Source organism: Carica papaya, chromosome 8 (genome assembly GCF_054855325.1).
Source record: "Carica papaya isolate Zhongbai chromosome 8, ASM5485532v1, whole genome shotgun sequence".
Lineage (NCBI taxonomy): Eukaryota > Viridiplantae > Streptophyta > Magnoliopsida > Brassicales > Caricaceae > Carica > Carica papaya.
Window position 1 is genome coordinate 7,154,472 of NC_142316.1, and position 72,089 is coordinate 7,226,560.

At 35.2% G+C, this 72,089-nt stretch overlaps 4 protein-coding genes across 6 annotated transcripts; 1 reads left to right on the forward strand and 3 right to left on the reverse strand.

The window, feature by feature from the left end:
* Window positions 1–13,151: 13,151 nt before the first annotated feature.
* On the reverse strand, window positions 13,152–15,105 carry LOC110814221 (high affinity nitrate transporter 2.4-like). Its single transcript, XM_022041622.2, has 3 exons — window positions 14,270–15,105; window positions 14,047–14,162; window positions 13,152–13,889 (listed from the first exon to the last, which is right to left on the reverse strand). Exons 1-3 carry the CDS (start codon window positions 15,089–15,091, stop codon window positions 13,223–13,225), a joined length of 1,605 nt encoding a protein of 534 aa, XP_021897314.1. The 5' UTR covers window positions 15,092–15,105; the 3' UTR covers window positions 13,152–13,222.
* Window positions 15,106–16,317: 1,212 nt separating this feature from the next.
* SIGF (RNApolymerase sigma-subunit F) lies at window positions 16,318–25,528 on the reverse strand. Of its 2 annotated transcripts, none has more exons than XM_088210026.1 (10): window positions 25,246–25,528; window positions 24,547–24,617; window positions 24,249–24,376; window positions 23,949–24,155; window positions 23,587–23,857; window positions 23,268–23,498; window positions 17,554–17,694; window positions 17,140–17,340; window positions 16,621–16,908; window positions 16,318–16,526 (listed from the first exon to the last, which is right to left on the reverse strand). In XM_088210026.1, the coding sequence occupies exons 1-9, from the start codon at window positions 25,331–25,333 to the stop codon at window positions 16,621–16,623; spliced, it is 1,626 nt and encodes a 541-aa protein (XP_088066152.1). In that variant the 5' UTR covers window positions 25,334–25,528; the 3' UTR covers window positions 16,318–16,526. The 2 variants fall into 2 exon arrangements, with proteins under 2 accessions (XP_088066152.1, XP_021897328.1); XM_022041636.2 differs by having other exon boundaries at window positions 24,547–24,665; window positions 25,246–25,527.
* A 219-nt stretch (window positions 25,529–25,747) lies between these two features.
* Window positions 25,748–36,128, forward strand: LOC110814248 (uncharacterized). Its single transcript, XM_022041656.2, has 2 exons — window positions 25,748–26,663; window positions 35,736–36,128. Exons 1-2 carry the CDS (start codon window positions 26,120–26,122, stop codon window positions 35,939–35,941), a joined length of 750 nt encoding a protein of 249 aa, XP_021897348.1. The 5' UTR covers window positions 25,748–26,119; the 3' UTR covers window positions 35,942–36,128.
* Window positions 36,129–36,698: 570 nt separating this feature from the next.
* LOC110814262 (iron-sulfur assembly protein IscA-like 3, mitochondrial) lies at window positions 36,699–40,050 on the reverse strand. Of its 2 annotated transcripts, XR_015814097.1 has the most exons (4): window positions 39,640–40,050; window positions 37,807–37,924; window positions 37,609–37,724; window positions 36,699–37,054 (listed from the first exon to the last, which is right to left on the reverse strand). XR_015814097.1 is itself a non-coding variant. In XM_022041671.2 (3 exons), the coding sequence occupies exons 1-3, from the start codon at window positions 39,959–39,961 to the stop codon at window positions 36,949–36,951; spliced, it is 546 nt and encodes a 181-aa protein (XP_021897363.1). In that variant the 5' UTR covers window positions 39,962–40,046; the 3' UTR covers window positions 36,699–36,948. The 2 variants fall into 2 exon arrangements, 1 of the variants encoding a protein (XP_021897363.1); XM_022041671.2 differs by lacking the exon at window positions 37,609–37,724 and having other exon boundaries at window positions 39,640–40,046.
* Window positions 40,051–72,089: the final 32,039 nt, after the last annotated feature.

Here is a 72,089-nt window from a genome sequence, read left to right on the forward strand (position 1 = left end):
AGAGAGAGAGAGAGAGAGAGAGAGAGAGAGAGATGAGTATATGTAGGAGTGGGTGTATATAGGAGTAAGAGTGTGATTAATTTAGAAGTTGGAGTGTATGGTAAATTGATTGATATTATGAGGAGGGAGAATAAGAGAAGGGAGATTTATATAGAGAATTAGGTATGGACTGTAGTCACCCAGCTGTCAGACGCAGCATATGACAGTATGGACCAATGTTTTTGCCTACTACACACCTGAATCTGTCATCACCCTTCCTTCATTTGGGACCCCACTCCGTAAATGTAAATTCCATCATACCCAAATTTTATCATCATTAACTTCATCAATTATTTCGACCTTCAATCACAAAATGCTTTTTTTTCATGAATGAATTTATAAGATAAAGTTGTTAATGAATTCATATGATAAAGTTCCTTGAAATTTAAATTTAAACGAAATAGTGTGAGATTATTTTATAAAAATTAATACCGATATACTATGTGATAAAAAATATAACGAGTTGATTAAAAATCTCATATTTATAAAATCTTTGATTCAATAACTTTTGAATACTTTAACCACCTATTAAGTGATTTAATGCATAAAATATGTTTTAATTTTTCTCCTTCCCCTTTGCTATATGCAAAATCAAACTCAATTTTTGAATTCAATGAGTATTTAAATATTTATGTAAAATTTATTCATTACATAATTTTTGGTATAATTAATCTATGCTAATTATATATATATAATTGAAAAGGATGGATGGAAAATTTTTCTTTTTTTCATAGTATGCATAAGACAAGGACTAATCTCATTCTCTCTACTCTCTACTCTCACTCTCTACCTTCTACTCTCAAATGACCTTAAAAACTTCCACTTTCACATGAAAAAATCTATTCAAGCACATTCAATTACTTAAATCTCATATTAAACGGGAAGCAAATAATAATAGAAATATCTAATTATGCTTGATACTTAGGTGGATGATTTGTCACTCTAGTCTTTTATTCAAGATCCGGTACTCCTTAAAAATATTAATCAAACTCTCATAACCCATATGTGCCCTAGATGGTATATGACAATGGAAAGAGTTTGACGAGTCCTTCTCAAACTCTATGTGCCTTGCCATCTCCCATATATGAGTCTAAACAATGATCAAATACTAAATAAATTGATGTGAAAACCATCAATAGGATATTGGATAGTAAAATTTACCAATAATTTTCTCTATTACTCTAATCATCCTTAGAATATTCACCATTAAAAGAATATACAAGTCCTCTCTATCTCGAAAAGAGAAATTTCATGTGACTAAAGATCCAATAGTCTATTAACAAATACAAACTTTGATCGCTACTACATTCTCGGGATGATAAGTGTCTTCAATGTTACATATTTAGTGAGAGAATTCTTTCTACATTTTATTTCATGAAATCAAGTATTTGATGTGTTCGATTATATTCATTTAAATTATTTGTTTTATTAACTAATAAACACTGTTAATTTTTTTACCACGTGATATCAAAAATAAAAATATTTTATATTTATATATAGTAAATAATTTAACATAATTGATCTTCTACCATTTGAATACAAAAAGTAAATTAGTCTAAATGACTCACATTTCATCTTCTTCTATTTACCATAAATTAATTTTTTATACTTTATTATTGCTTATATTGTTAATTTTTTAAATTTTATTAGTATTTATTTGTAAGTAAAAATTTATACACTTCATTGATATAGCATAACTTTGTAAAAAATATGTAAGAGACACAATTTATTACTCAGAGTCCACAATTTATTCCATGTGTTTATTCGTATTGATATGGCATGTTATGTAGTTAGTAAAATTAAAAATATTAATTAAATAGTAAAAAAAAAGTCTTAAATTAGACATAATAAAAAAGTTAAATATTTAATTAAATAAAATCAAAAGTTAATTTTATATGTAGGCACATTTAATAAAATTGGATAAAACTAAATAAAACCAAACCAAATAAAGTGATACAAAATAGGAAATATGTCAAATTACTTAAATATTTATCTTTTATTGAATGTTTATATTTTTTCAGTTGACATTTTAACGGATATGAAAACATTTAGTTATTTAAAATAAAAAGCATACTATAAGTAATAAAAATAAATAAAATTAATATATTTAAATTTATTAAAAATAAGAAAATCATATGAAATAACTTAAAACTGATAAATTAATAAATATGCTATTTAATTTTTTTTTAAAAAACTAAAAATTATGTTAAGAGCAAGTTTCTAAATGTCTTAAATATAAAATTCAGTGTATATTTTTATTTATGAAAAAAGATAATTATAAATCTTGAATTAATTAATGTGAATGATGAAACGTGCATGAAAGCAGTTGTTTGATGTGAGAAATGTGGACGCATGCAAAAATGCTTTGTTCAAATAATTCAGTCACATCATTAATTGAGATAAGATCATATGTAGGACTGTTAATTATGACAATGACAAAATAATCACTACACTAATCATATCATTGACTACTTTTCTCTTTCTTTTAACCGGATTAATTAATTATTAATTCCAAGATTAATTTTATCCCCCCCCCCCCCCCATATATATATATATATATATAGATAGGTATTCAATATTTAAATAATTATTAAATTCAATATACCTTTAGAAAATTATTATAACAACATTAATTGGGCATTTCTATATATGTGCATGCAAGTTATCATTCATACTATATAACCTTGATTTGATGAATATTTAATGAAATATTCAACAATTGGAAGGAATATTCTTCAATCCTTTTTTTATATAAGATTTATACATGTGTACACATATTTAATTCACCAAAGTTTATCATATCGTACATAAATTATTCTATTTAAAAAAAAAAATACACCAGCTTCATGTATTCTATAAAAAAAATGCGTGAAAAAATAAAAATATATATAATTTTACGCACTCTTTTAAAGATGATTGTTTTTAGATAAATTTTTTGTTTGTTTTTGTATTCCTACCACCTTTATTATTGAACTGTTATTTAAAGACTTTAATTAGTAATTCAAATTATTTTTCTTTCGACGATCAAATTTATCTCCCATCATTTTAAGAGATATCCACCAAAGAAGATCATTTTCCTTTTCTTTTTTCAAAAGAAAGGGAGGATTCAGACAAAATTAATAAAATGGGAGAGATCTGAGTGAATAGAAATAAAAAACGATGTAAGGATTATGATTTTTTCTTTAAAATTAAATTAATCGATTATGTCTTGTAAATTATTTCTACTTTCTTATAATAATATATAAATTAAATTTATATACTATGAGTGTATAGATATGTGTATGTGTGTAAATGTGTGTGTGTGTGTGTGTGTATAGAAAGAGAGAGAGGTGGGGTAGAATAAGCCAAAGAAAAAATAGGGTAGGATGATGGGGCCTGCGGACATGTGCTAACCCAGTTTCAACTACTCTTTTTTTGGTCTTAGGAAACCTTTCTTATTCATGGGTCGCCATCTCCCATCATTTATTTAATTAATTACATCCAAAATAATCTTCTTCTTTTCACTTTTTCCCTCTTCTCTTTTTTTTTTTTTTTTCTTGAAAAGATAATTTATAATATTAATTCTCAAAATTATTTGACTACTAAAAATTTTTTGTTATAATTTGATGATTGAATTTAGAAAAACTATTTTAAGTCCTAAATCTTTTATGTAATTGTAAAAACTTTAAGAGAAATTATTTTCATCTTACTTATATTTTATTTTATTATAGAATGTAAAAGTTATAATAATTAAAAATTAATAAAATAAAAATAATTTATTCGATTTATAATTACGAAATTGTTACAACTAATTATTGTGATAAATTCAATTCTCATAAGTAAATACTCAATACCCAAATCAGTTTATAATATTTATTATTATCTCAAATTTTTTTGATCGTCTCAAACCTTACGATTCGCTCTTAATTTTTAAAATATATTGAAATTTTTTACATATAAAAAATTATTAAAACAATATATTTTTAAAATATATTGTTTTAATAAAAATTTTCGTTAAAAAATTAGGTTAATTTTGTAAGTTAAAGATAAAAGTTTTAAAACTGAATTGTAAATTAGTTCATATTTTAGAGGTTAAATTAATAATTTAATTTAAAGAGAAAAAATAAAATAATAATGCATATTTGACCTTCAAAGTTCAACCAATTGACCCATTCATCTAATTGGGCTTTTTCTAAATGTACCCAAAAAACAATAAGCTTCAATGTTCAACCATTTTCTTCCCCAATCAGAATTTCATGTTACCCTCATATTATATTATGCTTACAATTGGAGATTGATTTAATTCCATAATTACTCAGATTATTATCTTATTTATAACAACAAAAGGTTACAATGTGATTTAATTTCAGAAAATTACATATATGTATATATATGTGTGCGTGTATGTATATAGAAACTTCCAACCTAACTAAAATGATGTATGCACAAAAAAAGGAACAAAAATAGTGTAGAGTAAAACTCAGTTTCAGGCTATATATGTTCTAAGAATAAATTATGAGGTGACCCTGCCAGATGGCTTCTGTCTCAGGCTGAGACCAAAGCAAAAGGAATGTTTGAAGAGATACAGTGCTGCTTATGGCATATTTGGTTGGAACGCAATGAGCTCGTCTAAAATAGAAAAACTTTTACTGACTGGTCATCAATCTAAATAATGTGAAAACAACTGAAGGAATGGAGACAAGCACGACAGATCAGGACTAGATGCAATATAAATCAAGGACAGATGTCAAATGGGTCGACTCGGTGGCAACCTCCTACTGCTGGCATGTGAAAATGCAATGTGGATGGGGCGATCTATGAGCATATCTTAGAGACAAGTTTGGGAGTAGTATTTCAAGACTCGACAAGAAAAGTACTGAAGACTTTAATAGAAAAGATACTAATATGTTGATCATTTTATCTTGCCGAGCTACTGAGATGTAGAAGTGCACTTCAATTTATATAAGAGAACCTCAATGGACCTGCATTCTGGAGACGGATGCCCAAAACGTAATGATCGCCATCACATCCCGCTCAATTCTGAATATTATTTCATCGTAGAAAACTGCATGCAAGCAGATCTTGGCTTCAAAACCGAACATTTCTGTGACTTGGATTAGACGAGAAGGTAATGTTGTGGCACACCGGCTCGCGAAGGAAGCTGTTTATTTTTCCAGTTTGCATGTATGGAAGAAGCTACCTCCTCCAGTTGATGATGTACTGCTTTGATAATTAATGATAATCGTTCTTTTCAAAAAAAGAATAAATTATGAGGATGTTTAATTTTGTATATGATTATAGTTGTGTTTATTGATTTAAAAAATTATAATATAATTTCCATATTTTAATTAAATATTATAAACTTAGTATAACAAATTAATTGCAGACATCAATTAGTGAACTCCTTGTACATTAAACACAAATAGTTTGAAAACAAAACAAAAACATCTTAGATATTTTTTTAATAAAAATTCATATATTTTATAAATTAAATAATATATATACATTAATTATAATATAATTTTTTAACTAGTGGACTTTCAAATAAAACACAATCTAATATCAATCTATAATTTCTTTTAAAGAAAAAAAAAATACAAGCTATCTAATTATCTTTGAATTTCAGCAATTTATAAGTTTTCTAAATGTAAGTCTCTAATTCTTTTAAATATGCGCCATGGCAGTACTCAGGCTAATCTTGAAGTGATTTAAGGTACATATTTTATTTTTAAAAATCTTACTAATGTATTGATTGATTGATTACATACTTTTGCATCACAATTGAACAGATATTTTGATTAAAATTAAATTTTAAAGATTTAACGTGAATCTTTGATAAAAGTTTTACATAATCATTTTTAAGAAATAAAAAATCATTTTGTATTTGAATAATAATTTCAATATTGTTTAGTTTATTTGACTGAATTGTAATATTTATTTGAAGTACAAAAAATATATTATATATTTTAAATTAATAAACTCAATTATTTAAGTAATAAAGAGTTAATATAATGTTTGCAAAAAACAAATACAATTACTATTAATTAACTCGTAAATTTTTTTAAATAAAATCGTTTTATAATTCTAATTAAAAGATTAATTACTTCTATCTAATTATTATGTACATTTGATTTTGAGTCCATTTGCCTGCCACCTCAACCCTGAAAATGACATTAATCATCATAATTTAATTCGATTATTACGATAGTTACTTCCAATTTTAGCGGAGCTCAAATGCTTCCCTCAATCAACCCTCGTTGTTCTCAGCACAAACTAACATTATAATTGGACAAATTTTAAATATGTTATTAATTAATTCTTTTATTTTCTCCATATATATATATATATATATATCACTTTCTGCATCTTTGACTTATTATTGCATGTTAGAAAGGAGAAGAAAGAGCAGCATGATGAACAAGAAAATTACTTTGATTTTCTGATAGTATTCATTGTTAGCCAAAGAAAATATATACAGCTTTTGTTGTATAATGGCAGAGAGAAAAAACAAAAATGGTTACAACTAACATACTAATTTCATCTTATCACTAATTAATCTTAATATCTTCTAATTAATCTTAATACTCCCCCTCAAGATGGAGAATACAAATTTATTGTACCCATTTTGTTTAATAAATTGTCGAACTGTGTAGGATGAAACACTTTTGTCATTAAATCTGCCAGTTGATTCCGAGTGGATATATGCATCGTCTTCAAGGTACCATCTTAAATTATTTCATGGATAAAATGGCAGTCAAGTTCAATATATTTTGTTCTCTCATGATATACTGGATTTGAAGCAATGTGTAGAACTGCCTGATTATCACAGTAAAGTAATGCAAGACCTTGATTTTGCACCTTTAAATCTCGCAACAATTTCAGAATCCACACTATTTCACATGTAGTGTTGCCATGGAACGATACTCCGCTTTTGCAGATGACCGATATACAACTTGCTATTTTTTTTATTTCCATAAGACTAATGAAGACCTAAGAAAAATACAATAACCAGTTAGAGATCTTCTAGTGTCAAGACATGTGCCCCAATCAGCATCAGAAAAATCCTTAATCTAAATGGCAGATGATGAAGGAAAGAAGAGACTCTGTCCAGGTGTTCTCTTGATATACTGAAGAATCCGCAAAACAGCTCGAAGGTGACTGGTCCTGAGAGCAGCAAGGAACTGACTCAGTCTATTGACATAATAGCATATATCAGGGCGAGTGATGGTTAAGTACAATAATTTTCCAATCAGTCGCCGATAACTTGTGATATCACACAGAAGTTCTCCATCATCTTTAGACATCTTAATATTGGGTTTTATGGGAGTAGATGAGGGTTTACAACCAAGGTATCCAGTTTCAGTTAACAGATCCAAAGCATATTTTCTTTGGCATAAGGTGATTCCTGTGTCATTTCTTGCAATTTCAAGTTCAAGAAAATATCGGAGAGTTCCCAAATATTTCATTTTAAATTTTTGTTTGAGTGCAACTTTGAGTTCTTCGACAGCATGATCATCATTACCAGCAATAACAATATCATCAACATACACCAACAATGCTAGTAAAATATTATCCTGATGCTTGACAAATAAGGGGTGGTCACATTGTGACTGATAGAAACCTTCTTGAAGTAATACTTGTGAGAACTTGTGAAACCACTATCGGGAAGCCTGTCTCAACCTATAGATTGACTTGTGTAGTCGGCAAACAGGTTGATGTGGAAGAGTCTCCCCCCCTCGAGGAGAATAACCTGGAGGAATATTCATATAAACTTCTTCGTGAAGGTCACCATGAAGGAAAGCATTAGTGACGTCTAACTGAGTCAGACTCCAACCATGAATAGCAGCCAGTGAAAACAAAATTTTTACAGCAACCAATTTTACAACAGGAGAGAAAGTGTCAATGAAATCAACGCCAAATTGTTGTGTGTAGCCCTTAGCAACCAGACGGGCTTTGTGTCTCTCTACTGTCCCATCGGCTTGATATTTAACTTTACAAACCTACTTACAATCAACACTTTTCTTCCCAGGTAGAAGAGAAATAATAGACCAAGTATTATTGTTCTCTAAAGCACGTAGCTCCACATTCATAGTGGTCATCCAAACATCGGACTGGGTAGCCTCAAAGAAGGTGGTAGGCTCAGTGTGGGAAGAAATAGCACAAATAAAGTTGTGATATTGAGGTGTAAGCTTTGTATAAGTAAGGAAGAAGGAAATGGGGTAAAGTGCATGTGTATCTGTATGGTAGCAGTGATAGTCAGACAAATGAAAAGGTGGTCGTGTTACACGCAGAGGGCGAGATGGTAGTGTTTGGGAAGAGTCATGCTATGAGTGGGTAGGTGTATTAAGAGAAGCTGGTGATTGTGTAGGTGTCTAAAGAGGAAGAGGTAAAACACGGTCATGAAAAAGGTCATTGTGAATGGGACTAGGTGAGTGAGATGAAAGAAATGGAAAGATATGTTCATGAAAAATGACGTTTCGAGGGATGATGATTTGATTGCTCTTGATGTCGAGAAGTTTATATCCTTTGTAACCCGAATGATAACCGAGGAAGACACAAGCCCTAGAACGAGGCGAAAACTTATGACGATGACTATTGAAAGTGGAACAGTAGCATAGACAACCAAAGGTACGCAAATAATCATAGGACAGTTTTTTGTGAGTTAATAATTCAAATGGAGTTTTATTAGATAACAAGGGGGAAGGTGTACGGTTGATCAGGTAAACAGCAGTCAAAATGCAATCGCCCCAATAAACAATGGGGACATGGGATTGAAACAGTAAGACACGTGCCACATTTAAAATGTGTTGATATTTGCGTTCGACAATAGAATTTTGTTGGGGAGTCTCAACACAAGAATGATAAGAAACAATGCCTTTTAACATGAAAAATGAATGAAAATTTAACTCATACGCATTGTCAGATATCACAGATTTAATGGGAGTTTTATATTGTCTAAGGATGAGAGTATAAAAGTCAGAAAAAATGATAAAAACATCCGACTTTTGACGAAAAAGATACACCCAAGTAGTGCGAGTGCAATCATAAACAATTATAAGAAAGTATTTGTATCCCTCGATAGTGGGTGTAGAAAAAGGACCTTAAATGTCAATATAGATTAAATCAAATGGATGATCAGATAATTTATTATTAGAAACAAAAGACAATTTACGTTGTTTAGCCAAATGACAAATTTTGCAATGAGAAATATTCGAAGTTTGTAAATCTTTATTAATGTACTAAAGTTTTACATAGGAAGATGACCAATTCTAAAGTACCATAGGCTACTTTTAGAGTTAGTAAAAACAGAATTAACAGCGAAAAAATGAAAATATCTAGTAATTAAGTAGTAAAGGTTGCCAATGCATCTACCCTTCCCAATCAACAAGTCCCGAGTGTGATCCTGGATGACACAAGAATGAAGAGAAAAATTAACCGTACAATTGTGGGTGGTGGTCAACATGCTTACACTGACAAGGTTAAAGAAAAAATGAGGGACAAATAGAACATCATGCAGAGTTAGGGTATCGGTGAGGAGTACATTTCCAAGTTGAGTGACTAGAATTGAACTACCATTTGGTAAAGTGACTGGGATGGGTTCAACATGCTTAAGAGTTGTGAAAATGGTGGGTGTGCAACATATGTGATGTGTGGCTCCAGAGTCAATAATCCAGCATTTAGAGGTAAGTGTGTGTATGAAACTGGAAAAGCAGAAGGGTTTGAATGATATACCTGCCGCGTGAAGATCAGAAGTGGCGTGATTGGTGGGGTAAGAGAAGCTGTCTGGTGAGATGGTGGAGTGCAGTTGGTGGAGCCGTGCGCTTAAGTGGGAAATAATATTTTGAATTTTTGATGTGTTCAGAGCATCGACCGAGGCAGCGGAATCAAGTGTTGGTAAGCAGGCAACAGTGGAGGTGAAGTTTGGCGCCTGTCGCGCAGTCAGGTGGGTACCCGAGGAAGAAGAAGACCTGTGTTCTGGAAAAGCCTCTTCGTGGGCCAAGGCTTGGTGGGCAGAAGAAAAACTGGACCTGGACTAAGAGCCAGTTGAATTAAATGATCTGGTTCCAAGAGTGGGCCGAGACTGAGTTGACGCATTGCGGGCTTAGGCTTGGGCTTGGACGTGTCCATCATTAAAAATAGGTGAGTGCATTTTGGGCTTGGGCTTGAGGCCCGGTGGGTACCCATGTAGGCGGTAACACCTGTCCACAGTGTGAACAGACATGTCATTTTCGACTTTGAGTTAGGGCAACGGAAGAACCAGACCCTTGAGCCGTCTTTGCGCACGCGTTGAAGTCGATTGCACGGTGCCGTTCTTCTTGCACCACCAGCGAGAAAGCCTTCAAAATGGATGGAGAACATTCCATCATCAGGATTTGAGCCATAACAGCAACGTAGGAAGGATTCAAACCCATTAAAAAAGTCATGACAGACTCCTGCTCCTGATAATCATTCCATGCCTTCATGTTTCCACAATGACAGGTTGGAGCTGGTTGGTAAGTTTTGAGTTCGTCCCAGATTGTTTTCATCCGCGTATAATAGATGTGGATGCTGAATGACCCTTGAGCAAGGTTATTCATGCTCTGTTTCAGTTGGTATATACGCGGTGCATTCCTATGCTAATAACGAAGTCGCAAATCGGTCTAGATAGATTGTGCATTTTCATGGTATAACAAACTATCAGTTATCTCCTTTGTTATAGCATTCAACAACCAAGAAGTTACCATGCTATTACAACGTGACCAAGCTGCGACAGTGGAATCAGTGTTGCTCGGTTGATCGTAGGTTCCGTCTATGAAACCCAATTTATTTTTGGCGTTCAATGCTATTCTGATTGCTCTCTCACATGTGTTGTAATTATTGCCATTGAGAAGGTTGGATACTAAGACCAAACCGGGATGGTCAGCACTGTGAAGGAAGAACAGGTTTTGGGAATCATTTGATTGCTCTCTAGCCATTAAAGATTAAATTTTGAAGCTCAATCACTGAGTTAAAAAAATGTTTGATTAATTAATCTGCTCTGATATCATGTTAGAAAGGAGAAGAGAGAGCAACATGATGGAGAAGAAAATTACTCTGATTTTCTGATAGTATTCATTGACAGCCAAAGAAATATATACAAATTTTGTTGTACAATGGCAAAGAGAAAAAAACAAAAACGGTTACAATTAACATACTAATTTCATTTTATCACTAATTAATTTTAATATCTTCTAATTAATCTTAATATTGCACCAACAATAATCAAATGTATAATTAGAATAAAATAATTAGAACTAACAATCGATTGATTGTAATTAGTTAATTTGAGAAACATATGTTGTAGAAAAAACTTCGATAGATAACTAATTTATGTATGATGTTAGGAATATGATCTTAAGTCATTAATAATTAACAAATAAACAATGCGAAAACAAACTTGAATTCATTATCGCTCAAGAGATAGTTGATAGTGCAATGACTCTAATTATCCCGGAGTCCGAAAGTCATACGACGATGAATACATTCCGTGTACGAATTTAATAAAAAATAAATTACAAAGTTTACCTTAAATGAACTGCGATATTGAGGGAGAAAAAAAAAATTCAAAATTTGGAAAATAATAATTAAATATTAATTTATTTTAACCTTGAAAAATACAAATTTCTCCAAGAAATAATTTTTAAAATTCAAAATATTACAAAAAAAAAAAATTACATAGAGATAGAATTGAAAAAGATTTAAGAAATTGAAAAAAAAAATTGTAATTTAAAAAGGATTAAAATAAAGAAGATTTTCCAAAACTTGGAGAAAACTAATTTTTTGAGATGTTCCGAAGAAACAATCGAGAACGGGCACATGGAAGGAAATTTGAACCAACAACCAAGATCAAGCTACGTGGATATGAGTGACAGATCAGACACACGAGATTTCGCATAGTTAGACGGTCTAGATCTCGCCAAAGATGAAACACGAAGAAAGATCAAATAATGAAGATTCATTCCACCCGAAAGCCCTATGAATTTACCAAAATACTCTTAATGAAATTCTAGAACGAACGACTCAGATTTAATCTCTAAGATCCAACTGTCTGCAGCCTTTCTTATTCCATATAAATACTTATCCTTTGCCAAAAAAAAAAATTCTAAAGAGAGAAAGGGTTTCGGCAAGAGAGAATTAGAGAGAGAGAGAGTTCGAGAGGGAACCGGTTGTGGGAGAGAAGGGAGTGCGTGAGTGAGAGAGGATCTAATAATTTATACTAAATTATCATTATAGAAGGATCTAATAATTTATATTAAATTATAAAATAGGATCATAAATTTTATAAAAACAATAAGATAATTTTTTTATTTATTATTAAACAATAATTTTTTATTTTTCTAAACTGAGTACTATGTTAAATAGACTACTGAGTATATTCATGTGAGTAAGAATATGGAGAGAGAAATCTCTTACTAAAAATATATCATTCTCTATGTGATAATCTAGGAAATTTACCAGGCCTTATTGAAGCTTTTGAAACCTGTGAATCATGCAAATGAGCTCAATATTGTTTTAATATGCATCAATTACTAACCATGAAAATTTGTGCAGTTGGCCAATAGGAAATTCTTTAAAAAATCCAGAATGTGTTGTATTGTGGAATGAAATATGCAACTTTGAAGTAATCTGCTCTATTGGAGAATTGGTCTAAGACCAATCCTTAGACATATTCACGAATATCTATATATATATATATATATATGCCTATATACATGTTTTAAACTATCTATTAAACTATACGTATATATTTATTAAATTAATATACATGTATCTAAATATAATAATTATAAAAATAATTAATTTTTGTTTGATATACTACTTATTTGTATTATTTATTTAATAAATTTTTATCTCTTTATATATTTTTAAGATGTTTATAGACGAAAAATGTTATACTTACTCTATAAATATAAATATATGCTTGTTTCTCTCCAACTAATATTTTCTTTTTCAAATTTTATATTATTTTTTAAAATTTTTCTTCTGTAGGTAGAAATTAATATTTCTAAACTTAAAGAAACTATAACCTAATTAATTAGTGATAAAAGTGGAATTAAAAAAAAAAAAGAAAGAAGATTATAGAAAAATAAGCATAATATGACTATTACATTCTATAAAAATGATTACATGACAATTAACTTTTCCATTTGCTTATTGATTTTGTTATGGTAAAATATTAACTAATTTACACGTGTGGTGGAGTGGAACTAGGTGGTGTTGCCACTGACACAACTCTTCTTCCTCTTTCCGACCTACTGTTCTCTGCAAATTTCAAGCTTCCATGGTGCAATCCCTTTTGCTTCTCTTCCTCATTCCATTCAGACCCATAGTAATACTCTTCACTACCTTTCACCTTGTCCTTTGTAGCCGGCAAAAACATGCTCCCCCACTGAGGAAAATGCACCACAGTAACCGGCAACGTACACGCCACAATCGTTATCCCCATCAGATAAATCCCTGTCGCAGTTGAGTACCTGGAACTTGTGAAGAACAACAGCTGTGTCAGCCCTGATCCCAAGTTTCCTCCGGCGCCGGTGAGCCCGGAAATGACTCCGAGTGAGCGCCGAGAAATGAAAGGGATGATCCCGAAGGTGGCGCCACAGGCAGCCTGTGCTCCGATGGAGAAGAGGATCATGAAAAAGATAGAGAGCAGGAGAGAGCTTGCTCGGCCCAGACAGATACAGAAGACGCCTCCTAGTGTTTGCAGAATGTAGAGGTTCCATAGACGGCCTCTCATCCCGAAACGACGGGCTGCCATGTCTGACATTAGCCCGCCAAGTGGACGAGCGAAGAGATTCGCCATTCCAAAAGTGGCAGCTATGGTGCCGGCCGAGTGCAGGTTGAGATTAAACCTAATAAACAATAAATTAATATCTATATAATAGAAATAGAAAACAAACTCTAAAGGAGCAAGTACTGGTGGATTATTAAATTTTATAGAAGGGTTTGTGTGTGTGTGTGTATATAAATATATATATATATATGCATAGAGCAAGATGATATTTACACCTGTCAAAGAAGTACTCTGCAATCACATTATCTGTTGTTAATTCTACACCCAATGACATTCCATAAAGGAGAACAAATACCCATGTCCTATAATTTGTGATTGCATACCGAAGTACCTGAAAAAATCAAAAGCAAGTTGTGCATATATATATATATATATATATTAAAAGGGATCAGAATTGATTAAAGAATGTGAGTTTTGAGGATTAGAGAAATTACATGCCTTGAAGAAGTTATCTTTCGGCACATCTCCTGTCTTCTGCAAGGAATTAAGATTACCATCAGGCAAATCTTGACCAAGAGTCAACACCAAAATCCCCATAACAACATGTAGCCATCCCGGAACAAAGAAAGCAATCCTCCATGCCGTAAATGGTGTAGACCCACAACGTCTAATCGCTTCATAAATCAACGGCATAAGCAACTGCGTCACCCCACCACCCATATTTCCCCACCCAGCCGCCGTCCCATTCACCAGCCCGACAATCTTCCCGTTAAACATAGTACTCATCCAGTACTGACAAGACACAAATGTTGCGAGAGAAAATCCAATCATGAACCTCACCGCCACGTACCCACCGGCCGACGACACAAACGGCATGCAAAACACCGTCGGAGCCGATAACATGACAAGAAATGAGCAACCGTAACGCGGACCCAGCATGTCACAGACGGCGCCCATAACGAGTCTGGAGAAGATACAGCCGGAAACAGAGGCGATTCCGGCGTTGCCGATGTCGCTTTTTTTGAGGTTGAGGTTGTCTCTAATGATGGGGACAAGAGGAGCGGCTGCGAATGTGGAGATGAAGCAAGTGAAGAAGGAGAGCCAGGAGAGATGAAAGGTGACCATGTGAGGTTTGGCTAAAGAGAAGAGCTTGAAGACTTTTGATTTGTGCTCGGAATCCACGGGGAGGGAGAATTTTGCAGTTGGGTCTGATGGGATTGAAGGAGAAGTTACAGAGAAAGCAAAGGCTTCTTCTTTAGCTGAAACTCCATGCATGGAGCTTCCTGGTTCGTTCTCTATGTCAGTGGTAGTGTTAGGCATTGTTGATGCAATCAGGTTAACTCACATCAAAGTTAACATGAACAAAACAGAAAGAGCATTTATAGAAAATGGAAATCAATTTTTAACAGTATATCTTATTATTACAATATTTGTATATTTATATAAATTTTTATTAATTAAGTGACAGTTATAAATCATTATACAATATATTTCTACAAATAAGCAAACACCAAATATACATTTCTTATAATGACACAGAAATCATTATGATATTAGCTTTGTTACCCTTTGGAGTATTGATAGAGGTCTTTCTTTAAATAAATTGATGAAAGAATGTAGGACATCACACCACAAGAGTTGTTTTTTTTTTATATATGAATGTGAGTTAAAATTATATGATCCAAGTTAATTAATTATTAGCTCAAATTTGCATGCATCTATTTGTTGCTTCTGTCAAGAGACTACTTCAATGATTTAACATTAATATCATTATATTTTCTTTTTTTACTTTTGGAATATGCTGATTTTGGTTATATTGGCTGCCGCTTTATGGTCACATAATTCCAACTATATATGCTTATATTTCTTTTATTTAATTATTTTCCCATCTAATTAATGAACATATTTTATTATTTCTTGTTTATTTCCTTAAATTTCTTTTTCTTTTTCTTTTTCTTTTTCTTTCTAGTTTGTAGTGAATGAAAATGATTAGTTATTTACTTGCAGGTCCAATTGCTTTTCCAAACAAATAATTTAAAAGTTTCATTGTTGGCTTCTTATTTTTAGGTAGAAATTATAAAAATAAAAAGCCCAAATCAATTTAGAAATTTGCCCATTATTTTTTCTTTAAACTACTAATCAGACAGCAGACTTAGTTTAGATCCTAAATTCCCTTCTTTAGAATAAATTTAATTCCTTAATTTACTTTTGGATTGAAAGTTAATAAATTTTATCACTCTTAATTATCAATATTCACCTTGTCTCTAAGATAAAAGTTAAAAAATTTTCAATCGAAATATTATCGATTCAAATTTTTCTCACTATCGAAAATATTATCTTCTTCAAAATAATGAGACTAGCACCCACAACCATTTACTTTGGTAAACATCGTGAATCCGAATAATTTTAGGAACTTAAATGATAAATTTTCCTAAATTTAATTCCTTAATTTGGTGATATTGAAATAATTTCAGAGACTAAGATAATACAAAATAACTACTGTATGTATTAAATACCTATGTTATTTAATCACCCAATTCAATAACTAAACCAAAAGTCGGGCTCTTTCAAATTTGATTATCGTATCTGTTAGTCAACCCTCAATACAAGTACTCTACCATGCATTGATTGGTGCTGTTCAGAAAAATTTAAAAGAAAAAAATTAACCAGAGAAAATAAGATTTGACTTATTACATCAAAATATTTTAATGATATTATAACTGGACAGTTGTGGATTAGTCCATGATCTCCAAATCTGCAGAAACGAAACACCAACTTCAATCTTCCAGTTATTTTGCAGACGAAGGACAACATAAACCAAAGGCTCAAGATGTAAAAAAAACACAGACCTAAATGAGCAAATCTGAATATGCACCAAGTCCATGGCTGTTCATACACTGCTTCAGCCTATACAGTGCCCTGCTCTCCAATTGCCTCACTCTTTCCTTGGATAATCCAAAGATTTCACCAATTTCAGATAATGACTTCTGTTTCCCATCTTCAATGCCGAATCTCAGTTTGATAATCCGCCTCTCTTTCGGGCTGAGAACACCAAGAAGGTTGCGCACGTGCTGCCTCATCAGCTGCTTTCCCACGCTCACATCTGGTATCTCAATCCCCATGTCTGCAGTTACCTCCTGCAAGCGTTACAAGAATAACCATAATTCTCTGTAGTGTTTGCATCTGAAAATATTAACTCTAGGTCGGTGAACAATGAAATTTCTGAGCAGTAAGAACCAAGAAACAGGTCTCTAAATATATCAGATGCCAGAAAACAGAACACAACCTCTACCTGAATGTGCATAATTTTGAAATCCAAACAAATTGGTTTGGGATCCTTTTTATCTGGATAAGAAAAAAAGCAGTACCTGAAAGGTGGTTTCTTGGTCTGCCCAAACAGCTTGTTGCATAGAAAGTGGCATTCTTGTGCTGAACAGCAACTTTTCCAACTTATCAACTGTGATTCCAACACGTCTCGCCAATTCTTCTTTTGTTGGATAATGACTTCCTTCTCTAACGCATGATCTCTTTGCCTCCATTAACTTGCCCAGGAGGCTATATACATTCTCCTGAAAATAATAAGTTGGTTCTGAAAAAGGCATTACTATGCTGCTTACTTGTAATATATGATGAATATAAACATGTTCAGAATTTAATAGTCCCTTTCCAATATCAACTGACTCTATGGAAAAGGCAATTTAGAAAGGTGGGTTCCCAAAAGGAATAAAAGAATACAAAAAAGATAAATGATCATCAAAAGAAAGTAAGCCAATCGAAATTACCGGTAAGCGGACCGTCCTGGAATGTTGAAATATAGCTTTCCTAATTGATTGCCTTATCCACCAGTAGGCATAAGTAGCAAATCGACAACCACATCGGGGTTTGAACTTCTCAACACTCTTCGTAAGACCCATGCCTCCCTCCTGAACAAAAACGAAGACAGGAAAAGATTAAAGAGAACTTCTCATTGAAGTTGAAACAATCAGAACCTAGTGGCCTGTCACGTGGGGCTCATAAGAAACAAAGACATAGCAAAAAATGTAAACAGCTCAGCCTATCAAGGCACAACATAAAAGAAAATAGCAAAGCAGAATTGGGCGTTGTGCACTTTTGCTAGTCCAGCTGAAGACTTCACAAAGGAGAAAAAGACAAGGCTGTGGTAACCAAAATGTGCCACCGAAAAACTTTTAAGCAACACTTGATTTGATAAATCAATTTCAAGTGAAGAAATTGTCAAACCAATCAGCAGTCACATTTTATTAGTTTAGTCAATAATAGCAGTAACACTGATCTCAGTGCACACAGTTAATAGCTTACTGCCTCTGACCACCTATTACTTTTCTACTTTGCATTTGTGGTTAAAGATGAGTTGTGATAAGATCCGAAGATCACAAAGGAAGGTCAAACAGAATCTGTGATACTTGGATAACTGATCACCCCAGCTGCTCTGCACAGGCTGCAACTAACAGAGGAAGAAGTCTACCCAAAAATCACGGACAAGCTGCTATCCACTCCAGAATTTCAGCACTGGCATTTGTTTTTTAAAATTCCTTTTGATTTATTTGTATCTTCTGTTCTTATCTAAAATTATCCAGTTAATTGTACTCATGCTTATTTAAAGGTCTCGACATTCATCAATAAAGCAGTCAAGAAATTCAAAACTTTTTCTGGCCTTTTCTCACCTAAAATAGAAAACTAAACCTGCGTGTGAAGTTCTGACTGAGACGTATTAGTGGTATAAGAGCTTGGCTAAAATGACGTCTAACAAAAAACGTATTGAGAACCTCGAAACTGGTCTCGGTACTTTACAAGACCAAGTTAGTCGAATGGAGAGTGGCACGGCTAATAAACTCCAAGCCATTGAAGAAAATCTCCAACGATTGACGGAAGCAATCGTCTCCTTACAGGAAGGCTTCAGTAACCACCGGGCATCGCTCATCAATCCATCACACCCCGACCCTACAATCGACGATGTCGAGCGGCCCTTCTTCCCAAGAACAACCGGAGTTCCCCACCTTTTCTGGTGGAGACCAAACCGAGTGGCTGAGTCGAGCCAATTAGTACTTCGACTTTCAAGGAATTGTCGCACCGCATCGGGTGGCTTTGGCATCCTACCACCTGGAGGGCGAGGCCAACCAATGATGGCAGTGGGTGAATCGCACCTACAAAAATGAAAAAAGAGAGATCTCTTGAACCGGGTTCGTGGAAGAATTATGGGGTTAGGACCAACGGACTTTGAAGACCCAAACGAGGCCCTGACCCGTATCCGACAGACGGGGCCCTTACGCGACTACCAACGGGACTTTGAGCGGTTGGGCAATAGGGTCCATTGATGGACTCAACGGGCGTTAGTTGGGGCCTTCATGGGTGGGCTCAAACTAGAGATTGCAGACAATATCCGCATGTTCCAGCCGAGAACACTGAAGGACGCTATTGGATTGGCCTGTGTTCGAGAAGAACAAGTGGGTCGGCAAAATAGATTAAACCGAGCGAGGCGAGTACAACTCATTTTGTCTTTACCCGATCAAGCCTCCTATACCCTAGTTCCCGCCACCGCCGCCGCCGCCCCGAAGCGTCTCTCTTGAGAAAAAATGCAGCGTTAGCGAATCCAGAGCTTATGTTTTAATTGTGATGAACAATTCACCGCGGGCCACCGGTGCCAAAAACCACAATTGCTCTTGCTCGAAGGAGGACAGAGCGAAGACGAAGAGGCAGAAGTTGGCAAACCCGAAATCTCACTACATACCTTCACTGGTTGGGCTACTACCCGCACCATGAGAGTCGAGGCCACAATCCGACAACAAACTGTTATTGTCCTCATCAATAGCAGGTCAACACACAATTTTATTAATGAAAAAGTGGCCAGTTGGCTGAGGCTTCCCGTAACACCCATAAAACCTTTCTTTGTCAAAATAACATATGGGAGTCCCATGCGGTGCCAGGGACGATTCGGTGGTGTACTAATGCACATCCAAGGTATCTCTTTTCTCCTTACTTTGTTTTCCTTACCTCTAACGGGTCTCGATGTCGTCTTAGGAGTGCAGTGGCTAGAATCACTGAATCCAGTCGCCTGCAACTGGAAGGACCTTACCACGGCCTTCCACTGGAACAATCAATCGCGGCTCTTGTGCGGCCTAGGTGCACCACCCATCCAACCTGCAATGACCAAAAGAATGGACAAAGAAGCAACAGACAAACACTCTTTGTATGTTGTTTGCTTGCTGCCTAGAATGGAGGAAAACGTGGCTACTGTCAACCAGAAATACAACTGCTGTTGGAAGAGCTTTCAGAGCTTTTCCAAGAGCCAGATCAGCTGCGACCAGCCCGAGAAGTAAGCTACCAAATCGGTTTGAAGGAGGGTACCGACCCGGTCAATGTCCGTCCTAACCGGTATGCTTGTTTTCAGAAAGCTGAAATTGAAAGGCAGGTAGCCAAAATGCTCTGTTCCGATCTCATCCGCCCCAGTACCAATGCATTCTCATCACCAGTTCTCTTAGTAAAAAAAAGATGGTACATGGCGTTTTTGTACTAATTACGGGCGCTTAACACAGTTACCATCAGAGACCAGTTTCCCATTCCTATAATAGAAGACATGTTAGATGAGTTGCATGGAGCAGCTTATTTCACAAAGTTAGATTTAACAGTGGGATACCATCATATTCGTGTGTATAGCCCGGACATCCACAAGACAACCTTTCGGACACACAACAAACACTACGAATACTTGGTAATGCCTTTTGGATTATGTAATGCACCTTCTATATTTCAAGCAGTTATGAATTCTATTTTTTGGCCTTATCTGCGTAATTTTGTACTGATATTTTTTTATGACATCCTAGTCTACAGTTCTAACTGGCACTCATATTTAACACACATCCGACAAGTGTTTGAAATTTTGAGACAGCACAAGTTCTTCATCAAACTCAGGAAATGTGTGTTCAGCTAGCAAGAATTAGAATACTTGGGACACATTATCACACCGCAAGGGATCAAGGTAGATCACACAAGATTCAAGTCATACTTGACTGGCCCACACCCAACAATGTGACAGAACTAAGAGGGTTTCTAGGTCTGATAGGCTACTACAGAAAATTTGTGCAGAACTATGGGCTTATTGCAAGACCCTTGACTCAATTGTTCAAGAAGGGCAGTTTAACTAGAATTCAGAGGCTGAAGAGTCCTTCAACATACTAAAGCAAGCAATGACTTCCACTCCCACATTGGCTCTTCCCAACTTTAACGAGCTCTTCACTATTGAGACCGATGTCTCAAATAATAGAATAGGTGTCATCCTCTCACAACAAGGGAAGCCAATAGCCTATCTTAGTCAAGCTCTGAGGTGTCCAAACAGGCTTGGTCAATTTATGGCAAGGAAATGTTAATCGTCGTTATCGCAGTCCAAACTTGGCGACCATACCTATTGGGTCACAAATTTTTCATCCAGATAGACCAACGCAGTCTCAAGTACTTGCTCGAGCAGCGTATCACAACACCAGAACAACAAAAATGGGTTTCCAAGTTGTTTGGGTATGATTATGAAATTACATACAAGTCAGAGAAAGAAAATGCAGTACAGGACCAACACTAAGTGTCTTATTTGTTCAGCAAACGCAATTATGAGATGACTTTAAAAAGAAAATCTAGACACACCCTTACAGGCAGAAAATCAATTACCTCGACGATAAATAGTCTGGACAACCTTACAACTGAAAAAACGGATTATTCTTTTACAAGCATTGTGTAATTATTCCTCTTGGGTCCTACTTGGTACACCAACTCTTGCAGGCATACCATGACTCACTCATAGGAGGCCACTCTGGAGTACTACGAACCTATAAAAGATTTGCACAACAATTCTACTAGCCTTCAATGAGAAAGACCGTGCATGAGTATGTTTCGGCCTACGAAACATGCCAACAAGTCAAGTCCAAGACTCTCTCTCCAGCTGGCGTGCTCCAACTATTGTCAATCCTTTGTCAAGTATGGGACGACATCACAATGGATTTCATTAAAGGGCTCCCTTCCTCCAACGGCAAAAACACCCTCCTAATAGTTGTTGCCCGTTTAAGCAAATATGTTCATTTTCTCGCTTTGGCTCACCCTTATACAGCAAAAACAGTGGTCGAGCTATTCATTGACGGAAAAGTCAAGCTCTATGGTATGTCATGTTCCATTGTAAGTGACTGAGACCACATATTCATGAGTAATTTCTAGAAATAATTTTTCAAGATGTCAGACACACAATTGAAAATGAGTTTTGCATATCATCCTCAAACCGATGGTCAATCTAAGGTGGTCAATCAATGTGTCGAACAGTATCTACGCTGTCTAGCTCATCAGCGACCAAACAAATAGTTTTCCATGCTTCCATGAGTTGAATTCTAGTACAACACTACCTACCATCTCTCTATTGGCATGACACCATTTCAAGCATTGTATGGACGGCCACCACCAACCATACCATACTAACAAAAGGGCATGACCACTGTCAACAAATTTGATCAGCAACTCACCAGCTGGAATGAGCTGCTCGCACAACTTAGACAAAACTTGCAAGCTGCAAACCTCCACATGCTAACAAGAAAAGGTGGCATATTGAATTTCAAGAAGGGGATTGAATCTTCCTTAAACTCCAACCATACTGGGAACAAACCTTTTCCGCCATGGCTCTCCAAAAACTTGTTTGCCGTTTCTATGACCCTTATCTGATAGAGCAGAAAATCAGCCCAGTTGCTTATAAGCTCCAACTGCCATCCAACTCCCGAATTCATCCGGTCTTCCATATATCACTGCTTAAGAAGAAAATTGGAGATGCAACCTTCCCTACCAAGGATCTATCGGCCACCACCGACAAAGGCAACATCATTCTGCAACCTGACTTCATTCTAGACACTCGCTGGATCAAACGAGGTGGCAAGATTATTGAAGAAAACCTAGTTAAATGGAAACAGCTCCCAGCTGAAGAAGCCACTTGGAAACTAGCTCAGAACTTAGCTGAACAATTTCCTAACCTTGAGGACAAGGTTACTCTGGATGGGGGAGGTGATGATAAGATTCGAAGATCACAGAGGAAGGTCAAACAGAATCCAAGATACTTGGATAACTGATCACCCCAGCTGTAACTAACAGAGGAAGAAATCTACCCAAAAATCATGGACAAGCTGTTATTCACTCCAGTATTTCAGTACCAGCATTTGTTTTTGAATTTCTTTTGATTTACTTGTATCTTCTGTTCTTATCTAAAATTATTCAGTCAGTTGTATTCATACCTATTTAAAGGCATCGACATTCATGTCAAGAAATCCAAAACTTTTTCTGGTTTTTTCTCACATAAAGTAGAAAACTTTACCTGAGTGTGAAGCTCTAACTGAGACCTATCAAGTTGAAGCAAACTCATCTTAAGCATCTTATCTAGCAAATCAAGTTTGGTATCTTTTCCTATTCCACTAAATGGAAGACGAAAGAAGGCTTGTAAATTAAAATACACTTAGTCAACCTGCAATAAGTCCTGAAGGCTGAGTCCACGACCCAAATATTGTTTGGCTATGTGAACCACCATACGTAGATTAGCAGTGATCAACTTTTCCTGGCTTCTCTTACCGGAGTGAACTTCTGACTGCAAGACTTGACAACTCAACCCAACAGCTTCAGCCCATTCAACCACAGTTGGTTCCCGGCCGAACTGAGATTGAAGCTTATCCTTCACCTTTTCCAGTCTTGCCAAATCCTGTGGAATTATATATCTTAAATAAGAATAAGGAATTTAATGTATTTAACACCACTTATCTATTAAAATTTTGGATTCAAAGATAAACCTGTATTCGAACAATCAATTCAGACTCTTCCTTGGGAGTCAAAAGTTGTCTTGTTTCAGGACCCCATAAGAATAATCGAAGGGCATCATCAGGATCAAAGTCTTCTTTTAATTTTCTCCGTTTATTAACACGCTGAGACCTGTATGTTTCATTATTTAGAACTTTAGATTTTGAGACCCTCCTGTTTTTAGATTTTCTCTCCAAAAGCCGAGTTGACCTCACCCTGATTTGCTCCTCCACTGGACAATCAGCTGAGCTAGCAGAGCCCAAACTGAAAAAGTACTACATATTAGGCTTTGAACAGTTTTTAATTGAAAGATAAATAAGTTCCAGCCAAAAGAGACAGCGATTGGGAAGTAAACCTAGAGGAAAGTGACTCATCAAGATTAGGTTGATAAAACTTAAGATCCTCGGCTAATTGTGCTGCTTGTTTGGATGCTGATAAAGCCTTCCTAGCCAAGGAAACCACATTACATTGTTCAACATTCCGAAGCTTCTCGCTATGAGCAACAGCAGATTCCAAGGTCAAGGATGGCAATTGATATCTCCCAGTTTCTGAGGAAGGCAATCTGCAAGAGGAAGTTAAATTATCAAATGAAGATGAATTTCTAAAAAAGATGAAAACTTTATTTAGTATAAATAGAAGAAAAGAAACATCATACATATTCCATAAATCAGGCCAGTGAAGAAACTGTTCTTCAAAGTCCAGGTACACCTCCTCCAAGTTACTGGAGTTCATATCTTCATTTGATGAGAACCCAGTTTCCATCTGCTTCCCATCAATTGTTGCCTGTAATGCAACAGAGACAAACACAAGTTGGAGTTGCGGCAAGACATAAAAGAGGTTTGCTTTTCTTTTGCGAAATAAAAATTTGGTGAATCAACATTACAAACAATATGGGTGAATTACCATGGTAAATCATTATCGACAAAAGTTGATGTTGAGAAAGAAAGTCTTACCTGGGATGTTTTATCTTCTTTGAAGATGTGTAAGAAAGGTTTATATTCGTCCCGCTGCTCTTGTAAAAGGACTGATGCAGGAAAATGACGGGTCATGGAAGTAACTGGAACAGAAGTAACTGCAGAAGTAGCTTGCTCATTAAGAATTAAAAACAGTAAAGTAGTATCATAAATACAGAGGAAGTAGATGACAAAAGGATCAAACAGGGGACAAATGACCAAGGTAATCATTTTGGTCAGCATTTTTCCCCTGTATTTCCGTAAATGATTCCTCATATCAAGGATCAAACTACCAAATCATATACACACAGTGGCTTTATAGTTCAAGCAACCAATTAGATAAGCACTAAGAACTAATATACATTTCTCCCCTCAGAAAGGAAAAGAAAAAAAGAAAAAAGGAACTAATATACATTTCTCATCAAACAACAAAACATCACATGAAAGGAAACCCAGTTTATTTCCCATACGTCTGCACATTTTAGCATATCAAAATTAAAACTTCCCTAGAAACTCCATTTGGTTTACAGGAAGATAAAATGTGAAAAAGCTTTAGAATAACCACAAGGAAAGCAAACGAAGCAACAAATGAAACCACAATGAGACAACATAACCAAAAAAAAAAAAAAAGGAACTTACAGATATAAGCAAGAAACTACAGCACAAAGTAAAAGCAAACATAAGTTAAATGATTATCACCTGAAGAAGATGAAGAGAAGCTATTTTTGAGGTGGGTTCTTGTCGGAAAGGAAGGAGATGAAGAGAGCAAATTCCTTCCAGCCTCCATTTAATGGAGCCTTCGCACCATAAGATAGAGAGTAAAAATGTTATCTTTCAGTGAGTTGCAAGTTGGTTGAGGCAGAGCACAAGGACTCCGGAGAGATGACAAAGCAAGATTTAAAGGTATGTATGTAATGATTTGTAGATAGAGAAGCAGAGAAGACGCTCCGCCGGTTTCAGAGAGTATTTCAGGCCTCAAAATAGACAGCTGATTTTCTTTAAGGATCAGGTTGGGCCTTCATTCATCATTCAATATCCTTGAATGCTTTTAGCTTTTTGAGCCCAATTAGCCATGAGAAATATTATTATATTAATAAAAGATATTTGACTATTTATTTACAATACATTTTTTTTTTATATAAAATTAGATTTAATCTGGGTGAAAAAACATTGTAGATAAGTTCAATTTTTTTATTTAGGTAGCCCTAATGCATCAAAAAATTAGAAATACTTTTTTTTTTTTGGTTTTGGATACAAGGGAAAGCAACCAATGGAGATAAAGAAAACAATCAGACATGCGTCTTCCTCTTCCTTGCTTCTTCGTTTGTGTCGATAGCGCTGCAACGTTGCTTCTCACGGCAATGTTGCTTCTCGTTTTATGTAAATATTCGTTGCTTCGATCCATTCTGTAAGCATGCGTAATATTTAATCTTCGCATCTTTGACCTGATAAGTTCGGCAAATTCTAATGACGCTGAAGGAAACCTTGAAAAGTCATCAATTATAAGATCGTTTGATCTGAAAAGCTCTCTATCTTTTCCCCCTTCATTTTATACTGTTACTTAGATCAAGCTATGGGTTTAGGTATATCAATCTTGATAGGCCTAAAGGCAACTGTTTTATTCCTGTTCTTCATCTTCCTTAAAAAGCTTGGTTTCAAATTGTTATCAATACCATTTTTGTATGCGTCTTTGGTGTCTTTTCTGATCTCAATAGCTTCACATCCATCGATCAATCTTCCCATGCTTTTGGGGAAAAACCGAGATGGGAGTATTCCCATTTGGTCTATTATAATGTTCAGCCCATACCTGTGTTTTGTTAGGGTTTTTTCCATATTGAGGAGATTCTTGAGTGGGGAAGAACCTCACAGTGAAATTCTTGAGGGGTTGTATGTTGGCGGGTGGCCTTCTTCGCCTGCTAATATGCCGCCTGGTAACCCTGCCATTATTGATTGCACTTGTGAATTTCCGAGGAGGTCAGAGTTCAAGGGACATGCCTATTTATGCGTCCCTACTTGGGACACAAGAGCACCTCAGCCGGGAGAGATTGAATTGGCCGTCAAATGGGCTTGTAGAAAGAGAGCTCAGAACAAGCCAGTGTTCATCCACTGTGCTTATGGTATGCTGCTCCTCTTTTTTTTTTTTGCTTTTTTTTTCTTTCCAAAGTTTTCTTCTTTGTTTCAAGTTTCACTAATACTTGGTTAAGAACTTGGGATCCTTGTTGATTTCATTCTCGTTCAAATAGTTTCTCATTTTTTTTATTTAATTGTTATATTAATCGCCACTTATAGAATTGCATCATAATTTTCACATTTAAACAATCTCCTCTCCCATTTGAATTCTTTAGGGATAAATTTATAATCCTAATAGTTAAGCGGTAGAATGATATACAAATTGAATCACAGTTGCATTAACTGGAACCTTAGTGTTACTGTAAATCACCAGACCTTGTGTTCTCTTTTACCTCGATCTGGATTATTTGATGAATGTTAGAGTAAGTGTGGGATAGAAGCCACTATAAGTCGTATAGTCTAGAATCACATGGGATTTTTTTTCTGCATATTGGTGGCAATTTGGACAAATATTCTGTTATGTAATTCTTGAGTCATTTCAGCAGAATGTCTTTTTTGCTTAACTTAATTCAGTTTCTGGTATTGGTAATTGGTGATTCAAGACAAACTCTTTGGTGTTTGCTGCTTCTGGCTAAGTAGTTAGATGATTACTTGGGTCTGCATATTGATTGAGCTTCTGGTTAATTGCTTGATTATTTACATTAGAAAGAAGGCAATCCTAATTATTACCTTGTTAATTGCTGTAGTTGAGGTCTTGAATTTGAACACTTTGCAACTGCTGAGGCTGGTGGATGAACTTAAATCTGCAGGATTCATGCTGATCCTTTTTAATATGAATTAATTTGTTAATATAGGATTACTTCTGGTACAATAACAACTAAGTGGCGGTTTACAAAAGGAAGATTTATTTATTGTTTTCTTCTAATACTTCATATATTTGATGTTTGGTCTAGAAGATGTAGCTTTTTTAGAGACCATATTCTTGTGATATAGTCCTATGATTGTGATTAGGTTATGGGCTCAAATCTTGAATCAAGTGAGCTGCTGCATTTGGGATTTCCTCCCTTTTTGACCTAGCATGAACTATGGTCAAGCTCTTGTTAAAGTGAACCTTAAAATCTCTTAGAGTTGGGTACTTCAAAGCCATGAGAGAAGTAGGTCATATGCTTTATTTGCTTTTAGGGGATAAATACATATACATTCGTAATATGTATTTATACATATATATCTGTATGCATGTAACGCCATGGCAACTAGCCTCCTTAAATTTTAGGATCTTAATAAATTACTCATTTAGGAGTATATTATTATAGTTAGGAGTCCATTAGTCCATTAATATAGACATTGCTATACTAATTAGAAGTCTATTATTATAGTTTCAGTAACTTTAAGATTTTATTTTATCAATATTTAGTTTCTTATTTGTATTAATACTGTTATTTGCTAAGCCTATTAGTACTGAAAAATTACTTAGAAAAGTTTCTAAATGTCTATATAACTTCTTTTTTTGTATATATTTTAATTATTTTATAAAAAAATTTCAGAAAAATTAATAAAATATTTTGGGAGTTTCTCAATTTTGTGGTTCTATGACGCAATCAAGCCCTTCAATACAGTACTCAAGACTTGTTAGATATGATATTTTAAGACCGTGTCATAGCTAGATTTTCATCTTGACATCTCTCAGTGGGCAAAATCAGCTCTAATTCATCCTACATCATTATGACTCATAATGGACCTTATCTAGAGAAAAATCAAGCCACATTGTTAGTTTTTTTTTTGTGTGATTTGAAGAGAATGACCAAGCATATAGTTTGTTAAATTTCTATGGCCAAGCTCAAATATGAAAGTTTTACATCTTTGCCACTTCAGAACTCTTGGGCAAGTTGGTCCTTGGTTTATGGTTTGTTGGGGCTGAACTGGGTTATGACAGGTAGTGTAAGTGAGGAGTTGTGGGCTTGGGAGGGTGTTTGTACAAAGAATAGATTCCTACGTCTTATTCCATCGTCTATTTTTTGGGTGGTGTGGAAGGAAAGAAATGCGTGGGCTTTTGAGGGAGTTGAAAAGGATTTTGTTAGCGTTAGAGATATACCTTTGGCTATATGATTTTGGGTCGTGACATTAAGGACCTAGATGATTTTGGGTCGTGACATTAAGGACTTAGATGATTTTGGGATTGTCTTCAACTATTTGATTGATTTGTAACTACTTATATACGGGTGGTATCCTCTTTGTACACTATTAATAATATACTACTAATTTTTATTTCAAAAAAAAAAAAACTCATGGGCAAGTTTTCTTCAACCATTAGAGAATGATGCAGAATGGATTAGTTGTACTTTTATATTACAAATCATAATTCTATTAAATATAAAATTATTATGCTACTTAGGAGTTATTATTATTGTTTTAGTAACTTCAGGATTTTATTCTTATCAATATTTAGTTTTCTTATTTGTATTAATATGTTCTCTACTAATTCTATTAGTACTAATATTTCTTGGTTCAATTCTATTCAATAAAGATAACTTACAAAGGATTATAAATATCTTCATAAATTCATTTTTTGTGGTAGACTTAACTTATTTAATAAAATTATTTTTTAAAAATTAATAAAATACTTCAAAAAGTTCCTCATTTTCGTGGTTTTGTTATGCAATCAACCCTTTTAACTGCAATGCTTAGTATTTCTTAGATGTGACATTATGGAATCCTGAGTATCATATCTAGGTCCACATCTCCAAATTCTTAAGTAGGCAAATCTGCTCTATTTGTCCTACCTTACTATGACTCATAATGGACCTGGTTAATCCATGTAGCTTGAAGATGGAACCAAGAAAAATCAAGCCACCTTTATGGTTGTATAAGGATAAAATAAGGACTAGAAATGTGAATATTAGAACCTGTCGACCACCACAAGCAACACATTCTTGCCATGGGAAGGTAGAAGACCTTCTACTATCAGTTGAGATATTGCTTTTTCAGGTATTCGAAGGACGTGCTAGTTTAAGATTGTAAAGAAGCTTCAACGTTCCAAATTGAAACTGTGGAGAAAGCTGGAGTTTGAGTATGCAGAAGCGAGAAGGGACAACTTGATGCAAACTTTAGAACATTTTTTATGATGTGGTGGAACAAAGAGCCTTGTCTCATGTGAGAAGAAGAGCTGAGATAGTATCGGGGTCGATCTTAACCAACTTAGTACTAATGGTGGAAATCTCTTGAGGTTCTAAATGTAATACCGAGAATTAATTTTAAAAATTAAAATTAATATATAGAAATATAAATTTTAATTTTATAAATTTTTATTTATGTAAAATTAGGAAAAAAATAGGTTGATGATGAAATTGAAAATAATTTTAGAAAAAATTAGTAAAAAATTGGATTCTAATGATGTTTTTGAAAGAAAAATCGGAAATTGATGATCAAAACGAAATTTAAGAAAAATGTGTCACGTAAGACCGCTCAGTCAGCGGTGCCGACGAACCGGAGCGTGCTGCGTGGCAAGACATGTTGACTCGGTGCCGCGCGGGAGGCCACGCTTGCAATCCGCATGCCTGCGATCGGAGGGTTCGGATTTGTTCCCGCACGCATGGACGGTCCGGATTCGTTTCCTTCTCAGACATGATCAAATGGTCGCGATTAAACGCGATGAACGGCCTAAATTCGTTCTCTTTTTAAACACGATTGTACGGTTCAGATCAAATCGCGATGAATGGTTCGGATTCATTTACTCCTTAAATGCGATCAGACGGTCGATATCAAACGCGATGGACGGTACAGATTAAAGGAAGATAAGTATAAATATCCCACTTTACACCGAATCCTAACCCTAGCCGCCAGCTTCCCGTCGGAGAAGAAGAATCAGTCACCGGAGAAGGGAACTGACCGTCGCCCGCTGCTATGCCGAAGTCACCTCCGACTACTAAAAAAGGTAAAAAAAAAAAATATTTTATTCACTTAAAATTTGATTTTGAACACTTCTATGGCCAAATCAAAGCAAAAGGGCCGACGGATGAGTCGGAAACTGTGGGTAAAGCCCGAGAACGCCACCACAAAAAAAATTAAAAACCGCCTCCGATGAGTCCCTTCCCGATTCCCGTTTTGTGTGATTTTTTCGCTATTGTGTTCACCATTCTGTTTCCCACGGATTGACTGATGAAAAACGCCCAACCGCGAAGGTGAGCTGGCAGAGCCGCTGCACTGGAAAATTTCGCCACCGGTAAGTTTATGCTTTTTGACTTTTTTGTGCCAATCGAGGCCCCTAGCGTGTTTTCTCACATGAATGAATATAAAATCGAACGAAATCGGTCAAAACTGACGGAAATTGGCCAGTCCGAGGCAAACCGCCATCACCAGAGCACGGCGGTGCCACTATGCCAGAATTCTGAAATTGATCGAAAAAGATTTTTAACACCGATTTTTGGGATATTTTTAGGTATTTGAATCGTGTTTTAATCTCCGAAAGAAAATTTAGAAAACCCAGGGATCGCTAGTGGGCGCAGCTGAAAGTTTAGTGTTTCGGATACCGATTCAGGAATCTTTCACCTTATTCTCTATTATGGAATTGAAATCTAATTATAAATAATACGGTATTTTGCTTAATTTCGAAAACTTTAATAATTAATTACAGGTTACTAATGGAGGCGGTACCGGTTATTTATTACTGTTTGTCATGTTTTAACTTATTAATTGATTTTACAGTTTTAAATACATAATAATATATTGGAATTGGTCAAATGATTCAGTTGTGTTTTCTTAATGCATGTATTGCTTGTTTTGTGTGATTTACAGTTAAATTGTGAAACTGGAAATTAAATGTAGCTGTGGAATTGTTTGATTAATTGAATGAATAAATGATAGTCTTACTGGATATTTTGGGAGATGGTAGACGGATCGGGTGCATAGGGAACTCACCGTGCACGTTGTCTCATATCGAACAGGGTATCAATGATTGGTATTTTGGCGCTCATACCGAACGAGCTATGGGGACGACCCGTTTCACCCTCATAGCGGATAAGGTATTGAGGGATGATATTTTTTACACTCATACCAGACGGGGATGGCCGGTTAGTTGACAATGTTGAATAAGGGTTCACGCGTAGTGGGAACATTCCTATGGACCCCCATGGATACCAGTTGGCAAATAAAAAGGGAGAGTTGTTCTGCTTAATTGACTATGAGATTATGATATTATTTGTGTGATTGTTTCTATAGGTCAGTTTTGAAAATTTCGCTACGCTAAGTGTACAATAAATTATTATATTTATGATAAATGAATTTACTTAAATTAAGAGTTCCATTAGTCGTTTTCATAATTTTTATCAATTTTCATTTTGTATCAGTGAGTAGTGTGACATTCTTATTGGTTTAGTGTAATTCACTTTTTCAATAACTATTTCAAATAAATAGTGCCCCAATCGCACAAGAGGGTTGCGAATATGATATTCAGTTGTTTACTTTTCATTTATTTCTTTGATTTTTTGTTATTCTTTTAGAATGGTCATTCCCGTATCTCTATTGGGTATTCTGAATTATTGTGTAAGGAATGTAAACTCTAACGCTATTATTTCGCTTCGCATTCAATTCATAATTTATTTTCTTTCAAGTTCCGAGTCGTTTCAGTTTGTATCAGAACCAGGTTCCTCGGAACCATTCCTTACACAAAAACCCTAGGAAACAACAAAAAAATGAATCATCACTCAGTCATTCCTTGTGAAATGTAGGTACAGATAGATGAGGAGAGGAAGACCCCCACTAAACCGAACAGCCCGAGAGGGTTCGCTTCGAGAGGATGTTGACCGATTATTTGAAATACTGGAGAGACTCATCACTGTCCACTAGGCCCGGGAGGAAAGAGGGAGCTACCTGACCCTCCTTCGCTGCCACAAGTTGAGCCACCTCTGCAGTTGGAGGATCCTGAGCCACCCCAGTACGACCCTACTCCTCCACAATACCATTCAGCACCATCACAGTATGGTCCGGTGCCCCAATCGCATCACCCGACACCATTACAGTACAATCCAGTGCTTTTACCATATCATCTAGTACCTCCCAAAATATCTCCGACATCTGAAGGAAATGAAGTTTGCACACCTGGTTCAGAGTGGCATGACTGTATCAGAATATACCCGAAAGTTCATAGAGTTTGGCCGGTATTCCTTTAAGAGCATGATAGATGAATGCAGAAAGTTAAGAAAGTTCGAGTGGGGTCTCTGTCCTGAGATTAGACAGTAGCTGTATGTGTTCGAGTTTAGTACTTACTTAGTCGTTTTGGTCAAAGCATAGCTAGTGGAGAGGAATCTTCGCATTTTTCCTCCAGCAGTAGGGAGCCTCAGGCCCTCGGTTTCACACTGCAGATCAGCACCTATTACACCTATTCAGCAGAATAAGAGACCTAGGCCAATGACTCAGTCTCCTCCTTAGATTTTAACAACAGGACGCAGTAAGACTTGCCAACACTGTGGCAAGGATCATGGGGACCGACCCTGCTATCGCCTCAACAATACTTACCGTATATATGGGAGTGCTCAACATTACGCGAGAGAGTGTCCGAGAAATCAGAATCAGGCTAGATCTCCTATCCAGGGTAAGGCTTACAGCCTCACTCAGTAAAATGCAGAAGCCAACTCAGACGTGATACAAGGTACGTACACTATCTGTAATCATCTTGCACATGTTTTGATTGATATTGGTGGCTCACATTTATTTGTTTCACATGCCTTTACACCAAACTTGAATGAATTACCTAAAAGACTTGAATCTGTGTTGTTTGTGTTTACTCCTGTGAGTAGGACACTAATGGGAGATGTTATATACAGAGCCTGTATCATAGATATAGCATATAGGAAATTGGGTGTGGACCTAATAGAGATTGACACGGGAGACTTTGGTATAATCCTAGGAATGAACTGGCTAGTAGCGTATCACGCCACCGTAGATTGCTTTAATAAAAAACTTGTATTCAACCTTGCTAATGAAGAGTCATTTACAAATTAATAAAATTCTTTAAACATTATTCCCTCATGCCAATTTTTCCTATTATCAAGTGTTTTAACTCGACTGTTTTCTCTAAGTAGGCAAACCTAAGAAAAAAATTTGTATTTAAGAGATTCCGGTAGTCTGAGACTTCCCGGATATGTTCCCAAATGAACTACCCGGACTGCCAGTAGACAGAGAAGTTGAATTCACCATAAATCTTCAGCCAGGCACCCAGCCTATTTCGGTTGCCCCTTACCGCATGAGTTGTGTTGAGATGGAGGAGTTGAGGAAATAGATCAATAAATTGTAAGATAATAGATTCATCCAATATAATGTGTCCCCTTGGGGTGCCGGAGTCACATTTGTAAGGAAAGGAGATGAGACGTTAAGGTTATATATTAACTACAGAGGACTGAACAGGGTCACGATCAAGAACAAATACTCCCTCCCCAAAATCGATGATTTTTTTGATTAATTACAGGGTGTCCAAGTATTTTCTAAAATAGACTTGCATTCATGAAAATTTTACTACGGTAACTGTACAATAAATGATTTTATTTATAATAAATTAATTTACTTAAATTAAAAGTTTCATTAGTTGTTTTCATTATTTTTACCAACCTTCATTTCTGTATCGGTGATAGTGTGACATTTTTATTGGGTTAGTATAGTTCACTTTTTCAGTAATTATTTCAGATCAAGAGAACCAAGATTCAGATTCTAATTCACAAGAGAGTTGCGAATAGGATGTCCAGTTGTTTACTTTCTATTTATTTATTTGATTTTTCGTTGTTTTTTTAAAAGAGTCATTCCCGTAATTTTATTGGGTATTCTGAATTATTGTGTAATAAATGTAAACCCTAACACTATTATTTTGTTTTCGTATTCAAGTTATAATTTATTTGCTTTCAAATTTTGGATCGTTTCACTAGAGCTATTTGAAGATGGCACAGGAACACCAGGTTCCTCGATATTCCAACTGGACACCACAGACAATTCAACTATGTCGAGAAAATAGAAGGTGAGTGACATGTTAGGAGTAATGGGGATTGAGAGAGACTGTTACAGGCTATTTGTAGAACTCTATTAGGAGCCTTTTCATTAACGTTCTAATCTTGATGGTTTAAATTTCAACTCTTAGGACTAGTAAGAGAAGAAGGGGCTTGAGAGACCTTTTCTTGAGAAGGAAATTTTGGAAGTGCTTGATGAGTTGTAAATGTATGTGCCACAGGCTCGGATGATTGGTTATGGCTTTTCAGCTAAAAAATCTAGGAAAATTTTGAGATATAATTTTTTGGTGATATGTGATTTTTTGAGAGGGGGTCTTTTACTCCAGTCTAAGTCCAACCTTTTTGGTTTAATCCCTAAGTGGCTCAAATATCAAGGACTCTAGACAGTTTGGTGGGCTTTGTCTAGAAATCTGTTTCTTGTCCTTTGTTGCTGTATCTTTTTCTCTTCTATGTTAATGCATTTTTTTTGGGAAAAAGGTGAGCTGCTTGCTTTGAGAATTCCTTCTTGTGAAGTATGATGAAATGCAATAGGGGATTGGTAGGGAACCTGTATATTATTTCCTCTATTTGCTTTCTACAGATGCATATACACATGGTCAATGCTATGGCAATTAGCCTCCCTAAATTCTAGGATCTAAACCTATTACTGCTAGCCAAGGGAAAATACTTACTAAACCAAACTTCTATTCTAAATACTGTCTGCAATTCTAAAGTTGAAAGAGTCTAGGTAAGAACGTCCAAACCATCTATGTTAAGAAGAAGTTGATCCCATCTTGAAACTGTGGGTCCTGCGCCTGTAAACCTTCCTAGCGAACAGATCAGGTTTTTCGGTCACAACACTCTACCCTATAAAGTTTGCAACCCCTTTATTATTTGTTTTTGTTAAAAGTAGCTGATGCATGTTTTCCTCTCATTCTGGACTGACTATATAATTGCTGGGAATGTATAGAATATAATTACATTTGCATCTTCCTTTCATAGAGTTGCTCTATCTGGAACTCAGGTTGTTAGCCTCTTATTGCTTATTTTGATCAAGAGTCAATTCCACAGTTTCGAGTTAGTAGTCTTTGTTGACATATGGATGTATTTCTTCAATAACAGTTTGTTTCAATTGTTTAATGCTTCCCATAGGTCATGGAAGAAGTGTTGCTGTGGCATGTGCAATATTGGTGGCTTTAGGTGTGGTAGAAGATTGGAAAAATGCAGAGAAGTACATCCGGGAAAGACGGCCTTACATTCGGATGAATTCTCTTCATCACAAAGCCTTGGAAGAGTGGTCCAAACACAGGATATCTTCTCCTAGGGTTAATCATAAGGATAATCATCTAAGTTCTTGACTACTGTGCAATGCCTCTGGACAGAAACAATCAGATGGTCTGGGAAACAAAACTGACTGATTTAGTCTCTTAATTATGTTGATATTTACGTTTTCTTCAACAGATTACAATAAGCTGAATCTGACATTGGGGTTGTAAAGAGTATGAAGTGTGTTTCGTATATAATTCAAGTGAGATATTTTTTTAATTCTCTTATTGAGAATTGGAAATACAAAATTTATTATGCCTAAAATATATAAATTATAAATAATTTGTAAATATTAAATTATATATTGTCAGTACTATCCATGACTCAATAGTGATTTTATTAATTACTAGGATCAAATAATAAAAAAAATAATAATGAATAATATTTATATTTAAATTAATGTACTAGTTGTACTTTGTTGCAAGTTTAATATTTATATTTTAAATTATTAAATAATAAATTGTGTAGAGTATATTTATTTGATATAAATTTTTTAAGATAATGTACAACTTTTTAGGATAGTATAAATTGTTTGATTAAAAATAATTTACTAATCAATATCTAAATTATACTAGACATAGATATTCATAACAAAACATAATTGTATTACTACAACTAGGAGAATATGAGTTATATTAATATGATAAAAAAAGATTGTTAGATATGAAATCACATGTGGTCTGAACCAATAAATTCTGAATTCTATCAAAATTTTATACAAAATTTTAAAATATACTATCATCATTAAATTATATAAAAATTAATAAAATCCAAAATATAGTGTTTCACTTCTACATGAACACAATTTTTATCTTCTAATTAAAATAAGTAGATCTTTGTAAATACATTACCTACAAATTTTACATTCCTTCCAAGAATAGCCCATATTCCACTTTGTTCCATAACTTAAAACCCTATCCCAAATAGAAACTTAATACAAATTTGTTTAAGCAAACAAAAATCTCTAGCATTCAAGAATATTTGGGTTGGTAAAAGAACATATACAAAAGAGCTTCAGGGATGACCAGTGACAAAAATTCTAACTGCCACCATGCTTAGCAGATTTGGTGCTGCTCGTTGTCATAAAGGATTCACCACAGCCGCATTGCCCTTTAGAGTTCGGATTGATAAAAATGAATTCAGATCTGCATAAGCGACAAACATACTAAATATTTGAGACACAAAGGAAAGGAGAACCGTGAAAATAAAATCAGCTCTTTGATCCTAGGAAAAATTGCTCACTTAAAGACACGCATTCTCAAACATAAGGTTGAGATGCCAAAGGCTAGTTTCCCTGATACTTGGAAATCATGTTAATAAGAAGCATTAAATTCATTATTGGGAATATACCGGATGTCTGTATAAAAATTAAATCCCATTAGAAGTTCGGAACCGGTGTCTTGGCCTGTTGGTTAGGAAATTCTTGCCTATTCTCATGGAGAGGGATTCACTATCATAGTGCTTAATTCACCTGTAATGCGGGTTAATAATCCTGTACTAAGTTAAAAGCATGGTAACACAATCAATCTATGTTGTATTTTGCAAGTGGAACCCCAAGCATGATGGAAATACATAACCTAATGTTTCTTTTTCTTGAGAAACTACGACCTCAAATTTCTTGCTCACGTAGTCAGCAACACAAAAATCTATAATACATGCATCAAAGTCAGGAAAATGAAGCGTGTGGGAACACAACAACCTCAAGGTTCTTTGGAATAAGCATTATCCCTCCGTGATGCAAGGCAAAGAAGACATCAAATGTCCAGGTGTAGTGGATTCATCATTGTTACAGGTTGCAATTACGCATGGATTCATCTATAAAAATGCATTTAATTAATTACTTTATTTGATATGTGCCTACATGACGTAATTAGGTATAAAAGCAGCCATTATTTACCTGAGTTTGTCATCAATGAAGTCCATCTTGGTCCCAATCACATGCATTAAGGCCTTTGGATCGATCAATATCTTCACACCCTTGTCTTCAACCATCTCATCAAATTTCCCCTTCTCATCTGAAAATTAAATGCCAAAGAACATCAAACACTGTGCTACACTTCTCAAGTACAAATGTTCTATTTCAGTTTGAAAGAGAAAATGATTATTCAGAGAAATTATTTTATAAGAACACTTCCAGAATTGAACTGAAGTGTTACATGTATACGTACTTGCATATTTTTCTGAACTACCATGTCAAATGGATACCATGACACAAAATGGAAAGTCTATCCAAACATTCCAACAATATTTGCATAAACTAATACAATAGAGAGATAATGAAAAAGACTTACCTCGTACTTTTACAAACATACCACACAAAACACACAATTCAAAACAGGGCAGATTCTTAAAATCCCAGTACAATACAGCCTGTCTAATTTGTTCTCATTAAATTCCTAGCTAATCTCTAGTTTAATTGTTTATATTACCCTTGATACGCAGAACTAAAACACAATTTTTTCTGTTTGAATCATCCTCATCCAAACTTTGAGTTCTTGTGGGTGGGATGACTCAAACATTGTAAACTATTTTTTTTCTTAAAGAAATAGTAAACCATGTTTAATTGTACATGGCAATACTAATATGAAATTAGAATTTACAAATAGCAAAATTAAATAGAAGACGGACCGAAGGGAACTTCCTAAACTAAGATGTCCAAGAGGTAAACTAGTGAGAAAAAGCATCTCAATTTATTGCCTTTTTGTTTACCATCTAATAGCATCGCTTTTAACACCTTAACATTGCAACTTTGTCAATTAATTAATTACTGTACAGTTTGCCCCAGAGCTTACAAGTTATTCCAGAGCAAAGGCTTCAGATAGTTTTTGGAAATTTTATTTTGACATGGAAGTAAGTGGGGAGGTCATTTGTCTAATATGACCATCAGGTGGTTTTAGGCAATTCGGCACTTGATAAAGCCCTTAAATGATACTAGTCCTTCTGCCCATGGACTCAAATTACTCATTCTATCAGATAACATCACAGTTGTTTGTTGTATAGCCAACTCGTCTTCTAGATCAGACAGATGATCATCCAGGTATGGAAGCTTGCCGGGAATAAGAACTTCCTCAATTTCAGTGGTAAAGCTTTTTGTATCCATTTGAAAAAATGCCAGTTCCAGGGATCACCTATTCTCTGTTTGGCAGAGTTAGCAAGGGTAATGAAATGGGTCCAATGCAATTGAATATAATTAACCATACCCACAGTAAATTTAGGAATATAAGAGGAATTCTCTCCTGAATGCTGGATGTTCAATCTTAATACAAAAACCTTGAATTATACATGATCTCAAAGGTGTTTATCTAATCAAGAATCTCCCCAAATTACTCATCCTGCGTATGACCATGGCTGAATCTTGTGTTGCTTATTGAATTGTCAAAATGGTACTCCAGAATCCACAGACTACAATAGAATATGGAGAGAAACCCAGCAACTCGTATCTCACGATTATTTCGTCCTTACATGATCAAAAACATAAATTACAGCTCTCGTTTAGATCAGCTAAACAAGTGCTTTAACAAATAAATGATACCCAAGGGTAGCAGTGAGAGAATTTAATCGTTTTTCTTGCTGTAAACAGAAATACAACATAAATCACAAGAGACAGAACAAGTTCAAGATAACAAAATTAAAAGAAAAACGAAAACAATTCATGAATCGGTTAACTAATCAAACAAGATAAAGGGTATCGTATAGAAATTCACGTTATACTATTGAAGGGGAAGAAAACCTGAATAGTTGAGGGTGTAGGACAAGCCGTTGCAGCCTCGCGCCTTGACGCCGAGCCGAAGAAAAGGACGCTGTCGCTGCTGGAGAAGGTGCCGTATTCTGGCGGCAGCGGCGTCTGTTAGAGTCAGGGCTTGGCGCCGAGCCGCCGAAACCAACTTCTCAGCTGCCGCGGCCAAAAGTTTAGACGAAGACGAAGCTACCATTTCCCTTTCTGTTTCCTGGGGGTTGTCCAGTAAAGGTGTTCGTTGCCTTTCCTCCGTCGAATTTATTCTTTGGTTGGCTACTGGATGGATCGTTGAACCTGTGTATGCTACGGCCACCATTGATTCTTATTGAGCTTTGATGCTATTGATTATTCTGGATTCAGAACGAATTATAATAATTTTTCAGAATAATATAGTGAACACCTCCAATAGTATTTCTTAAACAATTGTGTGAAGCAAATACGGTATGTAATATAAAAAATAAATTTTTAAAATATATATAAATTTAATTGTTAGTCCAATATAAACTATATAATAATTAATTTTTAATATAAAAAAATTAAATATATAATAATATATATAACAGTTATTTATTTTTAAATATAAAAATATAAGAATATAATTTAATTTTTACCTGACTATCGATTATGTAATAAATATTTTTAAATTAAATTAATATGATAACATATATATATATATATAACAGTTATTTATTTAATGATTAAGTTTTTGAATTTTTAAAATATAAAAATATAATTTAATTTATACTTGTGTACCAATTATACAATAAATCTTTTTAAATATAAAAGTAACTTTGATGTGAGTTTTTAGTATTTAATTTAATTAATACAAAAGAAGACTTAATGCAATTTTTTGGTATTTAATATAATTAATATCAATTAGAATGTATTGTATTATGATTAACATTAGGCAATTCAACCGTTTATGGCTTTTTCATGCACAATAAATTTTTATTCAACTATAAAATTTAAAATGATGCACTATATAATTTCATTTATGTTTTACTTGTACTGTAGATGGAGAGCTTTGTGATTGAGAAGAATTAGCAGTCTAACAAAAACAAAATGGTCATTTACAAATTTTGAATTGCCACAATCATTTTGTTTACAAACCCTGCATTAAGAGGCACCAAAAATTGTTGGCATCTCTTGTCTTACAAAATTGTTTATACCCATAAATTATCTAATTTGTTTGTTTTACTTAAATCAGAAACAAATTATTTTATCAATATACAAATATATAATTCTTCATAAATTTCAATTGTGCTTATATTTATCACTATGTTCACACTTTTTCCAACCTCTTCTCATCAATGAACTACTAACATTCACGAAGAAATGTGGTTCGTTTGATCTTAAAAGTGTTTCATACAAAAGAAAAATATTAACTCCACTCAGAGCAAGACATGATTTTGATTTGTTCAAATAATATTAAAGTGAACCAGGTTTAGAAAAAATTAATCTTTTAACGATAAGTAGATCTATTTTGCAAAGTTATGTAGTTTTATTTTTTTTTAATTAAATATATAAGAGTAAATCAAATTTACAAATATAAAAATAGGAATGTACTTCTATTTTCTTAGTTAAATTTTAATTTTAACTTTAAAAAATAATAAAAATATTTGAATTTTTTGTCATAAATATTATGATCTTAGTAAAAATACAATTACTTGAACTGATATTAAAAATGAGTAGAACATATTTGAATGGATAAAACACAAATTATAGGCGTAAATATATAAATAATTGCTTAACTGTGAGTTGTAAATATGTATGTATATATAAGCTCATGATATTGCATACATCAAAACAATATTTTTACAATTATTTAGATACAAAAAATATAAAATTAGATATGTGAAATCTCACATTAGTTTTGTGAGGTATAATAATACAAATATTTTAATTAACCTTAATCCAATTAAAATAAAATTTTAATTATAGATATTGGTCCAAAATAAGACAAAATGTTTATGAAAAAGAGGGAGGGGCTAAATACTTATAAGGATAACAAAATTTGTCTATATCCAGTATGTAACTGAATTGATTAATAAAAAACATGTATTATACTTTCTTGTCTATTTGTTGCAGTATAAATTCAATAGAATATATTTTCTTGTGTATCCTCCTAATTAGAAATGTGGCATTTTCAAACTTATTTTTTATTTAATTTTTTATTTTGATATTATTTTAGCGTAAATAAGTAATTTTCTCAAACATATAAATTTATTTATTATGTCTAAATAGGTAAATTTATTACATAGTAATATGGTTGGTTGGATTTTTTTTGAATACAGTCAAATACTTTCTCAAAAGAAAGTCTAAATTGGAAAAACTATAAATTACTTACTAAAAAATATTACTTTCTCATCTTTTCAACGAATAAAAAAACATAAAAACATATACCCTCTACTAAAAAATGTGCACAAGACTTGCAAACCTAATGTGCACAAAACTTGCAAACTTTTGTATGTAAGAAACTAAAGAACAGATATTGTATATTCAGTTTAAGTTTATTAAACACTGAGATTTTCTTTTATTCTTTTTAGATTTCGAAAAATAGACATATTAAGAGTTTAAATCTTTATAGTTTTTCATTTATAAGAGGAATTTGGTCGTAAAATATTTCAATCTAATAGAGATTTTCAATCAGTTCTTTAGTATAGAGTCAAAAACTTCACATTCTCATAAACCACAACTTCACTTTCACATATCTCGATAACTTCATCGTTCGCAGATGTTTCTCAAATATTATAAAGATTTCAAAATTATATTGATATAATTAATAATTTTCTTGAAATACTGCTCATTGATTTCATAATACTTGCACTTACACTTTTTAATAGATCTCCATTAACAGCTATTGAGCTTAGAACTTCTTTTTAAGGTATGGTCTGCTTCACCTGTTGATTACTTTCAGTTGAGAGTGTTTGGTTGTCTTGCTTATACTCATGTGAGGGATTGTAAGCTTGAGTTAAGTGCAAAAAAAATGCATATTTCTAGGGTATGCATATGGAGTTAAAGGGTACAGATTGTGGTGCAGTGATCCTAAATCTCCAGGATTAGTTATCAGTAGAGATGTGATATTCAATGAGTCTGTTTCACTAGATAGTCAAAAGGAGAAGCTAATAGCAGAATCAGATCCTAGTGTTAAAAAACAAGTGGATTTAGTGATTGATTCTTTAGTAACTCAATTTAGGGATGTACAAGGTAGTACAACCAATCAACAATAGTCATATAACATCGCAACAAGCAGGAAGATAAGACGGATTATATCACCAAAGATATATAAAAATTTTGTTGCGTATGCCTTATCAATAAACAGTTGACCTGTAGGAATCAGGGAGTTCAAATGCAGATCACGGGGTTGGTGTTGTGTGTGAAGAACTTCACGGTAGTTATCACTTCATTTGGGAATCAATTAGCAAGTTTAGACATAACCTAAACTTGGTTAAAGTATGTGATACTCGGTGTGTTTTTGTGAGGGGATATTAGTAAGATAGTGTGATGAGACGGTTAGTTTCTTTGATGATAAAGAGAATTCAAGCCAATGAAAAGATTTGTTGATATAGCTTGAATATGGGGATATCATATCTAGATGATAGTTATATTTATCCTGAGAAATTTGTATTCATCCTAAGAAAATGTGTTGTAATTATCTTGTTCATTATTTTATGTATATCATGGAGAGTTTTGTGGGAGAAAAATTCTCATAATTTCTCTATATATTAACCTGTTAACCTATTAGTGATGTACTATCAAATTATTATATTATAAAAGTTTTTTTATCAATCTTACCTGTGAGTGTAGGCACACTGTCGAACCACATTAAATATTATATTATGTTAATTTTATTTTTACTTTATTGTGATTGTGCGCAATTTTAGAATTAATTTCCTTAATAATTTGTTTTTATAATTAGAATCATCATTGAGACTTGTCTTTGTAAAGGCTTATTAGTTTTTAATCGGAAAAATATTTTCAAACATTACTATAGGTACTATTTTCAATTTCATTATTTTGGTTAATATTAAATTTTATAATTAAATCTTTTATTGACATCAAACTATATAGTCAATTTTACTTTACTCTTTTTATTGTCTATTATTCAAAAAATTCTATATGTATACTTGCATCTTAAGTGGGAGGCGTTGTGTTTAAAATGTACTTGCTTAAACATGCATGAATGGACTCGTTAAGTGAATTTTATTTGAAAGTTATATATCTACAGTTCAATTAACTAATCTATGCAAAATTAAAAAAAAAAATACTTTTGTTATACAATCAATGGACAACTATTTTCAATAACTAGATTTTATAGGTGTAGTACTTCATTCTCAAGAAGAAAGTTAATGATTCTTCTTTTTCTTCTTGCCTTTAGATCATATTCATATAGGTTAGAAGAAGAAAAGATAGTTTAATACTTATATAATTGCTTCTCGAAGTAAACCTTTAATTTTTTTTTTAATTTAGTCAATGAAAGAAAGGGAATTTATATGAATAAAATTATTAAAGACTTCGTTAATTGTTAATTAATAATTTTAATGAATAAATATGGCTTAGTATGTTGTGTTATCTTAATTAACTATTTTTTTATGTAAATTATTTAAAAGCATTGAACTCAAGGTATAATAGATTTATACGAAGAAGAAACAACAACAAAATTAACTTAAGATAAAATTATTAATATATTATGTCCACAAATTTTTCATTTTTAGTTTTGGACGATACTAGAGTAACAAGCACAGGTTTAAGATAACTTTTGGCATAAAATATGTTGGTCTTGTATAATAAATTAGCTATGACATTTACATATTGTTCTAGTTATGTGATCAATTACTCCATAAACTTATTTATTTAGATATTTTCTTAATTAACTTCTATAATTTCTAATGTAATTGTTTCTGATATATATAGTTAGTCCACATAACAAATACATATACAAATTATTTGTAACGGCCCCGGAATTTTAAAATAAAATATGTGTATTAAAAAGGTCAAATGCGGAAGCGTAATAAAAATTTTGATTAACATCTCTTACACTAAAACCAAAAACGTGCTCAAAGTATAAAAGAACAAACTAACTAAAAGAGAAACTCGAAAATAAAAGCTATAAATATAACTACGGAGTCTTCAGGCGTCCTCTTCACCATCTTCCTGCAGAACGGGCTCGGGAACAATGTCTTCCTGATCTGAAATGATTAAATAAGGAATGAGCTATACCAGCCTAGTAAAGACATCACACTATCTCACTGTCACGGAGGTAAAGGTGGGTAGAAAACACAAAAAGACCAATGGAGCATAATTTACAACAAATTCTTTTATCAATAATAAAATCCTTTACTATCCACTTACCTCGGTGAAATTCATAAAACAATATACGAAAGCAATAACATTATCATCATCATGAAATCATATGAACTGTATAACATAATACTTATCACTCCTTTTGCAATTCAATCATTACACAACATATTTTTCCTCATTTACCAGCCTACTAGTATCCATGGGGATCCATAGGGGTCCCGCTACCCGTGAACCTTTAACACTTGTAATCAGATTCCAGGGCCGTCCCCATACCCCGTCCGGTATGAGGGTGAAAGGGGTCGTCCCCATACCCCGTCTGGTATGGGTGCCAAAACACATAAGGTCTCCATACCCCGTCCGGTATGAGAGACCACAATCCCGGTAGGGTTCCCTACGGACCCGGTCCATCCACCATCTCCTAGGATATCTAGTCAGGCTGACCACATTATGCAATTATCAATTTACATAACCTTTCATTCCCCTTTTCCTCAATCAACATCATCAATTCACACACAAACAAGCAAACCAGTAATTTATGCCAGTCAAGACAACATACAACATTGGATTCTCAGTCATTCAACCCATAATCAATAAAACAGTAATATATGCACACGAAACTATGAAATGAAAACATCAGACCTCATACTGCATTTAAAACTGTAAAATAGGCCAAACAACAGCTAACCGATAAACACACCAGACTCGGGCTCCATTAGCGACTTTAAACAATTTCAAACATCTGTTGATTCATGAAATACCGTTTTATCATTTATAGAACTTTAATACCGTGATAGGAAATAGGGTGAGGGGGTCCTTACTTATTTCGGGGTCCGAATACGGCTCTACAGTGCGCCTACAGACTTTCCCTAATTTTCCCTGAATTTTTCCTAGGGAACTGAAACACACTACTGGTACCTGCACGTGTCCCAAAAAATCCCAAATTAGACCCAGGGCCCCTTTCGGCCAATATCGCAATTCCGGCACTGCGGCTCCGCCGTGCTCCGGCGATGGCAAGCGACGGTGATTCGCCTCGGGTTGGCTGTTTTCAGCCGTTTCCGGCCGAATTCGGCCACACTTGCATCGGTCCCTACGATAAAACAACCCTAGGGCCCTCGGGGGGCCAAAAAATTATGAAAAACTGAAGCTTACCGGCGATGGTGCTCTCGGGTGCGGCGGCTCTCCGGCGAGGTTCGATTTTTGGTGATTTGGCTCTGATCAACCTGTAGAGAAAAGAATGGTGATCACGATGATATAAAAATTGTATCAAACGGAGACCGGGAAGGGCCTCATCGGAGGCAAAAACCGAGGAGGGGCGCGGCGGCGCCGCTGGGTTTCAGCCATGTTTTCTGGCCGTTTGGCCGGGATTTTAGTTTCGATTTGGCCACAGGGGAACTCAGCATTGAAAAACGAGTCGGAGGTATGAAATTTACCTCGATCGGCGGTCGGAAAACTCTCCGGTGCGGTGGTGGGTGGCGGCGGCCGGCTCCTCCGGCGTCTGGTTCGTCTTCTCCGGCGAGGGCAGGCGGCTAGGGTTTTTGTGGTCAGGTGTGGGGGTTTTATTTATACCTTTTTGCCTTTTAATCACAGCCGTCCATCTTGATTAAATCTAGGCCGTTCGTACTTGATTGAATCTGGACCGTCCGTGCGCGTGCATCTGGGTCGTCCGTGCGCGTGTATCTAGGCCGTCCGTGCGCACGCTTGATCTGGGCAGTCCGTGCGCGCGGGGACGCATCTGGGCCGTCCGATCGCGCGCACGCGGATCGCCCACGTGGCCCGTTCCCGGGTCGACGTGGTCTTGCCACGCGGCAAGTCCTGATTGGCCAGGGCTACTGACTGGGCCGCTGACGTGGCTGCTGACGTGGCGCTGACGGGGCACAATTTTTCTAAATTGCGTTTTGACCCCTGGTTTCTGATTTTCTTTTCAAAAATACCCCCAGAATCCTAATTTTCACCCCTTTTTCTCAAAATCAATTTCAATTAAATCCAAATAATATTTTTACCCAATTTTATCATTATTATTATTTTTATTTTTATTAAATTAAATTAAATTAAATTAAATAAATCAATTAAAATTCAAAAATTATAAAATAAACTAAATAAAATTAATAATAATAATAATTATTATTATAAAATTAGTGGGCGTTACATTATTATTTGAATTTAGACCTCCCTAAGGTTGTAACGATCACGGAAATATCCAAAAGAAATAAAAGATAATTAAAGTGCGGAAGTGTAATAAATGTTCAGGGTTTACATTCCTTACACAAATAACTTAAAGTATCAAACAGCGTTACATAATTTACTCTTTTGAAAGAAACACAAGAATAAGGAAATAAACAGGAAATAAAGAAATCTAGTATCTACTTGTAATCCTCATACAGATCGGGCTTTAGAACCCGGTCCTCTTGATCTAAAATAGTTAAATAAGGGATGAACTACATTAGCCCAGTAAGAATATCATATTATATCACCGACACAGAAGTAAAGGTTGGTATAAAATCAAAACACAATGAAGTACTTAATTTAAATAAATTCGTTTATCATAAATAAAACTATTTACCGTTCATTTACCGTAGTGGGATTCATAAAAACAACCTATGCAAACAATTAATATCATACAGATCATAGTTTCATGTAAAATCAGCAATATAACACATATCACAAGTTTATATACATTGTCAATAAACCAAATAATAACTGTCACTTTTTTCACCAGCCTACTAGTATCCATGGGGTTCATAGGGATGTCTCCGCTACACGCAAACCCTTTCCTTTAACAATTTCAATTACGAGCTGTCCCTGTACCTTGTCTAGTATGAGTGTCAAATTATTAAACCTCGATACCCCCTCCGGTATGAGGGTAAAGCGGACCATTCACATACCTCGTCCGGTATGAGTGCCAAATTATCATGTCTCTATACCCCGTCTGGTATGAGACAACGTTCACGGTAGGGTTCCTTATGTACCTGATCCGTCTACCATCTCCCAGGATATCCAGTAAGGCTACCGTCTTCATCTATTCATTTTCCCACACAACTTTTCCATTTTCTGTTAGTCTCCATTTTTCAAATCAACCATAATCACATACGCAAACAAATATGCATCAGGGAATACAATCATATCTCAATTTTTCAACCAAACAGGTGGTCACATAAGGTAGCAATACATGCACTCAAACTATAAATTTGATAAATCATATACTATCATGCTTTTAAACTGTAAAATAAAGCAATAGAAATCAACAAAGAACAATTTTCAGTTCTGTCTCTATTAACAATCTGTAATTAATGATGCACATTTACTAAATTCGCACAAAATACTATGTTATTATTTATTTCAACTGTACCTACGGGCAATTCTTGGGTTTTTTAAATTTTTTCAGAAATTAAAATATACTAATAGTACCTACAAATATCCCAAACAAACTCAAAATCAATCTTGGGGCCCACTTGGCCAATTTTAGAATTCCGACATGGCAGCTCCGCCATGCGATAGCGACGGTAGTCCACCTTGGGTGGATTGTTTTCAGCCATTTTCGACCAAATTCGGCCGATTCTGCATCGATTCCTGTTAAAAAATACGTTAAAGGGCATCGGTTGGCCGAAAAAATACAAAAAACTGAAACTCACTGGCGGTGGGACTCTCCGATGCGGCGGCTCCTCTGGCTCACGTTGCGGTTGAGTGTTTTGTTACAGTCAACCTGTAGAAAAGGACACGGTGATCATAACGATAGAAAAATTACACATAACGAGAATCAAGAAGGGCCTCATCGGAGGCATTTTGTGAAATTTCCCACGGCGGCGCGCAGGGCTTTGCTAGCATTTCTCGCCCAATTGGCCAATCTTTTTGCTTCGATTTGGCCATGGGTGTGCTTAAAATTGAATTTCGAGCAAAAGAGAAATTTTTTACTTTTTTTGGCGGTCCAAAAGGGTTCTGGTGTGTCAGCAGGTGGCGGCGGTCTCTTTCCCGGCGGCCAGGTCTTTTTCTCCGGCGAGGGATTCTGGCGGCTAGGGTTAGGGTTTGGTGCAAATGAGAGTTATTTATATCCATCCGCTTTTGATCTGAACTGTCCGATCGCGATTAAATAGAGAGTGAATCTGGGCTGTTCATCGCGGTCCAATCTGGACCGTCCATTGCAATCTAATATGGAGCATCCGATCGCGTTTGAATCTGGTCATTCGATCGCGTTTGGGAGGGACCGTATCCAGGCCGTCCGTGCGAGTGGGAACGAACCTAGGCCGTTCGATCGCGGGCACGTGGATCGCCTCGTGGCTCCCTACTTGGCACCGCATCAGTGCCCGTTACCACGTGGCACGTCCTAGTTCATTAAGGCTTCTAACTTGGCATCCTACGTGGCAATTTTTTTTAAATTGCGTTTTGACCTGTAGTTTTTGATTTTTCTTTCAAAAATACCCTCAGAACCCAAATTTTTACTTTTTTTTTCCCAAAATTGCTTTTAATTTCATCCTCCATCAATTTTATTTTATTTTTTACTCTAAATTAAAATAAAATAGAAAGAAAAATTGAAAATTTATTTTATTACATTTAGAATAAAATCCTAAATTACAAAAAAATAAACAAATAAATAAATTTCGAGTGTTACAACTCTCCCCCCTTAAAAGAAATTTGGTCTCTCAAATTTGTCTCTCTCACTATGAATCAAACAGCTGGGGATATTTGGCTCTGAAGTCTGATTCAAGCTCCCATATGGCCTCTCTCAGTGTGTGCAATTCTGTCATAGGACCTTAACAAATGAAATTTCTCAGTTTTGGAGCAATCTATTTTTTCGGTCCACAATGTCAACCGGTACTTCTTCGAAGGACAAATTCTCCTAGAGTGAAAGAGGCTCGTGAGCCAAAATGTGAAAGGGGTCTGGGTTGTACTTGCGTAGCATTGACACATGAAATACATTATGAACTTTGAAAAGTTCTGGAGGCAGTGCTAGTCTGTAGGCGGCGGTACCAATTTTGTCTAAGATTTCAAATGGTCCAATAAATCGGGGATTCATTTTTCCCCTCTTGTCGAACTTACTGATTCCTTTGAAGGCAATGATCTTGAAAAACACCCAATCGTCTTTCTCAAATTTTAAATCTCTCCTCCAAGTGTCCGCATATCTCTTCTGTCTACTCTAAGTCGTCTGAATATTCTTCCTAATCTTAACTATTTTAGATGTAGTCTCCTCTACCAGATCTGGGCTGAACAGTTTTCTATTGCCACTTCTTCCCAAAAAATCAGTGATCTACATGGGCGCCCATATAACGCCTCATACGGAGTCATGCCAATACTCGCTTGGTAGCTGTTGTTGTAGGCGAACTCTATCAGGGGTAGATGGTCATCCTAGTGGCCCCCAGAGTCAAGGACACAAGCTCGGAGTATATCCTCAAGTGTGCGGATTGTCCTTTCTGACTGTTCATCAGTCTGAGGGTGGAATGCAGTACTAAGGGACAACTTTGTTCCCATGGCTTGCTGAAAACTAGACCATTACTGAGAAGTGAACCTGGTGTCCTTGTTGGACACTACTGTCACTGGCACTCCATGTAGTCTGACTATTTTTCGGATATACATTTTTGCTAACTTGTCTAAAGGATCCGTCATCCTGATGGCCAAGAAGTGGGAAGACTTGATAAGCCGATCAACAATTACTTAGATGGCATGATGTCCTGAGTGTGCCTAGGTAATCCTGTCACGAAATCCATGGCGATATATTCCCACTTCCATTCCGGGATCGGCAATGGCTGAAGTAGCCCACTTGAGTGTTGATGCTCTGTCTTGACCTGCTGACATACCAAACACTTAGAAACAAAGTTAGCTTTGTCTCTTTTCATCCAGTTCCACCAAAATTGAGGTTGCATACTTTGGTATATCTTAGTACTTCCGGGATGCATGACAAACTTTGAGCTATGGGCCTCTGTCATAATATCTTTCTTTAACTCACTATCACTTGGAACACACATCATGTCTTGGAATATGAGCAACCCATCGGCGGATACTCGAAATTTTGAGTTAACTCCTTATTTTGCATCTTTCTTGAGGGCTGCTATGGTGGAGTCGGCGGACTAAGCTTCCCTTATTCTCTGGATTAACTCAGGCTGAACGATCAGGTAGCCCAAACATGTGACTCTTCTTAGTTCCTGAAACTGTACCTGTTGTGCAACCCCTATCTGCCTGCATTCTGAAACTATCAATTGGGCTAATGCACCTGCACTTTTCTTGCTGAGTGCGTCGGCTACCACGTTGCCCTTACCCCGGTGATACAAGATGTCGTAATCATAGTTCTTGAGAAGTTCTATCAACATTCTCTTATGCATGTTGAGATCCTTTTAAGTGAATATGTGTTTCAAACTCTTGTCATCGATATAGATCTAAAAGGTCTCCCCATACAAATAATGGCATCAAGTTTTCAATGCGTGTATGATTGCGGCAAGCTCTAAGTCGTGGGTGGGATAATTTTTCTTATGACTCTTTAACTGTCTGGACCCATAGGATATGGCCTTCCCATGCTGCATCAACACACAACCCAGACTTAGGTAGGAGGCATCACTGTAAGCTGTATATCCACCCGATCTGCTCAGCAAGGCCAACACAGGTGCAGTACTCAGCCGCTTCTTTAGTTATGAAAAACTTCTTTCACAGTCATCGTTCCACTCAAACTTGACATTCTTCTTCGTGAGCCGAGTCAGAGGAGCAGCTAGACTAGAAAATCCTTCCACAAACTTGCGGTAATAACCCGTCATTCCTAGGAAATTACGGATCTACTTAACTGATGTCAATTTTTCCCAACCGAGCACTGCTTCAACCTTTTCGGGGTTCATTGACACTCCATCCTTTGACATGATGTGTCCTAGGAAGGTGGTATGTTCAAGTCAGAACCCACACTTACTCAACTTTGCATACAACTTCTTTTCTCTAAGAACCTGCAAAACTTGAGTTAGATGGTGGGCGTGTTCCTCTCTGCATTTTGAATAAACCAAGATGTCATCAATGAACACAATAACAAATTGATCTAGGAATTATCTGAAAACCTTGTTCATCAAGTCCATGAAGATGGCTGGAGTGTTAGTTAGTCCAAAAGGCATGACTAGGAACTCATAGTGGTCGTACTTGGTTCGAAAGGCTGTCTTGGGGATGTCTTCTATCCTGATTCTTACCTGATGGTAACCTGAACGCAAGTCTATTTTTGGAGAAAACTTGGGCACTCTGCAACTGATCGAAAAGGTCATCAATCATTGGGAGGGGATATTTGTTCTTGATTGTGACTATGTTCAGACCTTTGTAATCAATACATAACCTCAAAGTCCCATCTCCCTTTCTGGCAAAGGCGACTCCGAAACCCCAAGGGGACACACTATGTTGGATAAACCCACTGTCCTGCAATTTAGTGATCTGTTTCCTTAGTTCCTCCATCTCAACACAGCTCATGCGGTAAGGAGCGACCGAAATGGGCTAGGTGCCTAGCTGAAGATTATGGTGAATTCGACTTCTCTATCTACTAGTAGTTTGGGTAATTCATCTGAAAACGCATCTGGAAAGTCTCAAACTACCGGAATCCCTTGAATACAAATCTCTTTCTTGATTTTGCCTAGTTAGAGAAAACAGCAGGGTTAAAGTACTTGATAATAAAAAAATTTGCCGTGAGGAAAAAAATGTTAAATGATTTTATTAATTTGTAAATGGCTCCTCATTAGGAGGATTGAATACAACTTTTTTGCTAAAATAATCTACGGTGGCGTGATACGCTGCTAGCTAGTTCATTTCTAAAATTACATCAAAGTCCCCCGTGTCTAATTCTAGTAGGTCCACATTCAATTTTCTATCTGCTATATTTATGATACAGGCTCTGTATACAGCTTCTCCCAATAGTGTCATACTCCCAACAGTAGACACAAACAACACAGAATCAAGTTTATCAGGTAATACATTAAATTTTGATGTAAAAATAGGTGAAACAAATGAATGTAATGCACCAGTATCAATCAAAATATGAGTAAGATAGTTACAGATAGTGTACATACCTTGTACCACGTTAGGGTTCCCTATGCACCCAGTCCATCGACCATCTCTTAAAATATCCAGTAAGCCTACCATTCATTCATTCACTTAATCAAACAATTCTCCACTTACATTTAATTGTAAATCACACAAAACAAGTAATATATGCATCAAAGAAACACAATTGAATCATCTTACCAACTCCAGTATATTATTATGCATTTGAAACTGTAAAATCAATCAATCAGTTAAAACAGGATAAACAGTAATAAATAACCAGTTCTATCTCCATTAGTAATCTATAATTAATTATTGAAGTGTTCGAAATTAAACAAAATTCTGTATTATTTATAATTAAACTTCAATTCTATAATAGGGAATAAGGTAAGGGATTCTTATCCGAATCGGTATTCGAAACACTAAACTTTCAATTACATCTACTGGCGGTCCTCGAGTTTCCTAAATTTTTCATCGGAGATTAAAACATGCTTCAAGTATCTAGAAATACCCAAAAACCTAAAAATCTGTGTTAAAAATCTTTTTCGGCCAATTTTAGAATTCTGGCACGGCGGCACCGCCGCCCGCAGCGTTAGTTTGCCTCGGACTGGCCATTTTCAGCCAGTTTTGACCGATTTCAGCTGGTTTTATACTCATCCCTGTGAGAAAACACGTTAAGGGGGGTGTGTTGGCCGAAAAAAGTCTAAAAATAGAAATTTACCAACGGTGGGATTTTCTGGTACGACGGCTCCACCGGCTAACCTTCACGGTTGGGCTTTTTCTTCTATCAACCTGTGGGAAACAGAATGGTAAACACAATAGTAGAAAAACTGCACAAAACAGGAATAGGAAAGGGTCTCATTGGAGACGATTTTTTATTTTTTATGCGGCGGTAGCGCCGGGCTTTACCTGTAGTTTCTAGCTCATCCGTCGGTCATTTTGCTCCAATTTGGTCATGGAAGTGTTCAAAATCAAATTTCAAGTGAATGAGAAATTTTTTACCTTTTTTGGTGGTCGGAGGTGGCTCTGGCATGGCGACAGGTGATGGTTGGCTCCCTTCTCGGATGATTAGTTTTTCTTTTCCTGTGGGAGATTGGTGGCTAGAGTTAGGGTTCAGTATGAAGTGAGATATTTATACCTGTCACCCTTTAATCTAAGTCATCCATCACATTTGATCTCGACCGTCCGATCGTGTTTTAAGAGGAAATGAATCTGAACCGTTCATTACGATTTGATCTGGACCATACGATCGCGTTTAAAGAGAAAACGAATCTAGGTCGTTCATCGCGTTTAATTATGATTGTCCGATCGCACCTGGGGGAACGGATCCGGATTGTCCACGCGCACAGAAACAAATTCGAACCGTCTTATCGCGGGCACGTGAATTGTCAGCATGGTCTCCCTTGCGCCACCGAGTCAGCGTTCCTTCCCACGTGACACACTCTAATTCATCGGGACTGCTGACTGGGCAGTTCTATGTGGTACATTTTTTCTAAAAATTATTTTCAATTTCATCTTCACCTAATTTTAATTTTTAAAATTAATTATGGGTATTACAACTCTCCCCCCTTAAAAGAATTTGGTCCCTTAAATTTGTCTCTCTTTCACTCAATCAAACAGTTGGGAATACTAGGCTCTAAAGTCTAATTCTAGCTCTCATATGACCTCTCTCTATGTGTGATTCTGCCATAGGACCTTAACAAAGGAAACTTTCCGATTGCGGAGAACTCTGCTCTTTCGGTCCACAATATCCACTGGTACCTTTTCATAGGACAAATCCTCCTGAAGTGAAAGGGGCTCGTGGGCCAAGACGTGAGAGGGGTCTGGGTTGTACTTGCGTAACATGGATACATGAAACATGTTATGGACCCTAGCTAGTTCTAGAGATAGTGCTAGTCTGTAGGCGGCAGTTTCAATTCTGTCTAAGATTTTAAATGGCCCAATAAACTGGAGATTTAGTTTTCCCCTCTTGCAGAACCTACTGATTCATTTGAAAGGAGTGAGCTTTAAGGAACACCTGATCACCTTTCTCAAATTCTAAATCCCTCCTCCGAGTATCTGCATAACCCTTCTGCCTGCTCTGAGCTGTCTGAATGTTCTTCCTGATCTTAACTATTTTGTTTGTAGTCTCCTGCACAAGATCTAGACCGAACAATTTTCTATCACTTACTTCTTCCCAACAGATTGGCGATCTGCATGGGCGGCCATGTAACCCCTCGTATGGAGCAATGCTAATACTTTCTTAGTAGTTGTTGTTGTAGGCAAACTCTATTAGGGATAAATGATCATCCCGATGGCCCCCAAAGTCAAGAACACAAGTTCGAAGCATATCCTTCACTGTATGGATCGTCTTTTCTGATTGTCCGTCGGAATGCGGTACTAAGAAACAGTTTCGTTCCCATAACTTACTGAAAACTAGACTAGGACCGAGAAATGAACCTGGGGTTTCTGTCGGATACTACTGTCACTGACACTCCATATAACCTGACTATCTCCCGGATATACATTCTTGTTAACTTGTCCAAGTGATCAGTCTTCTTGATAGCCAATAAGGGAAAAGACTTGATGAGTCGGTCAACAATTACCCAAATGATGTCATGTGTCGAGCATGTCTTAGCCAATCTTATCACGAAATCCATTATGATGTGTTTCCACTTTGACTCCAGAATCAGTAATGGCTAAAGTAGCCCGTCTGGGTGTCGATGTTCTGCCTTGACTTCCTGACACGTTGGACACTTGGAAACAAAGTCGACCACCTCTTTTTGTCTCGTTCCACTAAAATCAGGATCGCATTCTTAGATACATCTTAGTGCTTCCGGGATACATGGCAAACTTTGTCATGATGTTCCTTTTCAGCTCACTGTCACATGTCCTGAAATCTGAGCAACCCATCAGTATAGACTCAAAATTCTGAATTCACTCCATGTTTTACATCTTTTTTTATGGCTGCTAGGGTGGAATCGGCGGATTGGACTTCCTTTATTCTCTAGATCAACTCAGGTTAAACAGTCAAGTGGACCAAACATGTAACTCTCTTCAGGTCCTGAAGTCATACCTATTGTGCGATCCCTATTACCCTGTAATTTGAAACCATTAGGAAAGCTAATATACTTGCACTTTTTCTACTGAGTACATCGGCTACCACATTGTCCTTGCCCGGGTGATATAAGATGTTGCAATCGTAGTCCTTGAGGAGTTCTATCTATCGTCTCTGACGCATGTTGAGTTCTTTTTGAGTGAATATGTGTTTCAAGCACTTATGGTCGGTATAGATATGAAAAGTCTCCCCATACAAGTAATGGCACTAAGTCTTCAAGGCGTGGATAATCGCGGCAAATTCTAAGTCATGAATGGGGTAGTTTTTCTCATGACTCTTCAATTGCCTGGACCTATAGGTTATGACATTTCCATACTACATCAGAACATAACCCAACCCTAAGTACGAGGCATCACTATAAACTGTATATTCCCCTGTCCCGCTCGATAAGGCCAACGTAAGTCCAATAGTCAACTGCTTCTTTAGTTCTAAAAAGCTTCTTTCGCAGTTTTCGTTCTATTCAAACTTAATGTTCTTCTTTATGAGCTGAGTTAAAAGAGCAGTTAGGCTAGAAAATCCTTCCACAAACTTGTGGTAATAACCTGCCATCTCCAGAAAACTACGAATTTCCTTGACCGATGTCAATTTCTCCCAACCGAGCATTGCCTCAACTTTTTTGTGATTCATTGACACTCCATCCCTTGATATGATGTGTCCTAGGAAGGTAGTCTGCTCAAGCCAGAACCCACACTTACTCAACTTTGCATATAATTTTTTTTCTCTGAGAACCTGTAAAACCTGAGTTAGATAGTGAGTGTGTTCCTCTCTACTTTTTAAATAGATCAGGATATCATCGATAAATACAATGACGAACTGATCTAAGAATTGTTTGAAAATTCTATTTATCAAATCCATAAAGATGGTTGGTACGTTGGTTAGTCCGAATGACATGACCAGGGACTCATAGTGTTCGTACCTTATTCGGAAAGCTGTTTTGAAAATGTCTTCTACCTTGATCTTTCCCTGATGGTAATCTGAATGTATGTCAATTTTAGAGAAGACCTGAGCACCCTGTAATTAATAAAAAAGGTCATCGATCCTGGGGAGGGAGTACTTGTTCTTGATTGTTACCCTATTTAATCCTCTGTAGTCAATACATAACCTTAACGTCTCATCTTTCTTCTTTACAAATGTGACTCCAGCACCCCAAGGGAACACACTATGTCGGATGAATCCACTATCCTACAATTTATTGATCTGTTTCCTCAGCTCATCCATCTCAACACAACTCATGCGATAAGGGCAACTGAAATAGTTTGGGTGTCTGTCTAAAGATCTATGATGAATTCAAATTCTCTATCCACTGGCAGTCTGGGTAGTTCATCCGGAAACACATATGGAAAGTCTTAGACTATTGGAATCTCTCGAATACAAATTTATTTCTTAGATTTGCCTAGTTAGAGAAAACAGTCAAGTTAAAGCACTTGATAGTAGGAAAATTTTCATGAGGGAATAATATTTTAAAAATTTTATTAATTTGTAAATAATTTTTCAATAGGAGTGTTGAATATAAGTTTCTTGTGAAAACAATCTACGGTGACATGATACACCGCTAGCCAGTACATTTCTAGGATTACATCAAAATCTCATGTGTCAATCTCTATTAGGTCCACACTCAATTTCCTATATATTATATAAATGATACAAACTCTGTATATAACCTCCCCAGTAGTGTCCTACTCCCAAGAGTAGACACAAACAACACACAATTAAGTCTTTCAGGTAATACATTCAAGTTTGATGTAAAAGCATGTGAAACAAATGAATGTGAGGCACCAGTATCAATCAAAATATATGGAAGATGATTACAGATAGTGTATGTACCATGTATTACGTCTGGGTTGGCTTCTGCATCTTGCTGAGTTAGGTTATAAGCCCTGTCTTGTATAGGAGGTTTGACCTGGTTCTGATTCCTCATACACTCTCTCGCGTAATGCTGGGTACTCCCACATATACGACAAGTATTGTTGAGGCGATAACAGAGTCAGCCCCAATGATCCTTACCGCAGAGCTGGCAAGTCCTGCCGCGTCCTATTTTCGGAATCTAAAGAGGAGCATGAGTCACTAGCCTAGATCTCTTATTTTGCTGAACAGATGCATTGGGTGGTGGTTTACGGTATGAAACCGATGGCCTGAGGTTCTCTATTGCTTGAGAAAAAATGTTAAGGTTCCTCTCCACTAACTGTGCCTTGGCTAGAACGGTCGAGTAATTATTGAGCTCGAACACATACAGCTGCTGTCTAATCTCAGATAGAGGCCCCATTTGAACTTTCTTATCTTTCTGCCTTTATCCATCATGCTCTTAGGGGAATACCGGCCCAATTCTAGGAACTTTTGGGCATACTCTGACACAGTCATATCACCCTAGACCAGATGTGCAAACTCCATTTCTTTCAAATGTCAAAGATGCTCTGTGAGATACTCTGCATTGAAGGCCATCAGGAACTGTTCCTAAGTTACTGGAACGAGCAGGGTGGCCTGCTTAAGTTGCCACCAGCAACCTGCCTCTCCCACAAGCATGTAGGTGGCAAGTATGACTCTCTATTTGGGAACCACCCCAAGAGTTGTGAAAGCCTTCTCTGTCTCAGCTAACTAGTACTCGGCCTCTTCAAAGAAGGATACCCCTACAAAAGCAGATCGGTTTAGTCTTTTGTACCTCTCAATGTAGCCTGGGTCCATATGGGTGGAATTGGATCCTGTGGAAAAGGGACTGGATTGTGCTGGGGAGGGACTGGATGGCCCTATGGCAGTACTGGATGATACGGTGGAGGCACCGGATTGTACTGTGGTGGTGTCAGGTGATGCGGTTAGGGCATCGAGCTATATTGTGGTGGTGTCGGGTGATGCAATTGGGGCACTATACTATACTGTGGTGGTGTCGGATGGTACTATGGAGGAGCAGGATCGTACTAGGGTGGCTCAGGATCCTCCTACTGCAGGGGTGGCTCAAACTATGGCAGCGGAGGAGGGTTAGGTAGCTCCCTCCTTTCCTCCCGAGTCTGTTGGGCAGCGATGAGTCTCTCCAACATTTCAAATAGTCAGTCAACATCCTCTTAATGTGAACCCTCCCAGGCTACTCGGTTTAGTGGGGGTCTTCCTCTCCTCATCTATCTATACCTGCATTTCACAAGGAATGGTTAAGTGATAATTCATTTTTTTGGTGTTGCCTAAAATTTTTGTGTAAGGAATGGTTTCGAGAAACGCAGCTCTGATACCAACTGTAAAGGTCCAAAACTTAAAAGGAAATAAAGTCATGAATTAAATGCATAAGTGAAATAATACAATTTAGAATTTACATTCCTCACACAATAATTTAAAATGTCCAATAGAGTTACGGGAATGTCCATTCTAAAAGAAATTACGAAAATTAAGGAAATAAACAAAAAATTAATAATTGAGTATTCTAGAACGACCTTCACTAGCTTTTAAAGGGAGTCCGGGTGGTGAACTATTCATAACCCTCTTGTTGATCGGAATTTGGGTCTTGGTCCTCTTGATATGAAATAGTTAATGAAATGTTGAGCTATACTAGCCCAATAAAAATATCACACTACTCATCGATACAGAAACTGAAGGTTGGTAAAAATAATAAAAACAATCAATGTAGCTCTTGATTTAAGTAAATTCATTTATCATAAGGAAAATTATTTATTGCATATATTTATCGTTACGAGATTTCCAAAATCGACCTATAGAGACAATAACTCAAATAACATTCCAACCTCATATTTAAGTGAGTAAGAACAATAACTTTCCCTTTTTATTTACCTATTGGTATCTCTAGGGGCCCATAGGGATGTCCCACTACGCGTGAACTCATATCCAATATTGTTAACAAACTGGACGTCCTCATACCCCATCCGGTATGAGCGCTAAAAATATCATTCCTCGATACACCGTCCAGTGTTAAGCAACGTTCACGGGAGGGTTCTCTATATACTCGGCCTGTCCACCATCTCCCAAGATATCTAGTAAGACTACCATTCATTAATTCACATGACCAAATAATTTTCCGTTTGCATATTAATTATCAATTTCACAAATTAACCATAAATAACGCAAGACAAGTAATATATATATCAAGGAAGCACAATTAAATCATTTAACAATTCTAGATATCATCATGTATTTAAATCTATAAATTCAATAATCAGTTAAACATGATAATAAATAAATGACAAACCGGTTTTCGGCTCCATTGGTAATCTGTAATTATTCTCAAAGTTTTCTAAATTACACAAAATATTATATTACTGATTATTAAATTTCAATTATATAACAGAGAATAAGGTGAGAGATTCTTAACCGAATCAGTGTCCAAAACACCGAACTTTCTACTGCTCCTACTGGTAATCTTGGAGTTTCTTGATTTTTTCTGCGGAGATTAAAACATGATTCACATACTTAAAAATACACCAAAAAATCTAAAATCAGTGTTAAAAACTTTTTGCGTCCAATTTCAGAATTTTGGCACGGAGTCACCACTGTGCTCTAGCGACGGCACCACTGCCCGGGACGTCAGTTTGCCTCGACCTAGCCGTTTTAGGACAGTTTCAGCCAATTTTATACTCATCCCTGCGAGAAAACACGTTAGGAGGCCTCGGTTGGCCCAAAAAAGTCAAAAAAATAAAAACCTACCGGCGATGGGATTTTTCGATATGATAGCTCCGTTGGCTCACCTTCGCGGTTGGGAATTTTTTTTGGTAAACTTGTAGAAAATAAAACGGTGACCATAATAATTGAAAAATCGCACGAAACAGAAAACAGAAATGGGCTCATCGGAGGCGATTTCAAGTTTTGCCCGTGGTGGCACCTTGGGCTTTGCTTGCGGTTTCTGGCTTATTTGTCGTTACCTTTGCTCTGATTTGTCAATGGGAGTGCTTGGAATCAAATTCCGAGCGGATATGATAATTTTTACCTTTTTTGGCGGTCAGAGGTGGCTCTGGCACGGCGACGGGCGGCGATCGACTCCCTTCTCCGGTGACTGATTCTTCTTCTCTAGCGAGAGGCTAGCGGTTAGGGTTTGGGTTCGGTGTGAGGTAAGATATTTATACCCGTCTCGCTTAAATTTGGGTTGTTCATGGTGTTTGATCTCGACCATCTGATCGCATTTAAAGATGGAATGAATCTGTACTGTTTATCACGTTTAATCGTGACCGTCTGATCGTGCTTAAGGAGGGAATGGATCTGAACTGTCCACGCGTGCAGAAACGCTTCCGGGCCATCCGATCGTGGGCATGCGAATTACTAGCGTGGCCTCCCGCATGGCACCAAGTCAACGTGTCTTGCCATGCGGCGCGCTCTGGTTCGTTGGGGCTGCTGACTGAGCAATCCAACGTGGCATAATTTTTCTTAATTATATTTTAATCTCCAGTTTCTGATTTTTATTTTAAAAAATCTTCCTGACCCAAATTTTCACCCATCTTTCCCAAAATTGTTTTCAATTTCATTCTAAACCTATTTTTTTTCCTAATTTCACATTAAATAAAATTTTATTAATTTCAAAATTATATTTTTATACATTTTTTAAATTTAAAAATAAATTCCGTGTCAAATTCTAGGCTCGGGTATTACGGTTTTACTAGTGGGAAAAGGGCATGAATTCAAGGAACAAAAAAAAAGAAAAAAATGTTGTAGATGGGCGAGAAAAATATAAAATAATAATTTATTTAGAGTAAATAAAAGAAGGTAAGATATAAGAATATCTATTTTTTTTATAAAAAAATAATAATTAGAAAATGAAATCTCTATCCTCACCTCCTTATAGAGAATGCACCCGAGGCTACCTCAATCAACGTATATGCTCGTTCATCATTAAACCCTTTTCTAGTACATATACCTTTTTTGCTTTCTTCATCTCCCCATATACATTTCTCTTTCTCTCTCTCTCTCTCTCTCTCTCTCTCTCTCTCTCTCTCTCTCTCTCTCTCTCTCTCAATCAATAAGATGTAAATCCAACCATATGCAGAAAAATGTGAAGAAGTTACTATAGATTAGAACTCAACCGAAAGAAGGGAATGGATCAATATTACTAATCAAGTGCGAAAAATCGTCAGAGTAAGTTCTAGATTATACAAATATGTGAAAGTTTTTCTATTTTTTTTTTTAGAATTTATTAAAATAATTCATCTTGAAACAAAAAATAATGAAGACTTGAGAGAGATGGTGAAAGAGGATGAGAAAGAGAAGGAAACACGTCAAGTCGTAGATGTGGAACAATTAGTTGCAAAAGAGAAACATATTGCAGCAGAGGTTGAGCCAACAATTCCAATTTCTTTCAAGAGACCAGATGAAGAAGATGTCCATCAATTTGAATATACTCAAATGGTACTTCTCCGATCTCTTCCTATATACATATATATATATAAACCAATTTTACTTACGAGATTTTTTAGATTATAATCAATGTCAATTAATTTATAGGGAAATTAGTAGAGATGGAGAAAAAATAAATGTCCAGTAGCTAGAACAACAAAAATTTTATTTATATTTCCAGATGATCTTTTAGCCTGGCTAATAATATTTAAGTTGTTCGAAATTTTTCATCGCTTAAATCTCTAAGATTATCTTTAAGTCAAATGGATTTTGTTGAAAACTTATTAATGGTTATTTTTTTACTAGCAGTACACTCCAGAACATCTCATTCGACCAAAGACTAATCGCAGCTATACGATCCACTAAAGAACCCAAGTGTGGATAGTTGAAAAACAACAACGTGATACTAAAAGATGTGATACAGTAAGTCTCTTATAATTTTAATTTTTCCAATTGAAGAAATTGGTTTTTTGGAGCACGCATTTGAAAATAGAAAAGGGTTCTATATAATTTTTATATTCCTGTCGAATTATAATACAATATTCATAGGGAATCAAAGGGATCATTCCAATCAGTTTTACAGGTTATATATTTTAGACTTCATTAAATCTAGCCAAATAAACTCACTCCCGAAATCAAGAAAGAAGAATACAGAAGAAGAGAGTAGCTCTGTAATGCCACCAGGAGAAAGGACTACTCCAACCCAAAAGAAGATCGGTAGGCCAAGGAAGAATAAGGAGGATGGAGAAGTTAATGCCTTATTGTATTTGTTAATCCATTTATTTTTTTTTAATTTATTCAATGAAAGAAAGTGAATTTATATGAATATAATTATTAAAGATTTTGCTAATCGTTAATTAATAATTTAATGAATAAATATGGCTTAACAAATTGTGTTATCTAATTAACTATTTTTTCATGTAAATTATTTAAAAGCGTTGAGCTCAAGGTATAATAGATTTATATGGAGAAGAAACTACAAAAAAAATTAACTTAAGGGAAAATTATTTATGGTTTTTCTATAAGTCCAAAAATTTATAATTGATAATAGAGTAGTAACAAGCATAGGTTTAAGATAACTTTCGGCATAAGATATATTGGCCTTATATAATAGATTAGCCATGACATGCTACATATTGTTCTAGATATGTGATCAATTAATCCATAAACTTAGTCATTTGAATATTTTTTTTAATTAACTACTCATAATTTCTAATGTGATTTTTTTTTTTATCTACAATTAGTCCACATAACAAATACATATTTAAGTTATAATTCAAATTTAGACCTTCTAAGGTAGTTATGATAAATGATTTCTCATCTAGTAAGATAGGTACTGCTAAAGAAAAAACTAATTTCTTTTATTACCAATAGTCATTTCAATAATTTATCTGCAACTACTTGATGAGATTTTATGATTAATCAAATATAATTAAAGACTGTTAACGTCTTCCCTCTAAGGAAACGTTAAATGTTGTAGGCTTTGATAATAGAGCCAATGATCAACAAAAACCTTATGAGATGATCTGTATCTCTATACAGCACGATATTATGCATACATGATTTTTTCATTGTTAACTAACAATGCTTGAATATATTAGTTTCCAAAATTTAAATGTATATATGTATACATATATAAAATAAGTATAATGGGTTTGGATTAAATTGCAATTGAATTCAAAATCTTGATAGTCATTTAAAATAAGTATAATTGGATATATTGCATAATATAGAATAAGGGTAATGGCTTTATTAGTGGGAAAAAGACATGAATTGAAACGAAAAAAAAAAAAGACAAAAACGTTGTAGATTCGGGGGGTGAGAGGGGGGGGGGGGGGGGTGGTGGGGGGCAATGTAAAATAATAATTTATTTAGAATAAAACAAAAAAGTAAAAAGTAAGAAAATCTGGTTTTTTTAATAAAAAATAATAACTCAAAAATGAAATCTCTATCCCCACCTCCTTATAAAGAATTCACCCAGAACTATTGGAAATAAACTGAATATAGAAGGTTTTTACTAATACAAAAATATAAAATTTAAGAAACCTAAAAAGATATATTGAAAAGAAAAAAATATAATATATCCAATCTTGATGCAGACATGGGTTCAAAAGGCATTAAAGAGAAGCATGAAAAAGATATTACAATGCCAGCTGGTCCCATCACAAGATTTCAAGTCAAAAAGCTAAAACATACATTTCAAAGCTTTGTACAAAAATGGATACAACAATAACTTAGCACCTGTGAACAATTTGAAAAATCAAAGAAACCAAAGAAGATCATTAATTTTGTCTTAAGTGTGTTGTCAGAATTTAGAATGAATGTATAGGATCATTTGGTCATTTTCTAGATAATTAAATTATGTTCATGTTTCCTTAAGTCATTTAATACCATGTTTTCCTAGGTCATTTAATATTATGCTCTCTTAAGTCATTTAAATTATGTTCATGTTCCTTAGGTGATGCGGAACCCCAAGACCCTTGCTTGAACCTAAAACTCATCAATCAATCCAGAACAGAATTTAAATCACAAGTAAAAAGGAAGAAAATTTGTTCAATCATCCAAATGATAGAAGTTAAATAGAACCCAAAAAAGATAAATGATATCCCTTGAACCCAATCCTAACAAGCACCAAGAACAATTGAAATAGGAAATCAAAATTGAATACAAGTGATAACAATTGTATTCTAAATCGACACATTATGCATAAAGTGAAAAGAAAACCAAAACGCTCTTAACTTAATTCTGAAATATTTGATTACCACTCTTGATGTCCATAAAAAAGAGTTCATTTGGTATTTGTAGCAAAAAAAACAAAATGATAAGTTACAATACAATAACTACAATTGTAACTCCCACAATAACTAGGTTAATTATGTAATAATTACAATTGTAACTTCAACAATAACTATGCTAATTATAAGCATGCAATTGTTATGGTCCTTGTAACTCCAATCTTCTTAACCAACACTACTAATTATTTGTGGCACCATATAGTTATGGGCTCATTTTTGTAATAACACTAAGACAAGACTTAAGCCAAAATGAGTTACACTTGACTATATGGGCTAAATTAACTCAAACTAAAATAAAACAATCCAAAATACTTAAAACAACTCAACTAATCCAGCCCATACACAAGGCTTATTCATCTATTGCCAATAAGACTCAAATAAGCCCAAATTATCCCAAAATCATTTAAATCCAATTAAAGTTTCGAATTTGGGCTGTTTAAAAAGCTCATATTTAAACTTTCCACAATTGGTCAGCCCATCATCCACATGTTTTTTAGTGAAGACTTGGAGTAACTCTTTAAGCTTCTTTGCCTTTGATCTTGTTACTGATCCGTTGAAACTTTCCAGGTTTGGAACTCTATTTATGTTTACGTCATTTAAAATTTGCTCCAAGTCACCTTTTGATGCTCTTTGAGTATCTTGAGTGTTTTTAGCCTTCCTTGCATCATTCTGCCTCCCCTCAAAAAGATTCGTCCTCGAATCAATTCCTGCATCAATTTCAAAAGGGGATAAATCAGATATGTTAAATGTAGTCGAAACACTATACTCACCTGGTAGGTCCACTTTGTAGGCATTTTTATTGATTTTGGCTATATTTGAAATGGACCATCCCCACGAACATCCAACTTAGATTTCCGTTTTGATGGAAATCGTTCCTTACGCAAATGAACCCACACCCAATCTCCGGCTTGAAATGAAATCTTGCGCCTTCATTTATTGACATGGGATGCTACTTGTTCATTTTTCTTTTCAATGTTCTGCCTTGCTTTTTCATGAATTCCTTTAACCATTTTTGCTTTCTTATGTCCATCCAAATTAGAAATGTCACTTATAGGAATACGTAACAAATCAAATGGAGTTAAGGGATTAAAACCATACAAAATTTCAAAAGTTGAATTAAAATTAAGCAATCTTAATAAAGGCGCATTACATAACTTTTCTTTCAATAAGGAAAACACATGTTCTTGTTCTTTTTCCCAAACAAACCTCTCATCTTTTTTCATGATTTCAGTTAAAGGGGTAGCAATGGTGCTAAAATCTTTTAAAAATCTCCTATAGAAATTTACCAAACCATGAAAAATACGCACCTCACTTACACTTTTAGGTGTCGGCCATTCTTGAATAACTTTTACCTTTTCGCTATCTACCTCGATTCCTTTTGCACTCACGACATATCCTAAGAAAATGATGCAAACAATACAAAATGTACATTTCTTCATGTTAGTATACAGTTGAAATTTGCACAATGTGTCAAACACTTGCCTTAAATGCATGACATGCTCATCAATAGATTTGCTATATACAAGAATATCATCAAAGTAGATAACCACAAACTTTCCAATAAATTCACGTAAAATATGGTTCATTTAACGTATGAAAGTACTTGGCACATTAGTTAAGCCAAATGGCATAACCAACCACTCGTATAACCCTTTTTTTGTTTTAAAAGCAGTTTTCCATTCATCTCATGGTTTCATTCTTATTTGGTGATAACCACTTTTAAGATCAATTTTAGAAAATACACAAGCACCATGCAACTCATTTAACATATCATCAAGTCGCGGTATTGGGTGTTGATATTTTACCGTTATTTTGTTGACGGCTCTATAATCAATACACATATGCAAACTACCATCTTTTTTAGGTACTAATAAGACGGGCACTGTGCATGGGCTTAAACTTTCTCAAATGTGCCCCTTTTGTAAGAGCTCCTCCACTTGCCTTTGAAGCTCTTTGGTCTCCTCAGGATTATTCCTATAGGCTGGTCTATTTGGTATGGCAGGCCCAAAAATGAAGTCAATTTGATGCCCAATCCCTCTCAAAGGTGGTAAACCTTGAGGTAGATAATCGGGAAAGACATCACTAAATTCCTGTAAAACTTCAACCACAGCGCTTGGCAAAGAAGGGTCAAGTTCGTTAGTTGATGCGGAATCCCAAGACCCTTGCTTGAACCTTAGAACTCTTCAATCAGTTTAGAACAGAATTTAGATCACAAGTAGAAAGGAAGTAAATTTATTCAATCACCAAAATGGTAGCAGTTAAATAGAACTCAAGAAAGATAAATGATATTCTTTGAACCCAATCCAAACAAGCACCAAGAACAATTGAAATTGGAAATCAAAATTGAAAACAAGTGATAACAATTGTATTCTAAATCGATACCTTGTGCATAAAGTGAAAAGAAAGTCAAAACACTCTTAACTCAATTCTGAAATATTTGATTACCACTCTTGATGTCCACAAAGAAGAGTTCCTTTGGTATTTATAGCCAAAGAAATCAATGATAAGTTACAATACAATAGCTATAATTGTAACTCCCACAATAACTAGGCTAATTATGTGATAATTACACTTATAACTCCAACAATAACTAAGCTAATTATAGGCATGTAATTATTATGCAACTCCTTATAACTCCAATCTTCTTAACCAACACCACTAATTATTTGTGGCATCATATAGTTATGGGCTCATTCTTGTAATAATACTAAGACAATACTTAAGCCCAAATGAGTTACACTTGACTATATGGGCTTAATTAACTCAAACTAAAATAAAATAATTCAAAATACTTAAAACAACTCAACTAATCCAGCCCATACACAAGGCTTATTCACCCATTACCAATAAGACTCAAACAAGCCCAAATTATTCCAAATCATTTAAACCTAATTAAAGTTACGAATTTGGGCTGTTCAAAAAGTTCATATTTGAACTTTCCACAATTGGTCAGCCCATCATCCACATGTTTTTGAGTGAAAACTTGGAGCAACTCTTTAAGCTTCTTTGCGATCTTGTTACTGGTCCACTGAAACTTTCCAAATTTGGAACTCAATTTGTATTTACGTCATTTGAAATTTGCTCCAAGTCACCTTTTGATGCTCTTTGAGTATCTTGAGTGTTTTTAGCCTTATTTGCATCACTAGGTCATCTAATTATGATCATTTGGTAGAATCTAGGTGTTTTAGCATCTCCTTTTGTAATGTAATATGACACACTTCGATTATTGAATGAATTTTATTACATCTGGTAGAACTTTGATAAGTGAGAATTCTTATTCTTCTTATTGCATTAAGAATTGAATTAACTTATCAAGTTATCTTATGACATTTATTCATTCTTACATCTTTCATCCCAATCACCCAAGTTCTCAATTATAAGTTAATTGTGGGTTTGGTAGGGAGGATTCGTTTAGGGTTCTAAGTTATCTTTGATCATCGGGTTCTGCATCAGTTTGGTATCAGAGCTTTGGCCTTGGTTAAATCTCTAGGTATCATTTGTATTTGATTTATCTAAGTTTATCTTCTTATTCTTATTTGTTTGAGATTGTTCAACTTTTATCTTGGTTACTCTTAATTTTGGTTGCACCTTGTTCTTATTCTTCAATTCTGTGTTCTTTGTTATTTTCTTGCTAGTTGAATTTAAAAAAAAATCTAGAGAAAAGTTGAAAAAAAGAGAGAGAAAAGGAAGAAAAGAAATATTAGAATTGGCTTCTATTGCAAAAGAGAAAAAGTGTGTTCATTGAACTTTCAATTCTGTCCATCTTAATCAAAGTACATCCACTTCACATATATTGTCTCACAATAGCATAGTTTTTATTGTCTAGAGTGTAGCTTACATTGGGAATAGATTATAGGTTTACATATTCAGATTTCTCATTAGGAGTGATCTGAATTTTATTATCATTAGTCACAAATTGTTTTCTTGCATTCTTAGTTTCGTTTCCTCATATATCTCTTATTTTCATTATAATTAAAGTAGCTAATTGCATCATAGTTACTTCAATTAATTTAAAGAAACACAACCACCTTAATCCATGTGTTCAGATTCTGTTCTTATTTATTTAATTTGAATCTAATGTTAATTGTTTACCTTCTCATTCATTAGGATTCCTTGAAGTGTCACATAAACAATTACTTGTTTATCTTGATTAAGTTACCTTCAATTCTGAAGTACAACTTGAAGAAGAGAATAAAGTGGTGAAAGGCTTGAGGGTGTATCCCAAAATCATGAGTTAAAACACGAGAGAAGTGATAAATCTATTCAAGAGTGAAACATGTAAGGGAGTGTTGTGAGGAATTTTCTTTACTAATATTTTTTGGCAGGTTTTACATCATGTTAACTTCTGAAAGTGAGAAGTGTGAAATAACCATGAATGACATAGCATTTATGTTAGAAGCAATACAAAGGCAGTTTGAGAAGCATAATACAGACATACACAACAAGAAATGTGATATAGATAGCCTTTGAGGCCGACAAGGTGATCCTAATCAAAGGAGGCAAAATAGGGGAAGAAGAAATATGTTGAATGATGATGAGATAGAAAGGGAAGTAGATGAAGATAATGAAGAGTCAACGGTACAAAGAAGACTCGGAAGAAGGGACAGTAACATTAATTCTATCAAGATGAAGATTCCTTCTTTTCAAGGTAGAAATTATGGTGAAACTTATCTAGAATAGGAGCGAAAAGTTGAGTTGATATTTGAATGTCATGACTACTCCAATGAGAAGAAGGTGAAGTTGGTAGTCGTTGAATTTACTGATTATGCTTTGGTTTGGTGGATCAATTATCCATCACAACCTAGACTCAAATGAAAGTTATCATGAGAAAAAGGTCTATTCCATCATTTTACTATAGAGAGTTCCATCAGAAATTGCAAAGGCTCACTCAATGATCTAAATCAGTTGAAGATTATCACAAAGAAATGGAGATAGACATGATTCGAGTAAATATCGAGGAGGATAAAGAAGCTACCATGGCACGATTTTTAAGTGACTTGAATAGAAAAATTGTCGATATAGTTGAATTACATCACTATATTGAGTTGGAAGAGATGGTTAATATGATCATGAAACTAGAAAGACAATTGAAAAGTAAGGGGACAGCAAGGTCATATTCTGGATCTAATAGCAATTGGAATTCAAAATGGCCTAAAAAAGAGGAGAATATCAAGGAGAAGAGTTTTTGTTTCAAGGAGAAGGCTGTAGATTTCAACAAAGACAAAGATAAAGGTAACCCATAATCTCTTATAGGTATTTATGATCTCACATATACTAATAAACATAGAAATATTAAAAGTTTCAGATGTTTAGGAGAGGACATATTGTTTCACAATGTCCAAATAAGGTCATGTTTATTAGGGGCAATGGGGATGTTGAGTCTGAATCTGATTCTGATTGTTATCAATATGCCACCTTTGGAAGATTGTGATGATTATGTTGAGTATTCTGCCTATGGAGAATCATTGGTTATTAGATGAGCTCTTAATATGCAAGGAGGAAAGTTTCTACAAAGAGAAAATCTGTTCCATACAAGATGCCTTATAAGTGGAAAAGTTTGTGTTGTGATCATTGATGGAGGAAGTTGTGCAAATGTGGCTAGTACTACTTGGTGGAGAAATTAGGTTTAAAATATGAAAAACACCCAAGATCCTACAAGCTGCAACAATTAAATGATTGTGGAGAAGGGAAGGTGATTAAGCAAGTTATAATTCCATTCTCCATTGGGAGATATATTGATGAAGTATTATGTGATGTAATACCCATGCAAGCTGGTTATTTGTTATTAGGGCGACCTTGGAAATTTGATAGAAGAGCCATAGATGATGGGTACACAAATAGGTACTCACTTACTTTGAATGGCAGAGATTTCACACTTGTGCCATTATCGCCTTCAGAAGTGTATAAGGATCAAATGAAAATGATACAATTTTCTTATGGGAATTCAGGTAGTGAGAAAAGTAAAAATAATGAGGAAAAAATGATGGAAAAGAAAAAAAAATAGCTCATTGGTGAGTGATTGCACTAGTGAGAAAAAGAAAGAGGGAAGCACAAGAGAGAAAAGTATAAAGAGAGAAGAAAATAGTAAAAATAAACTAGGTTTGTATTCAAAGGAAAGAGAATTAAGGAGTGCTTATGCAAGTAAGAAGGCTTTGATAGTGCTTAGGTTTAGAGAAATTTATTTCTCTAAAACTAACCTTAATCCAAATCATCCTAGTATGTTTGTTTCTTTATTGCAGGAATTTGAAGATGTGTTTCCAGATAATATGCTAAATAGATTACCACCTCTAAGGGGTATTGAGCATCAAATTGATTTCATAATCCATATGAAACAAAAGAACTCCAAAGGAGAGTAGATGAACTCTTAGTAAAAGGGTATGTAAGGGAAAGCATGAGTCCTGTATAGTTCATGTGTTGCTAGTTCCTATGAAATATGGATCATGGAGGATGTGTTGACTGTCGTGCAGTCAATAAAATCACTATAAAGTATCATCATCCTATTATTAGATTATATTACATGTTAGATGAATTGCATGGTGCATGTATTTTTACAAAGATTTATCTAAAAAGTGGATATCACCAAATTCGCATGAAACCAGGTGATGAATGGAAGACTGCATTCAAAACTAAATATGGTATGTATGAGTGAATGGTTATGCCATTTGGTTTAACTAATGCACCAAGTGCATTCATGAGGTTAATGAATCATGTTTTGTGTGAATTTCTTGAAAAATTTGTTGTGGTTTATTTTGATGATATTATTATTTATAGCAAGTCTTTGGATGATCATCTTGTGCATGTTAGAACTGTTCTGGAAGTTTTGAGAAAGAATAATTGTTTGCTAACTTATAGAAGTGTTGATGCGGAACCCTAAGACCCTTGTTTGAACCTTAGAACTCTTCAAACGATTTAGAATAGAATTTAGATCACAAGTAAAAATGAATCAA

Excerpts from the sequence above, each read along its gene's own strand:
- LOC110814221 (XM_022041622.2), bottom strand. The coding sequence starts at position 15,091 with ATGCCTAACACTACCACTGACATAGAGAACGAACCAGGAAGCTCCATG. Across the intron at positions 14,163-14,269 it reads CGAAAGATAACTTCTTCAAG|GTACTTCGGTATGCAATCAC; the intron begins GCATGTAATTTC and ends TGATTTTTTCAG. Across the intron at positions 13,890-14,046 it reads GCAGAGTACTTCTTTGACAG|GTTTAATCTCAACCTGCACT; the intron begins GTGTAAATATCA and ends ATTGTTTATTAG.
- SIGF (XM_022041636.2), bottom strand. The coding sequence starts at position 25,333 with ATGGAGGCTGGAAGGAATTTGCTCTCTTCATCTCCTTCCTTTCCGACA. Across the intron at positions 17,341-17,553 it reads CCAGGACGGTCCGCTTACCG|GAGAATGTATATAGCCTCCT; the intron begins GTAATTTCGATT and ends TATTATTTTCAG. Across the intron at positions 16,909-17,139 it reads ACCAAGAAACCACCTTTCAG|GAGGTAACTGCAGACATGGG; the intron begins GTACTGCTTTTT and ends TAACGCTTGCAG.
- LOC110814248 (XM_022041656.2), top strand. The coding sequence starts at position 26,120 with ATGGGTTTAGGTATATCAATCTTGATAGGCCTAAAGGCAACTGTTTTA. Across the intron at positions 26,664-35,735 it reads GTTCATCCACTGTGCTTATG|GTCATGGAAGAAGTGTTGCT; the intron begins GTATGCTGCTCC and ends TGCTTCCCATAG.
- LOC110814262 (XM_022041671.2), bottom strand. The coding sequence starts at position 39,961 with ATGGTGGCCGTAGCATACACAGGTTCAACGATCCATCCAGTAGCCAAC. Across the intron at positions 37,925-39,639 it reads CTACACCCTCAACTATTCAG|ATGAGAAGGGGAAATTTGAT; the intron begins GTTTTCTTCCCC and ends TTTAATTTTCAG. Across the intron at positions 37,055-37,806 it reads TTCATTGATGACAAACTCAG|ATCTGAATTCATTTTTATCA; the intron begins GTAAATAATGGC and ends TCGCTTATGCAG.